The 60,948-nt window shown below is 48.1% G+C and overlaps 1 protein-coding gene across 3 annotated transcripts; it reads right to left on the reverse strand.

The window, feature by feature from the left end:
• Positions 1–16,029: 16,029 nt before the first annotated feature.
• g3bp2a (G3BP stress granule assembly factor 2a) lies at positions 16,030–58,473 on the reverse strand. 3 transcript variants are annotated; one of them, XM_078407593.1, is made up of 13 exons: positions 58,382–58,432; positions 55,091–55,236; positions 51,196–51,314; positions 39,497–39,578; positions 38,497–38,670; positions 36,082–36,169; positions 32,631–32,733; positions 31,402–31,582; positions 30,910–31,011; positions 30,372–30,474; positions 24,400–24,528; positions 21,585–21,703; positions 16,030–19,068 (listed from the first exon to the last, which is right to left on the reverse strand). In XM_078407593.1, exons 2-13 carry the CDS (start codon positions 55,109–55,111, stop codon positions 18,790–18,792), a joined length of 1,500 nt encoding a protein of 499 aa, XP_078263719.1. In that variant the 5' UTR covers positions 55,112–55,236; positions 58,382–58,432; the 3' UTR covers positions 16,030–18,789. The 3 variants fall into 3 exon arrangements, with proteins under 3 accessions (XP_078263719.1, XP_078263737.1, XP_078263728.1); XM_078407611.1 differs by lacking the exon at positions 55,091–55,236 and having other exon boundaries at positions 58,382–58,473; XM_078407602.1 differs by lacking the exon at positions 30,910–31,011.
• Positions 58,474–60,948: the final 2,475 nt, after the last annotated feature.

Below are 60,948 nucleotides of genomic sequence, written 5' to 3' on the forward strand. Positions count from 1 at the left end.
GGACAGAGTCGAGGGAGGAGGTATAGGGACAGGTGTTGCATCTCCTGCGGTTGCAGGGAAAGGTACCTGGGGAGGGGGTGGTTTGGGTGGGAAGGGACGAGTGGACCAGGGAGTTGCGGAGGGAACGGTCTCTGCGGAAGGTGGAAAGGGGTGGAGATGGGAAGATGTGGCCAGTGGTGGGATCCCGTTGGAGGTGGTGGAAATGCCGGAGGATTATGTGTTGTGTGCGATGGCTGATGGGGTGGAAGGTGAGGACTAGGGGGACTCTGTCTCTGTTGGGACTAGGGGGAGGGGGAGCAAGGGCGGAGCTGCGGGGTACCGAGGAGACACGAGTGAGGGCCTCATCTATGATGGGAGAGGGGAACCCCCGTTCCCTAAAGAATGAGGACATCTCGGAATGTCCATGTAGGGAACACCTCATCTCGGGCGCAGATGCGACGTAGACGGAGGAATTGGGAGTGGGGGAGAGAGTCCTTGCAGGAAGCAAGGTGGGAAGAAGTGTAGTCGAGATAGTTGTGGGAATCAAGGGATATGAGGAGAAAGCAGGAACGGGGTATTGATCCTAGATGATCAGCAATTGAATGGTGGTGCTGGCTCGAAGGGCCTACTCCTGCACCTATTTTTCTATGTTTCTATAAGGTCACAAGTGAGAGGGGCAGAAATAGGCCATTCGGCCCATCAAGTCTACTGCGACATTCAATCATGGCTGATCTATCTTTCCCTCTTAACCCATTCTCCCCATAACCTCTGACCCCCGTACTAATCAAGATATCTCTTCCGTAAAAATATCCACTGACTTTGCCTCCAAAGCCTTCTGTGGCAAAGAATTCCACAGATTCACCACCCTCTGACTAAAGAAACTCCCACTCATCTCCTTCCTAAAAGAACGTCCTTTAATTCTGAGGCTGTCTGTACGGAGTTTGTACGTTCTCCCTGTGACCGCATGGGTTCTCTCCGGGTGCTCCGGTTTCCTCCCGCACTCCAAAGATGTGCAGGTTTGTAGGTTATCGGCTTCTGTAAAGTGCAAATTGTCCCGCGTGTGTAGGATAGTGCTGGTGTACGGGGTGACCGCTGGCTGGCATGGACTTTGTGGGCCGAGGAGCCTGTTTCAACGCTGTATCTCTAAAGTCAAGTCCATATAAGCCCCCACCCCCCCCCCCCTCCCCCACAACCCCATGATCGCTGATAAATCCCCAGGGCCTGATGGTCTGCATCCCAGAGTACTTAAGGAGGTGGCTCTAGAAATAGTGGAAGCATTGGAGATCATTTTTCAATGTTCTATAGATTCAGGATCAGTTCCTGTGGATTGGAGAATAGCAAATGTTATCCCACTTTTTAAGAAAGGAGGGAGAGAGAAAACGGGTAATTATAGACCAGTTAGTCTGACATCAGTGGTGGGGAAAATGCTGGAGTCAATTATAAAAGACGAAATTGCTGAGCATTTGGATAGCAGTAACGGGATCGTTCCGAGTCAGCATGGATTTACGAAGGGGAAATCATGCTTGACAAATCTACTGGAATTTTTTGAGGATGTAACTAGGAAAATTGACAAGGGAGAGTCAGTGGATGTGGTGTACCTCGACTTTCAGAAAGCCTTCGACAAGGTCCCACATAGGAGATTAGTGGGCAAAATTAGGGCACATGGTATTGGGGGTAGGGTACTGACATGGATAGAAAATTGGTTAACAGACAGAAAGCAAAGAGTGGGGATAAATGGGTCCCTTTCGGAATGGCAGGCAGTGACCAGTGGGGTACCGCAAGGTTCGGTGCTGGGACCCCAGCGATTTACGATATACATTAATGACTTAGACGAAGGGATTAAAAGTACCATTAGCAAATTTGCAGATGATACTAAGTTGGGGGGTAGTGTGAATTGTGAGGAAGATGCAATAAGGCTGCAGGGTGACCTGGACAGGTTGTGTGAGTGGGCGGATACATGGCAGATGCAGTTTAATGTAGATAAGTGTGAGGTTATTCACTTTGGAAGTAAGAATAGAAAGGCAGATTATTATCTGAATGGTGTCAAGTTAGGAGGAGGGGGAGTTCAACGAGATCTGGGTGTCCTAGTGCATCAGTCAATGAAAGGAAGCATGCAGGTTCAGCAGGCAGTGAAGAAAGCCAATGGAATGTTGGCCTTCGTAACAAGAGGAGTTGAGTATAGGAGCAAAGAGGTCCTTCTACAGTTGTACCGGGCCCTGGTGAGACCGCACCTGGAGTACTGTGTGCAGTTTTGGTCTCCAAATTTGAGGAAGGATATTCTTGCTATGGAGGGCGTGCAGCGTAGGTTCACTAGATTAATTCCCGGAATGGCGGGACTGTCGTATGTTGAAAGGCTGGAGCGATTGGGCTTGTATACACTGGAATTTAGAAGGATGAGGGGGGATCTTATTGAAACATATAAGATAATTAGGGGATTGGACACATTAGAGGCAGATAACATGTTCCCAATGTTGGGGGAGTCCAGAACAAGGGGCCACAGTTTGAGAATAAGGGGTAGGCCATTTAGAACGGAGATGAGGAAGAACTTTTTCAGTCAGAGAGTGGTGAAGGTGTGGAATTCTCGGCCTCAGAAGGCAGTGGAGGCCAGTTCGTTGGATGCTTTCAAGAGAGAGCTGGATAGAGCTCTTAAGGATAGCGGAGTGAGGGGGTATGGGGAGAAGGCAGGAACGGGGTACTGATTGATAGTGATCAGCCATGATCGCATTGAATGGCGGTGCTGGCTCGAAGGGCTGAATGGCCTACTCCTGCACCTATTGTCTATTGTCTATTGTCTATTGTCTATCTCCCTATGCCCCACCTGGACTTACACCGATTTCTCCCCTCTCCCTCTCCTTGCACCTACATTCCTTCCTCTGGCTTCACAATTCCCAACTCTTCGATCCTGTTGTCTCACACCTGCTTTTTTTATTTCTACCTATTACCTATCAAGCTCCCCCACCCCCCCAATCAATAGGAAGAAGGGTCCCGACCAGAAACGTCACCTATCCACGTTCCACAGATGCTGCCTGACCCGCTGAGTTACTCCAGCACTCTGTGTCCATGTTCTCCAGAGATGCTGCCTGACCCGCTGAGTTACTCCAGCACTCTGTGTATTCGATATATCGGCATGGGATGGCTTCCACTGCAAATGGTGCAAGTTTAATGCACGTTGTTGTGGAAACAGTCTCAGCTAAACACCAGACAGACACAAAATACAGGGGGAACTCAGCGGGTCAGGCAGCATCTCTCAAGAGAAGGAATGGGTGACGTTTCGGGTCGAGACAATCCTTCGGACTTCCTCCTCAGCTAAACACTGCCCCCCGCCTGTTGTCGATGGCACTGCTGCCTGTCAGGGTAGTGGCGCCTCGCTTGCAGTTTACGGTCTCGACACCATGTGGCGCCACAGTCCACACAATATTACAGGAGCAGAACTGGTGGGAGAACTCCGCTGGTCAGGCAGTCTCTGTGGAAAGAGCAAACAGTTCATGCCTTGGAGCAGCCTATCTCGACTGGCTCGTCCCTCCACAGATGCTGCTCGGCCAACTGAGTATTCCAGCACTTCCGTTTTTGTTCACATTCCAGTGAATCTCCTCAAGGGCTGGCATTTGACCTCAGAAAGCTTAGTGGGATACACGCCCCAAGCAGCAACAATGGGGTTGAAGTACAGATGGGGGTTGAGAGCTAAGCCATAGGAGCAGAATAAGGCCATTCGGCCCACCGAGCCTACTGTGACATTCAATCAAGGCTGATCTATCTTTCCCTCCCAACCCCATTCTCCTGCCTTCGCCCCGTAACCGTTGACACCCGCACTAATCTAGTATCTGTCAATCTCTGCTTCTAAATACCCAATGACCTGGCCTCCACAGCTGTCAGTGGCAATGCATTCCACAGATTCACCACCCTTTGGATATAAAATCACTCATCTCCTTTCTAAAGAGGCGGCACGGTGGCGCAGCGGTAGAGTTGCCGCCTTACAGCGAATGCAGCGCCGGAGACCCAGGTTCCATCCCAACTACGGGTGCTGTCTGTACGGAGTTTGTACGTTCTCCCCGTGACCTGCGTGGGTTTTCTCCGAGATCTTCGGTTTCCTCCCACACTCCAAAGACGTGCAGGTTTGTAGGTTAACTGGCTTGGTAAATGTAAAAATTGTCCCTGGTGTGTCTAGGATAGTGTTAATGTGCGGGGATCGCTGGTCGGCACGGACCCGGTGGGTCGAAGGGCCTGTTTCCACGCTGTATCTCTAAACTATACGAAACTAAAGGTACATCCTTTTATTCTCCAAAGTGTAAATATCACCACAAAACACATTGAACCCACAGCCAAGAAAGACCTGCAGGCAAGGAAATATGGCATGTTTAGTTTAGTTTAGTTTAGATAGTGTGGAAAACGCCCCTTCGGCCCACCGGGTCCGTGCCGCCCAGCGATCTCCACGCATTAACACTATCCTGCACTCACTAACGACAATTTTTACATTTACCAAGCCAATTAACCTACAAACCTGCACGTCTTTGGAGTGTGGGAGGAAACTGAAGATCTCAGAGAAAACCCACGCAGGTCACGGGGAGAACGTACAAACTCCGTACAGACAGCACCCGTAGTCGGGATGGAACCCGGGTCTCTGGTGCAGCAACTCTATCGCTGCACCACCCTTAATATCCCTACATTTTCTGGATATTTTTTTTAATCGGTTCAGGTGGAGGCCATTCGGCCCTTCGAGCCAGCACCGCCATTCATTGTGATCATGGCTGATCATTCTCAATCAGTAACCCGTGCCTGCCTTCTCCCCATATCCCCTGGTTCTGCTAGCCCCTGGAGCTCTATCTAAGGGCTGCCTGATTCACTGCTGGAATAACAATCAAATCATCAGCTATCTCCATACTTTCCATCACGTGCCTTTTGAGGCTATTAATGAGTGGCTCCATCACTTTAGAAGGCAACTAATTTAGAGACAACAAGAACTGCAGATGTTGGAATCTCGAGCAAAACCCAAAGTGCTGGAGGATCTCAGTGGGTCAGATAGCACCTGGGACAGGAATGGACAGATGACTTTTCGGTTTGGGACCCTTCTTCAGATTATTGGTGTGGGGGGGGGGGGGGGGGGTGGGGGGGGGTTGGTAGATGGTGGAATAAGCAGCTTTGTCTGGAGGTTAAAAGGAGATAAAAGGGTGTCAGATAAGGATGAGGGAGTGATATTAGGGTTGCCAACTGTCCCGTATTAGACGGGGACATCCCGTATTTTGGTCTAAATTGATTTGTTCTATGGGACTGCCCTTGTCCCGTATTAGGCCCGGACACTGTAGGCCCGGACGCTGTTGGCCACAATACTGTTTAGTTTAGGTCCCGACAATCTAGGTTCCCGACATTTTAGTGTAGGTCCGGACAGTCTAGGTCCGGAGGCCTGGGCGCTGCCTAGCGGAGGTTGCGTAGCAACCCTCTTCCCGGCCCGGGCGGCCGCCATTGGTGGGGAGCGGGACCACGTGGCCGCTGGCTGGGTGAGGTCACGCGGGGCGGGTGACGTCACCTTGTCCCGTATTTGGGCGTGAGATAGTTGGCAACCCTAAGAGAAATATATAGCTGGAGAGAGGGGAAATGGATGGAAGGAGACAGAAGGGGGAAAGAGAGGGGGTAGAGAGACATATTGTACTTAATGTTGCTTGAAGCACAGTTAGAGATGGTGTGTGTGTGATGGTGTGGGGATTACTGAGGCGTGGCTGCAAGAGGATTGGAGCTGGAGCTGAATATTCAGGGTTATACGTTATATCGGAATGACAGGAAGGTGGGCAGAGGGGGTGGGGTAGCCCAGCTGGTTAGAAATGAAATGCAGTTCTAAGCGAGGGTCGACATAGGACCAGAAGATGTAGAGTCATTGTGGGTAGTGCTGAGAAATTATACGGGGTGTAAAGACCCTAATGGGAGTTATTTATGGGACTTGCCACCAGGGGGTGCTGCACGATGGCTGCCTCGCCTACAGAATGGCCGTCCTTTTCAATTTTTTAATGTTATTGTGGTAAGTTTTAAAGTTTGTGTTAATGTTCTCTGGTTTGTTTTATGTGGGGGGTGGGGCCGGTGGAAACTTGTTTCAATCTCTTACCTTGCCGGAGATGCGATTGTTTTGCGGATCGTATCTCCGGTCGCTCTGCGGCCCAACATCGTGGAGCTGGCGGCCTTGCCCGGGACTGACTCTGAGCCCCACCGCGGGGCGTGAACTTACCATTGGAGCCTGTGATCCCTTGCCTGGGATCGACGCTACAACCGCGGCCTGCGGACTTCAACATTGTGGAGCTCGCAGTCTCGGGTAGAGACCGATCGGGAACTCCAAAAGCTGCACGAGGTTCAACTAGCCCCGATTCATTCTACTTGTTATATCCTCAAAAAAATGCCAGATTAGTCAAGCATGATTTCCCCTTCATAAATCCATGCTGACTTTGACTGATCCTGTCACTGCTTTCCAAATGCTCTGCTGTTACATCTTTAATAATAGACTCAAGCATCCTCCCCACTACCGATGTCAGACTAACCAGTCTATAATTCCCTGTTTTCTCTCTCCCTCATTTCTTAAAAAATGGGGTTACATCAGGAGATAAAATTGGTATGTAAAAAAGGCAATGCTACAGTGGTCATGGGAGATTTTAATATCAAGGTCAATGTTTCAAGGTCAGTTTATTGCCACACACACCAATTAAGGTACAGTGAAATTTGAGTTAATATGCAGGTAGACTGGGAAAATCAGGTTGGTACTGGATCCCAAGAGAGGGAATCTTTAGAGTGCCTCCGAGATGGTTTCTTAGAGCAGCTTGTACTGGAGCCTACCGGGGAGAAGGCAATTGTGGATTTAGTGTTGTGTAATGAACCGGATTTGATAATGGAGCTCAAGGTAAAGGAACCACTAGGAGGTAGCGACCACAACATGACAATTACCTGAATGGTGGCCGATTAGGAGAAGGGGAGATGCAACGAGACCTGGGTGTCGTGGTACACCAGTCATTGAAAGTAGGCATGCAGGTGCAGCATGTTAGATTTTAGAGTCCATTATAAAGGATGAGGTTACGGAGTATTTAGAAGTTCACGATAAAACAGGCCAAAGTCAGCATGGCTTTGTGAAGGGGAGGTCTTGCCTAACAAATCTGTTGGAATTTTTTGAAGACGTAAATAGCAGACAAAGGAGAGCCAGTAGATGTTGTTTACTTAGATTTTTAGAGAGCCTTTGATAAGGTGCCACACGTGAGGCTGCTAAAGAAGATGAGAGCCCCTGGTATCAGAGGGCAGATGCCAGCATGGATAGCAGGTTGGCTGGATGGCAGAAGGCAAAGAGTGGCAATATAGGGGGCTTTTTCTGTTTGGCTGCCAGTGACTAGCGGAGTTCCGCAGGGCTCGGTGCTGGGGCCAGTGCTCCTCACGTTGTATATTAATGATTTGGACGAGGGGGATTGAAGGCTTTGTGGCCATGTTTGCGGATGATACGAAAATAGGTGGAGGGGCAGGTAGTGTAGAGAAAGCAGGGACTCTACAGAAGGACTTGGACAGGTTGGGAGAGTGGGCAGAGAAGTGGCAGATGGAATACAGCGTTGAAAGTGTGGAGTCATGCATTTTGGTCGTAGGAATAAAGGCGCAGACTATTTTCTAAATGGGGAGAGAATCCAGAAATCAGAGGAGCAAAGGGACTTGGGAGTGTTGGTGCAAGATTCCCAAAAAGTTAATCTGCAAGTCATAGTAAAGAAAGTAAACACAATGCTGGCATTTATTTTGAAAGGGCTTGGATACAAAAACAGGGATGTAATGTTGAGGCTCTAAGGCCGAATTTGGAATATTGTGAGCAATTTTGTGTATCATATCTGAGGAAGGATGTGCTGGTTCTGGAGAGGGTCCAGAGGAGGTTTACAAGAATGATCCCAGGAATGAGTGGGTTAACATATGAGGAGCATTTGTCCGCACTGGGCCTGTACTCGCTGGAGTTTAGAAGGATGAGGGGGACCTCATTGAAACGTACAGAATAGTGAAAGGCTTGGATAGAGTGGATGTGGAGAGGATGTTTCCACTAGTGGGAGAGTCTGGGACTAGAGGTCACAGCCTCAGAATTAAAGGGCGTACCTTTGGAAAGGAGATGAGGAGAAATGTTTTTAGTCAGAGGGTGGTGAATCTGTGGAATGCTTTGCCACAGAAGGCTCTGTGAATAGTTTTAAGGCAAAGATAGATTCTTGATTAGTACAGGTGTCAGAGGTTTATGGGGAGAAGGCAAGAGAATGGAGTTAGGAGGGAGATAGATCAGCCATGATTGAAAGGCAGAGTAGACATGATGGGCCGAATGGCCTAATTTTACTTCTATCATTTATGACCTGAAGACTCCAGTTGTCATTCCAGGAAACACTCTCCATGATAGTGTAAGAATCCAATCTGAAACCAAGCTCACGGCGCCAGAGACCCGGGTTCCATCCTGACCTTGGGTGCTGTGTGTACGATGTGTTTGCATGTTCTTCTTGTGACGGCGTGGGTTTCCTCTGGGTGCTCCGTTTTCCTCCCTCGTCCCAAAGACTTTGAGACTTCTTCTTTAGACTTTACAGAGACAGCACACGGGAACAGGCCCTTTGGCCCACAGAGTCTGCGACAATGTTCAAACTTACCGATGCCAATTAACCTACAAACCCGCGCGCCTTAGGAGTGTGGGTGGAAACCGGAGCACCCGGAGAAAACCCACGCAGGCTACAGGGAGAACGTACAAACTCCGTGCAGACAGCACCCGTATTCAGGATGGTAATCTGGCACTGAGGCAGCAACTCTAGTTATGCCACTGTGCTGCTTGCTGCATGTGGGGTAGTAGGTTAATTGGCCCTTTGTAAATTGCCCCCCTCCGTGTGGGGGGGGGGGAGTGGATGAGAAAGTGGGATAGCACAGAACTAGCGTGAACGGGTGGTCGATGGTCAGCTTGGTCTTGGTGGGCTGAAGGGCCTGTTCCCATGCTGTATCTCCACACTAAAGCTACAGGCTGTACTTATCACTGCACAGCAGAGTGAGCTGAGAGCCAGTGAACATTAAAAGCACTGTGTGAAAACTGAATTATAGGCAAGTCATCATCTTCGGCGGTCACTGGAAGCGAGTACGACTCCTTTATGGAGGACACCTGCCTGTGCGTGACTTTGTTTAACGTGGGGAGACTGGTGCACAGACAGCCACCACATGGTCCTTGACAGATCTGGGTCAGGATCCAGTGGCGTGGAGTCCAAGACGACCGGGGACCCTTTTCTGCCGCAGCCTTCATCCATCCGCCTTCCCAGCCGTTGTGATGCTCCACTAAAGTCAGCCGCCATCCTCCCTCCCTCCGCCTGTTCCACCGTTGAGGTCTTGGTTGGATTGCTCTTTGTCAGGGACCTCCCCCTCGACCTTACCCCCATGGGTGACCCTACCAGGAGCGTAGCTCCAGACGGCATCGCTCTCAGGATCTCAGGACCACACGAGCTTCTCCACCACCACAAGGTGACAATCCACGGAGAAGTGCAAATGGCTATCTCCATGACCCATGCCATCGAGCCAACAAACATGGGGGGAAAGCCCTTCGGACTAACTCCTCCAATGCCGATCAACATGTCCCATCTAGGCCGGGACCCTATTTGCCCGCGTTTGGCTCAGATCCCTCTAAACCTTTCCTACCCATGCATCTGTCCACGTGTCATCCAAATATTGTTACAGTACCAGCCTCAACGACTTCTCTGACTGCTCGGTCCATATACCCACGACCCTCTAAAATATTCCAACACCTCAAACCCGTGCCCTTTAGTTCTTGATACCTCTGACCCAGGGAAAAGACTGTGTGCATTTACCCAATCCATAACGTAAATAACCCAATACATAACGTAAATAATCATTAATGTACCACCGTTTGAAACCAAGTATTGTATACAAGTTAAACAACAAGCCTTGGAAAACACGGCTTGTTCTTAAACACATAAATCTCATGTGATGGTAGTAGAATTAGGCCATTTGGCCCATCGAGTCTACTCTGCCACGGCTGATCTATCTTCCCCTCTCAACCCCATAGCCCGTGACACCCGCATTAATCGAGCATCGGTCAATCTCCGCCTTAAAAATAAAGGATTGTTGTAAAGAAATATATTTCATTCATTTTTCAAGTCTGTTGAAGCACAAGATCAATAACTTGCCTTTTTGGAGTGACTTCAACACAGAACAAAGCCCCAGGGATGTTCACTAGAGTAACCAAACTTCAGCATCAGCAACAATATTCAGGCATTTGGCGGAGGGAGAGAGAGGGAGAGGGGGAGAGAGAGAGAGAGAGAGAGAGAGAGAGAGAGAGAGAGAGAGAGAGAGAGAGAGAGAGAGAGAGAGAGAAACATTCCAGAATTCCGGACCATTCAGTCTGATTATTTTAAAACATAATTGATATAAAACCATACACCCCATATATGTTTTTGACACATTTGCAGTTCATTTCACCAGAAACAGCATCCAATTAAACATAGAAAATAGGTGCAGGAGGCAGCACCGCCATTCATTGTGATCATGGCTGATCATCCACAATCAGTAACCCGTGCCTGCCTTCTCCCCATATCCCTTGATTCCACTAGCCCCTAGAGCTCTGTCTAACTCTCTTTTAAATTCATCCAGTGAATTGGCCTCCACTGCCTTCTGTGGCAGAGAATTCCACAAATTCACAACTCTCTGGGTGAAAAAGTTTCTTCTCACCTCAGTTTTAAATGGCTTCCCCTTTTTTCTTAGACTGTGGCCCCTGGTTCTGGCCACATCGCTAAATACCAATCGCCAAATACAGAAAGTTGGCATTGTTAAAACGACGAACTGAAACTAGTAAATGCACAAGGCGCTGGAGTAACTCAGCGGGTCAGGCAGCATCTCTGGAGAACATGGACACAGAGTGCTGGAGTAACTCAGCGGGTCAGGCAGCATCTCTGGAGAACATGGACACAGAGTGCTGGAGTAACTCAGCGGGTCAGGCAGCATCTCTGGAGAACATGGACACAGAGTGCTGGAGTAACTCAGCGGGTCAGGCAGCATCTCTGGAGAACATGGACACAGAGTGCTGGAGTAACTCAGCGGGTCAGGCAGCATCTCTGGAGAACATGGAAACGTAATGTTTTGGATCAGGACCCTTCTTCAGACGGAGACAGAAGGATTGAAGAGTTGCAAATTGTCAAACTAGAGGACGCAGGGGGAGGGGAGAAATAATTGCACCAGATGGGGCACAGGAAAGAGGGAGCCAGGAGAAGTAGTATGGGGTGTGGGGGAAGAGATGTGTGTGGGGGGGGAGGGGGGATTTGTAGTTTCCCTAAAATTGGAGAATTCAATGTTCATATCGCTGGGTTGTAAGCTACCCAAGCAGAATACGAGGTGCTATTCCTCCAGTTTGCATGCGGCCTCACTCCGGCAATGGAGACCAAGGACAGAAAGGTCAGTGTGGGTATGGGATGGGTAGTTAAAATCTTAACCCCCCCCCCCCCCCCCGGCCCAATCCCCCCCCTATGTCCCATCTCACCCCTTTCCGCAGACTGTTCCCTCTGCAACTCCCTGGTTAACTCATCCCCTCCCACTCCCCAGGTACATTCCCCTGCAACCGCAGGAGATGCAACACCTGTCCCTATACCTCCCCCCTTGACTCCATCCAAGGACCCCAACAGTCCTTTCAGGTGAGGCAGAGGTTTACCTGCACCTTCTCGAACCTCATCTACTGTATCCGCTGTTCCAGGTGTGGACTCCTGTATCTCGGCGAGATCTCCGCTCAGTCCGCCTAGACCTACATGATCTCCTGGTTGCCAAACACTTCAATTCCCCTACTGACCTTCTTGTCCTGGGTCTCCTCCACTGTCAGAGTGAGATGCAATGCAAATTGGAAGAATAGCACCTCAAATTTCGTTTGGGCAGCTTGAAACACCGCAGTATATTGATTTCTCTACATTTCAGAAAAACCCTTGCTTTCCCCCCTCTCCATCCCAGTTCTCCAAGCAGTCTGACTGACCTCCTGGTTACATTTTGTCTTTACATGCGTTGTTGTCAACTTTCCTTAGCTAACCTACATTATCCTTTTGGCTTTGTCCCCTTTGAACTTCCATTTTCACACCTTACCCCTCCAGGGCGGCACGGTGGCGCAGCGGTAGAGTTGCTGCCTGACAGCGAATGCAGCGCCGGAGACCCGGGTTCGATCCTGACTACGGGTGCTGTTTGTACGGAGTTTGTACGTTCTCCCCGTGACCTGCGTGGGTTTTCTCTGAGATCTCCGGTTTCCTCCCACACTCCAAAGACGTACAGGTTTGTAGGTTAATTGACTGGGTAAATGTAAAAATTGTCCCTAGTGGGCATAGGATAGTGTTAATGTGCGGGGATCGCTGGGCGGCGCGGACCCGGTGGGCCGAAGGGCCCGTTTCCGCGCTGTATCTTTAAATTAAAGAAATTAAAAATAATATCTGTCTCCTGACTGTCTGAAGTGTCTCGACCCAAAATGTCACCCATTCCTTCTCTCCAGATGCTGCCTGTCTCCCCCCCCCCCCCCCCATTACTCCAGCACTTTGTCTGTCTTAAGTGTAAACCAGCATCTGCAGTTCCCTTCTACTCATAGCGCTGTGCAGCACTGAAACAGGCCCTTCAGCCCACCTTGTCCACACCGACCAAGTAGGCATTCTAGCCACTTCCCATTTGCCCGCATTTGCCCCAGATTCCTCCAAACCTGTCCATAGATCCGTCCAAATGTCCTATCAGTGGTAATTGTTATCCGTTTCCATAGCGTCCTCTGGCGACTCATTCTAAACGGTGACTACTTTCAGAGTGAAACTGTCGCCCCAGAGGTCCCTCATATCTCTCTCCTCTCGCCCCTTGCCTGAGCCCCCTAGTTTTAGAAACCTCTACCCTGGGGAAAAATACTTTATCTACATTCATTTCATGTTCACTTTATCTATGACCTTGTGCATCAGTTCAAGAAGGGACCTGACCCGAACCTCCACAGATGCTGTCTGACCCGCTGAGTTACTCCAGCACTCTGTGTCCATGTTCTCCAGAGATGCTGCCTGAGCCGCTGAGTTACTCCAGCACTCTGTGTCCATGTTCTCCAGAGATGCTGCCTGACCCGCTGAGTTACCACAGCACTTTGCTCAACAAGGTCACCCCTCAGCCTCCTACTCTCCAATCAACCTTCTACTAGTTCTTATCCTACACACTAGACCCAGTTTACAGAATTCACCTACAAACCTGCATGTCTTGAGTGTGGGAGCAAACCGGAGCACCCGGTAAACCCACGCGGTCACAGGGAGAACGTGCACCTGTGGTCAGTATCGAACCCGGGTCTCCGGCGCTGTGAGGCAGCAACTCTACCGCTGCGCCTCTGTGCCACTCTGCTCTGTGATCACGTTTTTCTTTGGCGTTCACCATTGGATTCACTGTTCCCTCAATAGCGGCTTGTGAAGCACCAGGCTGCAAGAGTTTGGAAAGCCAGCGGGCATGTACGACTAAATGTTTCCCAAACACCAGGAAACATCCCTTCTCACTGGACCCCCAACCTGCAATGTTAGAGGCAGGAAACATGTTCCCAATGTTGGGGGAGTCCAGAACAAGGGGCCACAGTTTAAGAATAAGGGGTAGGCCATTTAGAACTTTTTCAGTCAGAGTTGTGAATCTGGAATTCTCTGGCTCAGAAGGCAGTGGAGGCCAATTCTCTGAATGCATTCAAGAGAGAGCTAGATAGAGCTCTTAAGGATAGCGGAGTCAGGGGGTATGGGGAGAAGGCAGGTTGAGAATGATCAGCCATGATCACATTGAATGGCGGTGCTGGCTCGAAGGGCCTCCTCCTGCACCTATTGTCTATTGTCTTTTCCCAGCAGAACAAGGCAACAATTCTTTGCTTTAAGTGGGGAAGGAAAGATTGAGCTTGAAACTGATGTTGCCAAGTTGTTGGAAATGCTTTCTATTGGAACATGGAACAGTCCACCACAAGAACAGGGCCTTCACCCCAATGCTGGTGCCAAGGCTTACTCTTATCTGCTAGCACAGGTTCCATATCCCTCCATATCTATTTACAGTACCTGCATAATGTTTGGGACAAACACCCATCATTTATTTATTTGCCTCTGTACTCCACAATTTGAGATTTGTAATAGAAAAAATCACGTGTGGTTAAAGTGCACATTGTCAGGTTTTATTAAAGGCCATTTTTATACATTTTGGTTTCACCATGAAGAAATTACAGCTGTGTTTATACATAGTCTCCCCCCATTTTAGGGCACCATGTTTGGGACACATGGCTTCACAGGCATTTGTAATTGCTCAGGTGTGTTTAATTGCCTCCTTAATGCAGGTATAAGAGAGCTCTCAGCACCTAGTCTTTCCTCCAGTCTTTGGAAACTTTCATTGCTGTTTATCAACATGAGGACCAAAGTTGTGCCAATGAAAGTCAAAGAAGCCATTATGAGACTGAGAAACAAGAATAAAACTGTTAGAGACATCAGCCAAACCTACGGCTTACCAAAATCAACTGTTTGGAACATCATTAAGAAGAAAGTGAGCACTGGTGAGCTTACTAATCACAAAGGGACTGGTAGGCCAAGGAAGACCTCCACAGCTGATGACAGAAGAATTCTCTCTATAATAAAGATAAATCCCCAAACACCTGTCCGACAGATCAGAAACACTCTTCAGGAGTCATGTGTGGATTTGTCAATGACCACTGTCCGCAGAAGACTTCATGAACAGAAATACAGAGGCTAAACTGCAAGATGCAAACCACTGGTTAGCCGCAAAAATAGGATGGCCAGGTTACAGTTTGCCACGAAGTACTTAAAAGAGCAACCACAGTTCTGGAAAAAGGTCTTGTGGACAGATGAGACGAAGATTAACTTATCAGAGTGATGGCAAGAGCAAAGTATGGAGGAGAGAAGGAACTGCCCAAGATCCAAAGCATGCTCAATTGGAAAAGGCCAATGGGGGTGTTATGGCCTGGGCATGTATGGCTGCTGAAGGTACTGGCTCACTTATCTTCATTGATGATACAACTGCTGATGGTAGTAACATAATGAATTCTGAAGTGTATAGACACATCCGATCTGCTCAAGTTGAAACAAATGCCTCAAAACTCATTGGCCGGCAGTTCATTCTCCAGCAAGATAATGATCCCAAACATACTGCTAAAGCAACAACGGAGTTTTTCAAAGCTAAAAAATGGTCAATTCTTGAGTGGCCAAGTCAATCACCCGATCTGAACCCAATTGAACATGCCTTTTATATGCTGAAGAGAAAACTGAAGGGGACTAGCCCCCAAAACAAGCATAAGCTAAAGATGGCTGCAATACAGGCCTGGCAGAGCATCACCAGAGAAGACACCCAGCAACTGGTGATGTCCATGAATCGCAGACTTCAAGCAGTCATTGCATGCAAAGGATATGCAACAAAATACTAAACACCACTACTTTCATTTACATGACATTGCTGTGTCCCAAACATTATGGTGCCCTGAAATGGGGGGACTATGTATAAGCACTGCTGTAATTTCTACATGGTGAAACCAAAATGTATAAAAATGGCCTTTTTAAAAATCTGACAATGTGCACTTTAACCACATGTGATTTTTTTCTATTACAAATCTCAAATTGTGGAGTACAGAGGCAAATAAATAGATGATGGGTCGTTGTCCCAAACATTATGGAGGGCACTGTATGTGCCTATCATGAGATCATAATGGTTAAGATCCATATCCCTCCATGTCCATCAATATATGCCTATCCAAACACCACTATCGAATCTGCTGCCCCCCCCCCCCCGTGAATATTTAAGCACGATGTGAATATTTAAGCAAATTAGTTTGGCACTCACCTCAGTTAGGACCCCAGCATTAATAAAACAATTGCTCGCCTTCCTTGAGATTATGCTCGGTAATATTTTGGCCGTCATTTTACAAGGGAAATCACTGGTTCGCTCAGGATATGGAGGAAAGTAGTTTGTTACAACCCCCCCACCCCACCAAAATAAACGTGGAAATGCAAAATAAATGCAAATTCGTAAAGCAAGAGACATGAATTATAAAACTGAAAACAAATTTAACTGCTTCAGACATCAGTAGTTTATTGTATGCTCAGTCCAACACATTCAAAAAGAAAATCAAATATGAAGACTTACCACCTGCAACACCTGTTACTACTGTGTTCTAACAGCGTAAGATGGCCAAACACAGATCAGCTTCTGAAGATGGCAAACTATTTATCCTCCACAATACCCACACAAGCCAAGGTGGTAAAAGCCCATCCTACTGGCAAAATAATGGAATGATATTGCTCTGTAATGTAACAGATAAATCAGCTAGTGCCACCCAGTAATACATGTCCTTAGCTGAAAGTCTACAAAAAAAACTTTGCTTTGGGGGTATCGAGTGCTTTGGGAAACAGGGAACCAGGACAACAGTGCAGAATAAAAATCCAGTGAACAAATCACCGGCGAGAAAGCACATTCTGATGTTACCAGATTCGGATTGTTTGACCAATGTTTGTTTGACAGTGTGAAGCAAGCCAGATCAAAAAGCATGGCTCATCTGCCTTTTCCTCAGGTTAAGTCAACTTGTATCCAACACTTTCTGGAAAAAATACTTCTCTCTCTTCCCCCCCCCCCCCCTTCTCCAAAGTGGTGTGAATGGGATTGAAGGTAAACGTCGGTGAGGTGTAGCAATTAGCTCAGCAGGAATTACGGTCAACTACTTTGACAATGACATTGTGCAAATGATACTGAAAGTTCTACGTCCGGGGCCAGGGTTTCAAATATATCGGCGGGTCTGCGGAGATGTTTAACCCTTCCTTGCCCGATGGAAACTTCAAGTACAATGTTTCCAGGCCACACTGATAGATGTGATGTAGACATCGCTTTTGGGTGGGGGGGTTTAAACAAGATTGAAAACATAAAAAAACTGTTAATGTATCCCAGAATTTGAGAAATAGTGCAAGACTACCATCAAACAAGGAAGACGTCAGAAATGTCCAAACAAAATCAAAACCAACAGACACAATTATCCTTTCAATCAACACCGAGAAACAAGTAAACTTCACTGCGTTTCTCTGCTGGTTTTGCTCAACAGTCAACAAGTGACAGCTTCGAGGCCGTGCATGTAAACAAATTTCTGCTTCCAAAACCACTGCGCTACTGATAAATGTGCATTGTTGCGAGAAGCGGTGACTTAAATCATACCCCCACTGGTTGGCAGCAGTTTCCACCCGCACCAAGCTAACTTGCACTGGTGTCTAACGCGCGCACACACACGCGCGCTCACGTTCCCCCTCATGCAAGCGGGCCGGGGCCGAGCGACAGGGCGGTAGGAAGAGTACGCAAAGCTGCAGAGTTTGGGTCGAAGCTGCAGTATCCTTGATGTCGGCGGCCAACCCGTTTCTCACTCAGAAAGAACCTGCAACAATCATCGTTAAGCTTTTGCATAACGTAGCTTTCCCTCGAGTTTCATACGAAATCACATCGATGCCCGCCCACCGTTAAATAACCATTTATGCGGGGAAAGTGTGGCCGTAACCATGCTTTTTTCTTTTGCATATCTTTCATAAAAGTAACAGTAATGGGAATTTAATTTTACACACTTAATTTTCCAATGTAAAACACAAAACGCAGGCAAAACCAACCACTTGGTTGCAGGAATGGTATAAAAACAGCTAGGAACAGGTGAACAGGAGATTGTGCAATTTACTTTGCTCTTTAATACTTCTGATTCCCCCCCGCGCCCACACACAGCAAGGATGCTGCTGCTTAGTTGCATCTTTGCGTTTCATCAACATACTAGTGATTCCGTAAGTTATTACAGCTGTCGGGCTTTGCACTGAGCAAGAGTACAATCCATACAAGAATTGCCAGCAAGTCTGGAGTGACGTATCAATAGAAGGCACCATCATGCTCTTTACACTTTGAAAGAACGGGGAAAAAAAACAGTAACAGTTCGCTATGATTTTCCGCTGCACATTCACAAACTGCACAGACCGAGGGGGAAGGAGAGAACCGGTGTCACGAAGCGAGGCATCCCTGTATCGCAGTGGGGGTAAGATAGAAAAAACTGGAGAATAAGCCGCCAAGCTCAGGGCTGTAAATCCGAGTTCACAATTGCTTCTGTTTTTATCAATTTTTAGTTCAAGAAAAAAAAAAAAAACCCATCTCAAGTCAGAAACTGTTTCAAACATAGACTGTTACGGGCAAACAGATGTGGGGAAAAACAGCAGTCACAGCAGGTAATAAGATTCAAAGACCACATCTGGTTAGACATCCTTCCTGGTCAAGGCGGGACAGTGGTGGACTTCCACCCGTCCTCTCCTGCAGTTGGCATGGCAAAATGATGTTCTAAGAGTACTATTAGTGCATTATGATGAGTGCATGAACACAAGTTCTTGAGCCAAGTATTTCTAAAAGGAAAAATACCAAGGCGAGCTTCTTCAATTGCATCAATTTGTTTTCCTCAGCAGAAACTGGGCATAAACTTGACACATTTATGAAATAAAGCAGTCAAGTTGCAAAGACCACAAGGTTGTTGGGTTTTTTTTTCCAAATATATAAACGGGCAAATCTTCAGACCTTTAAAATGGGTTCCAATCAATTTGAAGCCATTCACTCTGTTTTCCAAGTCTTTAGACAATGGTTTTCCTTTTTTTTTTTTGTTGCTTAAATCCTGTTCCAAAAAGAGGGAGAATGATCAACCGGTAAAAAGAAGGCTGCTTTCACAAAGAAATGAGAGAAAAAAAAAAAAACAGGCCGTGTCACATTCCAAAGCCAAAATTAACAAAAATTAAATGAAGAGGGTGGAGTCACCAGCGAGGTATCAGGAACGGCCAAGCCTTAACGACGTGGCCCAGCAAAGCGGCCTTCACCGGACAAGCCCCCCCGGCCGGTGCCGGGGCCCGACTTCAGCGCCATGCCACCCCTGGGCGGCGGCCCCCGGGAGTCACGGTCCCGCATCATCCCTCCGCCGATCATGCCGCGCGGCCCCGAGCCTCGGTCGCTGCGACGGGTGTCCCTGCGGTCGTCCCCGCCGCCTCCTCTCCGCTCCCCCTCCCGGAACGCCCGCGTCTTCTTCTCCTCCACGTTTAGGCGGACCTCTCCGCGGAACATGACCGGCTGCGGGCACAGAGCTCAGGGTTAGCGGCGGGACGCTGAGTTCACCACACATCACCTCCTCATTCCCCGTTAGCTTTCAGTCTGTCGGGAAACACCAATGCCCAGACTCGCGGGCTTGGCAGCTTGAGTTACAAGGGGTGTTGGACAGGCTGGCACTGCTTGCTTTAGAGCCTCAGAGGCTGAGGGGTGACCTGATTCAGGTGTAAAGGATCATAAGGGGCATGGATAGAGTGAACTCTCAGTCTTTTTCGCCCAAGGTAAAGCATGCTAAAGCACAAGGGCAGAGGTTAAGGTGGGAGGGGAGATTTAAGGGGCATATGGACTTGGAACATAGCACAAGTACAGCACAAGATCACCCTTCATGTAAAAATAAGTTATCCCTCACCTTCCTACTAAATTACTCCCCCTCTCACCTTTTTTAGATTTAGAGATACAGTGCGGAAACAGGCCCTTCGGCCCACCAGGTCCGCGCCGCCCAGCGATCCCCGCACATTAACACTATCCTACACACCCTAGGGGGAATTTTTACATTTGCCCAGCCAATTAACCTACAAACCTGTACGTCTATGGAGTGTGGGAGGAAACCGAAGATCTCGGAGAAAACCCACGCAGGTCACGGGGAGAACGTACAAACAGACGGCGCCCGTAGTCGGGATGGAACCCGGGTCTCCAGCGCTGCATTCGCTGTAAGGCAGCAACTCTACCGCTGCGCCACCGTGCCGCAACCTTAAGCCCATTGTCGATTCCTCTACTCTGGGCACCAGACTCTGCATTTATCTGATCTATTCCTCTCATGATTTTGTACACCTCTACAGGATCACTCCTCCTTGGCTCCAAGGAATAAAGTCCTAGTCTGCTCAACCTCTCCCCTATAGGTCAGGCCCCAGAGATCTGGCAACATCCTCATAAATCTTCGGAGCACCCTTTTAAGCCTGGCAACATTTTGGTGACCAAAACTGAACACAATACCCTAAATATGGCCTCACCAATGTTGTATAAAACTGCAACATGACCTCCCAACTTCTATACTCGATACTGACTGACTGATGAAGGCCAATGTGCCCAATTTTTTTTTGACCACCCTATCTATTTGTGATGCCACTTTCAAGGAACTATGTACCCGCAAGCCTACGACCCTCTGCTCTACAGCACGCACTGCAATTTTTGACACCCATCTTCACTTTCTACAATACCTCCCATTTTCGTGTCATCTGCAAACTTGCTAAAGTTATAATCACGTTGTTGCTAGTCTTGGTTACTTATTCACTGGATACAGGTCCTGCTGCCAAGGTGAAGATTTGTCTCCTTTGCTTTGCCAGCAGTTCAATCACATACGCATCGAGCATTTCGGGAGACATCCAGTCCTTCAGCCCAACTGGTCCATGCCAACCAAGGTGCCCCATCTAAGCTAGTCCCATTTGCCCGAGCGTGGCCCATATCCCCCTGAGCCCTTCCTATCCATGTACCTTTCCAAATGTAAGCCAGATGGGTTTTCAGGACAGTCTGCAAATTTCATGCCCTCCTTTAGTTTTCTTTATTCTAATTTATTTCAGTTGAATTTCAGCATCAGAGATATAGCGCGGAAACAAGCCCTTCGGCCCACCGAGCCCGTGCCAACCACCAATCACCCCTTACACTACCCTACACGCTAGGGACAATTTGTAATTTACCAAAGCCAATTAACCTACTTTAGAGCGTGGGAGGAAACCAGACACCTGGAGAAAACTGACGGAGAGAGCAGACAGCACCAGTAGTCGGGATTGAACCTGGGTCTTTGGCACACTGGGTGAGGCAACAACTCTGCCGTTGCACCACTGTGCCGCCCTCGTTTCTTTGCAGATGCTCCCCGCCTTCCGATGCTTCGACTTGTGATATTTCAACTTTGCGATGGTGCAAATGGCAGTGACCCGTGGGGAGCCGCTGCTCACTTCTGGCCACGTGATCAGGTGCACTAAATGCATTTACACCTACCATATTTTCAGTTTGCGATGGGTTTCTCAGAACGTAAGCCCATCGTAAGTTGAGGAGCACCTGTATTCTAGTTTATTTAAGATGAATTTAAGCTCCACAGCATGAAGAAGGGTCTGGACCTGAAACGTCACCCATTCCTTCCCTCAACAGATGCTGCCTGACCCGCTGAGTTACTCCAGCACTCTGTGTCCATGTTCTCCACAGATGCTGCCTGACCCGCTGAGTTACTCCAGCACTCTGTGTCCATGTTCTCCAGAGATGCTGCCTGAGCCGCTGAGTTACTCCAGCACTCTGTGTCCATGTTCTCCAGAGATGCTGCCTGAGCCGCTGAGTTACTCCAGCACTCTGTGTCCATCCACAGCATGACTGCTGGGTGTGGAGTTTATGGGGGCGGGTGAATTGTCTGGGTCACTGGTAGTGGGAGACAAGCACTCTACGTTTCCCACGCCTTTGTCACTGGTGACTGGACATCACCAGCACGGCAGTGGCTGCAAAGCACATTTGGATCTCACAGGAATGAAGCCACGCTGTCCGGTGGTCATTACCTTGGCACTCAGGATCCTCTGGACTGGATCAGGATCATCAAACACCACGAAGCCAAAGTTTGGCAGCTTGCCTCCACTGCTCTTTGTGTTGATACGAAGCTCCACCACATTGCCAAAACCTACCCAGGAGAAACAACAAACAGATTAAAATGTCAAACATTGCAACCAGACTCCTTCACTGGGAACAAACAATCCACCGGACCAACTTTAGACACAGCGTGGAAACAGGCCCTTCTGCCCACCGAGTCCGCACTGACCAGTGATTATTCCCGTACTCGCGCACTATCCAACACACTCGGGACAATTTACAAAAGCCAATTAACCTACAAACCTGCAGGTGTTTTGGAATGTGGGAGGAAACCGGAACACCCGGAGAAAACCCACGTGGTCACAGCTAGAACATGCAAACTCCGTATAGACAGCACCCGTCAGGATCGAACCCAGGTTTCTGATGTGCGGGGCAGCAACTCTGCCTGCTGCACCACTGCGCCAGCCTGAACTCAACGGGTCAGGCAGCATCTCTGGAGAACACGGACACAGAGTGCTGGAGTAACTCAGCGGGTCTGGCAGCATCTCTGGAGAACATGGACACAGAGTGCTGGAGTAACTCAGCGGGTCAGGCAGCATCTCTGGAGAACATGGACACAGAGTGCTGGAGTAACTCAGCAGGGTCAGGCAGCATGTCTGCAGAACATGGACAGGTGACTTTTCCCGTTGGGACCCTTCAAATTGTTGAAGAGAGGTCGTGACCGGAAACGTTATCTATCCATGTTCTGCAGACCCGCTGAGTTACTCCAGCAGTGTCCTATTTTGTAAACCAACACCTGCAGTACCTTTTTTCCACTGAGTAATTGATAAACAACGCACAATGATTTGATTACCAGGGCAGGCAATGTGGCCCCAGCAGGTAATGGGCAAATTAATTGGATTGGACTGCTCACCGACGCAGCAAGTATATTAATTGCTTTACCTGCGCGCGATGCACAAAGGATTATGTGATGTTTGGACTGCTGTAAACGTGATGCAGCCTGGCCAGTTTACAGCAGTCATAGAACCAGTGTCAGCATTTTTAGGTTTAAGCTTTGTTATACATGCTATTCGATCAGATGATATTATACATATGTACAATCAGATCAAACTCAACTGGCTGGAGCAAAGGGGAAGATAGAGTGCAGAATATAGTTCTCAACCTATTGTGTACGGGTTTGGTCTCCTAGCTTGAGGAAGGACATCCTTGTAATTGAGGCAGTGCAGCAAAGGTTCACGAGATTGATCCCTGGAATGGTGGGACTGTCATATGAGGAAAGATTGAAAAGACTAGGCTTGTATTCACTGGAGTTTAGAAGGATGAGAGGGGTTCTTATAGAGACGTATAAAATTATAAAGGGACTGGACAAGCTAGATGCAAGAAAAATGTTCCCAATGTTGGGGGAGTCCAGAACCAGGGTCCAGTCTAAGAATAAAGGGGAGGCCATTTAAAACTGAGGTGAGAAGGAACTTTTTCACCCAGAGTTGTGAATTTGTGGAATTCTCTGCCACAGAGGGCTGTGGAGGCCAAATCACTGGATGAATTTAAGAGAGTTAGATAAAGCTCTGGGGGCTTGTGGAATCAAGGGATATGGGGAGAAGTTGAGCACGGGATGATCTCAGCCATGATCACAATGAATGGCGGTGCTGGCTCGAAGGGCCGAATGGCCTCCTCCTGCACCTATTTTTATCTATCTAACATTGTAGCGCATCAGTTCCACAGACAAAGTCCAATGTCCGCAATGGGGTAGAGGTGAATGGGACAGTACCCTAGCTTATGGAAGGGCCGTTCAGAAACCTGAAGGGAAGAAGCTGTTCCCAGGTCTGGTGGCGTGCACTTGCAAGCCTCTATTTTTTTTAAACTTATTAGGTGACCTATGAAGATCTAAATTTTGGGAACTCTGGGGCAGCGATTACATTGCGACAATACAAGTAAAATCAAAAGCAAGCAGATGACCAAAATAGATCAAAATAAAGAAGGCTGCAGCATATTAGTGTGGATGGGACATGCTGGCAGCCGTGGGCAAGTTGGGCCACAGGCCCTGTATCCACGCTGTATCACTATGAAAGATCATGGTTGCCAGTGAGTTATCATAGAAAATAAGTACAGTAGGAGGCCATTTGGCCCTTCGAGCCAGCACTGCCATTCATTGTGATCATGGCTGATCATCCACAATCAGCAACCCGTGCCTGCCTTCTCCCCATATCCCTTGATTCCGCTAGCCCCCAGAGCTCTATCTAACTCTCTTTTAAATCCATCCGGTGAATTGGCCTCCACTGCCTTCTGTGGCAGAGAATTCCACAAATTCACAACTCCCTGGGTGAAAAAGCTTTTTCTCACCTCAGTTTTAAATGCCCTCCCCATTATTCTTAGACTGTGGCTCCTGGTTCTGGACTCCCACAACATTGGGAACATTTTTCCTGCATCTAGCTTATTGAGTCCTTTTATAATTTTGTACGTCTCCATAAGATCCCCTCTCATCCTTCTAAACTCCAGTGAATACAAGCCCAGTCTTTCCAATCTCTCCTCGTATATCAGTCCCACCATCCCGGCGATTAACCTGGTGAACCTACGCCGCACTGCCTCAATAGCAAGGACGTCCTTCCTCAAATTAGGAGACCAAAACTGCACACAATACTCCAGATGCAGTCTCACCAGGGCCCTGTACAACTGCAGAAGGACCTTTTCACTCCCATACTCAGTTAGTCTCCCTTGGGCTTAAATCTCTGTCCAGTTAACGCAGAGGGTTCCCCTTTGGGATCTTGATAATCACTCTCGGTTACTCACTCATGAAGAAATCCTTCAGTTCATTTTCATCGATGTCGTGAGGCAGGTTGCCGACAAAGAGCTGGTGGCTGTCTGGGTATCGGATGATCCGCCTGTTCTCCACCTCGCCGCCATCCACATCTCCCCGAACTGCAACATAAAGGCCATCTCTCAATGCAATTGCAGGGCTGGTTTCAGCCTCCAACAAGCAGTAGAGTTACAGAGCAGTGGCAGCACGGTGGCGCAGCGGTAGAGTTGCGGCCTCGCAGCGCCAGAGACCCAGGTTTGATCCTGATTAGAGTGCTAGTGGTAGAGCTACTGCCTTACAGCGCCGGAGACTCGGGTTCCATCCCGACTAAGGGCGCTGTCTATACGGAGTTTGTACGTTCTCCCCGTGACCTGTGCGGGTTTTACTCCGAGATCTTCGGTTTCCTCCCACACTCCAAAGTCGTACAGGATGTAGGTTAATTGGCTTAGTGTGAATGTAAAATTGTCCCTGGTGGGTGTAGGATAGTGTTAATGTGCGGGGATCGCTGGTGGGCGCGGACTCGGTGGGCCGAAGGGCCTGTTTCCGCGCTGTATCTCTAAAACTAAAAACTAAACTAAAACCGCCACACCCGGCAGCACTTTCTCCCTGTGACCGTGTGGGTTTTCTCCAGGTGCTCTGGTTTCCTCCCACACTCCAACAAACTAGGTTAATTGGCTTCTATAAATTGTCCCTGGTGCGTGGGATAGAGCTATTGTATTGGGGGGGTTTGGGGGCAGACTCAGGGGGCTGTCCACACAGTCTCTCTAGTCTAGAGGGGCAAATTATTTTAAAATATAGAAATAATGCAATGGCTAAAATACTCTTGCATCTACCCGTGCCTTCCTACAGTGCACACTCCCATATTTGCATGCCCTTACCATTATGGACTTCAGGAGCAATAGCAAAGAGGGTATAATTGGAAGGTGAGAGAGACAAAGTTTAAAGGAGACGTTTGGGACAAGCTTTGTTTTTTATACACGCACACACACACACATTGTAGTGTGCCTGGAACGTGCCGCCGGGTGTGGCGGTTTTAATTTAGTTTTTAGTTTTAGAGATACAGCGCGGAAACAGGCCCTTCGGCCCACCGGGTCCGCGCCGACCAGCGACCCCCGCACGTTAACACTGTCCTATACCCACCAGGGACAATTTTACATTCATACTAAGCCAATTAACCTACAAACCTGCACGTCTTTGGAGTGTGGGAGGAAACCGAAGATCTCGGAGAAAACCCGCGCAGGTCACGGGGAGAACGTACAAACTCCGTACAGACAGCACCCGTAGTTGGGATGGAACCCGGGTCTCCGGCGCTGTGAGGCAGTAGCTCTACCGCTAGGCCACTGGTCTGTGGTGGTGGTGGCACGAACCGTGGGAGCCGAAGGTTCTGTTCTTGCACTGTACTGTTTTATGTGCTAAGCACCTCAGTGGCTGCAAAGACTTGAAGGCTACTCTATTAATGAGTCATTATTTTGGCAGTCAGGATTCTCTGCACCTAGGCGGCTTCAAACTTGGAGGTCAAACATTTACAGCCATGTGTACAAGTGCAGGGCAGGATATAGGGACTATGAAAATTATGCATGTAGCAGCCTCACAGGCTGATAAGACTCCGACAACACACAAAAGATCAATTATATATGAAATATGCATAAATTGCACATAAATTTGACAAGAAAGTGATAAGAAAAAGATTATGGAGATTTACAGCACAGGAGCGTAGGTGGATGAGGGGAGATCTTATATCATGAGAGGAATAGATCGGGTAGATGCACAGAGACTTTTACCCAGAGCAGGGAAATCGAGGACCAGAGGACATAGGTTCAAGGTGAAGGGGAAAAGATTTAATAGGAATCCGAGAGGTACCTTTTTCACACAAAGGGTGGTGGGTGTATGGAACAAGCTGCCAGAGGAGGTAGCTGAGGCTGGGACTATCCCATCGTTTAAGAAACAGTTGGACAGGTACATGGATCGTACAGGTTTGGAGGGTTATGGACCAAGCACAGGCAAGTGGGACTAGTGTAGCTGGGACATGTTAGTTGGTGTAGGCGAGTTGGGCCGAAGGGCCTGTTTCCATGCTGTGTCACTCTATGACTCTATAACAGGCCGTTCAGCCCACCTAGTCCATACCAAACACGATGGGTTAGTCCCATTTGCCTGCATTTGGTCCATATATCCCTCTAAATCCTTCTTTTCTAAATATCTGTCCAAGTGTCTTTTAAAAGCTGAGATTGTAGTTACCTCTGCAGATTCCACCGGCATTACTGCACAAAATGGAAGTGGAAAACGTCAATGGCAGTGCAAGAGGTGGCGCGTGCTGTTCTGTTGCTGAGGACAGGTCAGGTAAGGAGGGCGTCCCCACCCTCTGCACACAACCACTCGGCTCCGTCACTCCAACGTTGAGTGCCCAGTTCCAGCACTGCAACCTTGCTGTCCCCTCTCATTACCACCACACTGGGCACCAGCAAGTGTTAAATCAGCCACTACGAACCTTCCTGGAAACAGAAGACGATATCTTTGCCGTCTTGTAGAAACAAAGAACTGCAGATACTGGTTTATCCCAAAGATAGACACAAAGTGCTGGAGTAACTCAGCGGGTCAGGCAGCATCTCTGGAGAACATGGACACAGAGCGCTGGAGTAACTCAGCGGGTCAGGCAGCATCTCTGGAGAAAAGGGTTAGGGGATGTCCTGGGTCGTGACCTTTTAGATTTTAGTTTAGTTTAGAGATACAGCGCGGAATCAGGCCCTTTCGGCCCACCGGGTCCGCGCCGCCCAGCGATCCCCGGATATTAACACTATCCTACACCCACTAGGGACAATTTTTACATTTACCAAGCCAATTAACCTACAAACCTGCACGTCTTTGGAGTGTGGGAGGAAACCGAAGATCTCGGAGAAAACCCACGCAGGTCACGGGGAGAACGTACAAACTCCGTACAGACAGCACCCGTAGTCAGGATGGAACCCGGGTCTCTGGCGCTGCATTCACTGTAAGGCAGCAACTCCACCGCTGCGCCACCGTGACCGCCCTCCATGTACCTCTTTGCCATCTTGTGGAAATAAAGAACTGCAGATGCTGATTTATACCAAAGATAGACACAAAATGCTGGAGTAACTCAGTGGGACAGGCAGCATCTCTGGACAACATGGACACAGAGTGCTGGAGTAACTCAGCGGGTCAGGCAGCATCTCTGGAGAAAAGGGATAGGGGATGTCTTGGTTTGTGACCCTTCTTCAGATTGTTTCAGGTCGGGACCCTTGTTCAGTCTCTAGGGTTTTTGTAAACCAGTCAACTGCAGTTCCTGGTGTCTCGGCAATGCTCTGCCTTGTGTTCCCACTCCCCTCTCAATTCTCACCTTCACCTCGCCAGGGTACCAGGGAAACAGCTGCATCCAAGGTTTTCATTGCACTTGTCCCTCTGCCTATATCAGGATGGTAAAACCATGATTGGCTAGCCACATGCTCCCCTTTCACAGGCATCTACCACTAACTTGCTACAGTTTTGCTCCAGCTTTGAGAGTTCAGGCTACGATGTCCAGCTCAGTATTTCCCCGATACTGATGATGTTCTGAAAGTACAGGTCCGATTTTATTTTCCCAGCAACTGAAATCTTGCCCCTCCTTTAATCCGGACAAAAATCCGGGCGAGGCGTCCGATCTGAACCTCGCCGGGTCTTCCGCGCCGATCGGAAGGCGGGTGGCTTTTGCCCCCTGCGGCCCGAGCTCTGGAACTCTGGGCCAGTAGATCTGTTTCCATGGCCAATCTCGTGGCCAACTTTGCGGGCTGGTGTCTCCCCCCCCCCCCCCCCCTCCCAACCGCCAGGTCCTGATCCCTGCTGGCCCGGCAAAATGGATAAGCCCGAAGAGTTCTGGGAGCATGAGTGTCGGTGAATATCAGTAGTGGATCTGTCCACATTGTATGACTCTAATAACTCTAAGTGGCTCAAACACCATTATTGTATTGGCCTCCACCACCACCCTGAGCAGCACGGTGAAAGCACGCACCACTCTGTTTAAATAAAACATGTTGAACACTCTTGGTACACCTCCGGTATCCCCGCAGAGCATAATATGTGTGTGTATTACAAATTCAAGTTAAAGTGTCAGTCCTAATAATAATTTTCAAACACAAGGGATTTAATAGGAATCTGAAGGGTAACTTTTCATACAGAGGGTGGTGGGTGTATGGAACAAGCTGCCAGAGGAGGCAGTTGAGGCTGGGACTATCCCAACGTTTAAGAAACAGTTAGACAGGTACATGGATAGGACAGGTTTGGAGGGTTAAGCACAGGCAAGCGGGACTAGTGTGGCTAGTACATGTTGGCCGGTGTGGGCAAGTTGGGCCGAAGGTCCTGTTTCCACACTGTATCACTCTATGACAAGATCAGAGGGGGGGGCATGGCAATGCAGAACTCAAAATGTTTTAACAAATTGGAGGACCTCAAATGAAAGGACACTTTTACCAGGGTGAAAATATCAAAAACTGGAGGCCATGGCTTTATGATGGGGGGGCGGTTAAAAGGAGATGTGCGGGGTTTTATTTAAACAGAATGGTGGGTGCTTTTAACGTGCTGCTCAGGGTGGTGGTGGAGGCAGATACAATTGTGGTGTTTAAGCCACTTAGAGTCATACATCATGGAAACAGTCCCTTCGGACCAACTTGCCAACATGTTCCAGCTGCTCTAACCATATAACCATATAACAACTACAGCACGGAAACAGGCCCGTTCGGCCCTTCCAGTCCACGCCGACCACTCTCTCTGACCTAGTCTCATCTACCTGCACTCAGACCATAACCCTCTAATCCCCTCTTATCCATATACCTATCCAATTTACTCTTAAATAATAAAATCGAGCCTGCCTCCACCACTTCCACCGGAAGCCCATTCCATACAGCCACCACCCTCTGAGTAAAGAAGTTACCCCTCATGTTACCCCTAAACATTTGTCCCTCAATTCTGAAGCTATGTCCCCTTGTTGAAATCTTCCCCACTCTCAAAGGGAAAAGCCTACCCACGTCAACTCTGTCCGTCCCTCTCAAAATTTTAAAAACCTCTATCAAGTCCCCCCTCAACCTTCTACGCTCCAAAGAATAAAGACCCAACCTGTTCAACCTCTCTCTGTAGCTTAAGTGCTGAAACCCAGGCAACATTCTAGTAAATCTCCTCTGTACCCTCTCCATTTTGTCGACATCCTTCCTATAACTCTAGTTCCATCTCCCCACTTTTTGTCCATATCCATCCAAACCTGTCTTATCTATGTACCTGTCTAACTGTTTCTTAAACGTTTGGATAGTCCCTGTGTCAACTACCTCCTCTGGCAGCTTTTTCCTTACACCTACCACCCTTTGTGCAAAAAGGTTACCCCTCAGATTCCCATTAAATCTTTTCCCCAATGAACCTACAAACCTGTACACCGTTGAAATGTGGGAGAAAACCGGATCACCCAGAGAAAACTCACATGGTCACAGGGAGAATGAATATACAAACTCCTTGTAGACAGCGCCCATAGTCAGGATCTAACCCGGGTCTCCGGCGCTAAGAGGCCGCAACTCTACCGCTGTGGTCTGGCTTCAACTGAGCACCAAAATCACAAGCACTTCATCTTCAGCGGCAGAAGAAACTCGCGTTCACAAGAGCCGGCAGACCAGCGAGGTGGGCATCATAGGTTAAACTGAAATGAAAGCCACTATAACCCACACCCGAACCAACAAACTGGCACTGCTTTTGTGTTGCTTGTGCACTGATCTCAGCAGTTTCGTTTATGGCCGCATGAACCGAGGTACAGCGAAAAGCTTTTTTCGTTGCGCGCTTTACGTAGTCAGCGGAGACTATACGCGATTATAATCAAGCCGCCCAGAGTGTACAGATCCTGCCAGGTTACGGGCAGAAGCTCTCGGTTCTGATACCACCCTCTCTCTCTGCGCCCTCTTCCACTTCGCTCGCTGTGATGTCACGAAGGAAGGCTCACCTGTTCTGGGCCCACGTGGGACAAAGCCGATCCGCTCTCGAGGACGCTGGTCCCTGGGCCGAGGGGGCTGAGACTGGGTCTCGCTTCTCCCTTCAGCTCTTGGCTGCAATTATGTTTGAGGAAGGAAGGGGGGCGGGAGGAAGGAGGGGGTAATGGAAAGAGAATAAAAAGAAAGTGAAGTTGCTACAATGGTTCAATGGTTCAAAAACACACACACAATTTCTCAAAGAGAACTCATCCCTCTCGTATCTTAGTTCAGTGACCGAGAACATTTAACAGTTTCCACTCCCTGGCTGAAGAAGTCACCGCCCTGGTTTTTTTTTTTTTGGTTTTTTTTTTTTTTGCTGGCTGACATTATTACTTCATCGAGCGTTTGCGCTACGAGCTAGCAATAACTAACACAAACATCTCTGCTCATCATTTACTTTTAAAATATAGTTACCTAACCCAAATTGATAAACAGACAGAATTTCTCAGCTTTTCTTTTGAAGAAAAGCAATAAAAAATATCTTAATAAGCAGGTCCATTCACAGATTACCTGTGAGGCTGGTGCTTTAACAACATGGGCAGGAATTCCAGAGGAAGCAACTGTACCACTAGGAGGCAGGTTTTTACTGGTCACTGAGGCCCAGGAGAAAGCCTGCAGAGAATGCAACACATACCTATGCTACTAACAGGTAACAAGCATTCCCTCAAATACAAAAAATCCTCAGCCTGTGATTAGGGTAAGATTTTAGTCATGCACCTTATTGGTGATAATTACGCTGGGAAATTGCATTTAACATTTCTAGATATATATGCAATGGAGGTCAAATTTAAACTACAACTTACCCGATTTCACCTTGTGTAACTATGGTTCATTAGGAAACATTGACTAACCTGTACAAAGTTGTGTTTGTGTTTTTTGAAGCCCTGTCTGCATTTTAGCTACAAGTGCACTTCTATCTTTAAATTTGACAATGATCTACAAAGATAGGGAAAGCCTAAGCCTAATAGGATAACCTAAGTGAAGAAGATGACTGGTGCTAACCTTGGGCGGTTCTTGGGGCTGAGAAGTGGGTTCCACCGGAGCGGGCGACGGAGCTTTCTCCTCCAACGCCACCGCCGCGTTCTCCACCAGCTCCGGCGCGGGCTTTACCTCCTCGGCTTTCGATTCGGGCTCGGGTTCTGGCTCTGCGGCTGGCTCCTCCAGCGACTCCTCCACACCGTTACTGTGGACCGAAGCAAATTTAAGACTGGCACGACTTTAGCACACAGACTCCTGCGCGTGTGTCCCCACCTCAACGTACGGCAGCTGCAATGGCACGCGCGGATGGGAGAGGCGATGTACGCAAAATACAAAAGGGCATACATTTGCTACAATCAGTCTCAAATCAGCACAAAGGCACGGAATCAATTGTCAGCAGAGAAGGTTGCTGAGTAAATAACAGAGACACAGAATGCCTCACCATACTACCTTCCAACTCAGTTCTACACTGAGTGTTAGAAGCAGGATTGAGCCCCTGGCTGGGGAAAGAGGCCGAGGAGTCAAGAACTTAGAGAAATGGATTTAAAGTTAAATGGTGAACAAAAAAAATGAGAGGAAAGGAAAAGCTAGTGGTGAACCATCTAAAATCTCCGCTCTTATGTAGGATGGTACAGCGGTAGAGTTGCTGCCTCACAGCTCCAGAGACCCGGGTTCCATCCTGACCACAGGTGCTGTCTGTACGGAGTTTGTACGTTCTCCCCGTGACCTGCGTGGGTTTTCCCTTGGGTGCCCCGGTTTCCTCCCGCTTTGTATAGACGTACTGATTTGTAGATTAATTGACTTTGGTAAAAATTGTAAATTGCCCCTAGTGTGTGTAGGATAGGGCTAGTAAACGGGGATCACTGGTCGACGCGGACTCGTGGGCCAAAGGGCCTGTTTCCACGCTGCATCTCTGAACTAATCTAAGCTAAACGGCATGGAGATAGAAACAACGAGCAGTTTAAAAAAGTAGAGTACCCATGGTGCAGTGATCCTCCAGTGTAGTGACCGAGGGCTGGAAAGTGCAATTAATCTCACTGAACTTTAAGACTATCAATGAATTGTGGTGGGATAGAGCATGAGTCACAGCAGACAGACCTGCTACTCAAGGTGGAAAGGTCCAACACTAGAGCGCACAGCTATAAGGCAAGAGGGGGAAGGTTCAATGGAGTTGTGCGCTTTCAAGCCATTTAATTGCTTTCCAATGCAATAATGATCGTTATGCTGTGACTTACAATGTTGAAGGTTTTTACCTGACAGGGTGAGACTCATAGTAAGTATTGTTCGTGTTTTCCTGCACGGGTTCAGGAGAGAGTTGTGGCTCTTCCGGCTCCTCCTCGACTTCCTCTTCAGACTCTAAAAAAGTGCAGGGGAATTAAAGAGATGAACTCGTCTAGACCGACGTCAAAACTGATGTGAGAGAAAGACTCACTGTCATGCTTTCAGGTGTGACACTCAGACATCTTTAAACATTCAAAAAACTAAAATGACAACTAATTTTCAACCATTCGTTTCAGGATCAAGTGGTTGCCACAAAGACAATTCTTCACTCGGGGCGATGTGTTTAGAATCCTCAACACCAGACAGCTGTGGGTGCCTGCTCCTGTGGGAGCTGGAATGATTCCTCATTGTGGAACACTGCCCTCTTGACCAGCATTGATTATATCGTGTACTTGAGTTATCATAACAGTTCACACTTGCAGGGGCTTCCAATTCTTTGTCACCAGTTCCATCTCTCACTCTCCTTTCCCCCCCTCCCCCCCTCCGTGACCCCCATTGGCGCAGCAGTAGAGTTGCCGCCTTACAGCGAATGCAGCGCCGGACACCCAGGTTCGATCCCGACTACGGGCGCTGTCTTTACGGAGTTTGTATGTTCCCCGTGACCTGCGTGGGTTTTCTCCGAGACCTTTGGTTGTCTCCCACACTCCAAAGACGTATAGGTTTGTAGGTTAATTGGCTTGGTAAATGGTGTAGGATAGTGTTAACGTGCGGGGATCGCTGGTCGGCGCGGACCCGATGGGCCGAAAGGGCCTGTTTCCACACTGTATCTCTAAACTAAACTAGATGAAGCATCTGAAACCAAATGAGACTATTCACCACCTTGAAGGTATCACAAAAAGCTGCAGTAACTCAGCAGGTCAGGCAGCATCTCAGGAGAGACGGAATGGGCCACTTTTCGGGTCGAGACCCTTCTTCAGACTGAAGAAGGGTCACGACCCGAAACGTCACCCATTCCTTCTCTCCTGAGGTGCTGCCTGACCTGCTGAGTTACTCCAGCTCGTTGAGATACCTTCGATTTGCACCAGCATCTGCAGTTATTTTCCTACACAACTATTCACCACCTTGCCCGTTTGTCCGAGAGATGAACTTCACACACATCCTTGGCCATCATCTCTATCGTCCAGCCTCAGCTCACCTGTTGCCAAAACTGTCATAGATGCCCTTGTTAGCTCAACACTCCATTATCCTACTGCACCCCTGGTCAGCTTCAACCACTCTCAGTACATCTGATGGCATGCATCAGTAAATCTACAGCCCTGCAGCTTATTAATGTACACACCACTGTTAACTTATCACTCATGTGGTCACTGCCCAATTCAATAAATCTTGACTTTAATATGCACATTCATATTTTCAAATAGACTTGCTTTCTCTGTCTCTTTAACTTCCAGCATGATACCTTTTGTGCCTGCAATTTTGGGCTCCGTCTCTTTTCCAAATCTATTTCTGTCCCGCCGCTGACAGCTGTGACTTCAAGTTCCACGAACTATTCTGGAATTCCCTAAAAATATCTCTCGTCTTTAAGACACGGAGGAACCCGCGCTCAGACTTTTCGACGGGCTCGTGGACATGGAAGGGATATGGATAACGTGCAAGCAGATAAGAGTTGGTCTTGGCATCGAGTAGGAGACTGAAGAAGGGGGCCGACCCAAGGCGTCACCGATCCTTTTCCACCAGAGATGATGCCTGACCCACTGAGTTACTCCAGCACATTGTGTCCGTCTTTGGTCTTGGCATCATGTTCGGCGTTGGAATTGTGGGCCGAAGGGCCAGCTCCTGTGCTGTACGGTGTTGCTCGTAGCTTGTGATCAAACCTTGTTGAATACACTGCCATGAGGTATCGTGCTATATATATAAAAAATTATTCTTGGTATAACTATGTGCCGACAAAAGTAGTCAGGCACAACAGAGGTGGTTGGATGCCTTTGAGGAGCCAGGAGAGGAGTTGGAAGGCGAGAGGACAAAAAAGAAGACTTAACAGATTGGAAGGAGGATAAAGACAGAAAAACTAAGGGGGAAGGGGCCAGGATCAAGAATGGAAGCAAGCACAAGGTGAGGCAAATGCACGATCATGTATGGGAGGAGCACGGTAAAAGGAAGGCTGCAAAGGCAGGGAGCGGGCCTGGGATGGAGGGATGAGAGGCAGCTGGCTACAGCAGTGCTGCTGCCAGGTCGAGTACACCACAGCCTCAGTTACCTTGTTGAATTCAGGTGGTTTAAATATTGATCAGGGGAATGTTCCAAAGTACTGATTAGTTTAGTTTAGAGATGCAACATGGGAACAGGTGCTTCGGCCCAGCTTGCCCATGCCGACCAAGGTGCCCCATCTACACTAGTCCTACCAACCCACATTATGCCCATATCCCACTGGCCTTCCTATCCATGTACCTGTCCAAATGTTTTTATAGTAGCCGTCTCATCTACCTCCTCTGGCAGCTCGTTCCATATACCCACCACCATTTGTGTGAAAAAAGTGCCCTTTAAATCTTTCCCCTCATCTAAAACCTGTGTCCTCTTGATTCTTGATTCTCCTACTCTGGGTAAAAGAGTCTGTGCATTCATGTTTCCTATTCCCTCAAGATCGAAACTGAACACTACTCCAAATGTGGCCTTACAAACGTCTTGGACAACTGTAACATAACATCTCAACTTCTATTCTCAAAACCTTTACTGATGAAGGCAAATGTACCGAAAGCCTTCTTGACCAACCTGTCTACCTGTGATACCGCTTCAAGGAACTATGTACCTGCACTCCTCGACCCTTCTGCTTTACAACACTCCCCCAGGTCGTGCCATTTACTGTGAAGGTCCTGCCCTGGTTTGACGCAAGGCCTGCATTTATCTGCATTAAATTCCATTAACCATTCCTCACCCCCACTTGCCCAGCTGATCATGATCCTGTTGTAATTTTATAGATATGCAGGAAATGGAGGGAAATTGATTATATGCAGGCAGACAAGAGTTTGTCTCAGCATCACGTTCTGCACAAACATTGTGGGCTAAAGGGCCTGTTCCTGTGCTGTTCTGTCCTGCGTTCCTGACACACAGCTCTCTTGCCATTCCTGAATAGACAGCAGGCAAAAGCTGGAATGCTGCAGTCCCTGAAAAGGCAACTGGGCCTGGCCATTACTACTTTGTCAAGGTGGACGGACTCTGTCTGTACCTTCAGCATCATCGGAAATGGCACAGGGTTTGATCTGCATGTTGACGTGGAACTGCGGATACCAGGCGAGCCTCTCCTGGAAACCATGCAGGCCGTGACACAAACAGACCAAATAATTGACCCAACTCCAGCTTCTAAATAACAAACAGTTCTCATTTGCAACCGCATTCCAACGTGAAAATCAATTAGTTTTTGTTTATGCCAAACTGAAAATATTTCAGCCTGCAGCACATTGCTTGTGTACACTTGCAACCTCTTACCTTCTTCCAGTTCAGCGTCGGAGTCAAACACTTCATCCTGGTAGCGGAATATATCATTGTGGACGTAGAATTTGTTTGGAACAGAACCCTGTGTTTTTGAAAAGAACAAAAGTTAGCCTCCGTCAACAGCTTTAGCAGCTCTGCTGAAGTTGGGCAGCAATAATACAATCCACTGCACTCGGACAACCCGCTCTCCACCCTGGGCCAACGCAACTTTACAAACCAAATCCCAACCTGTGCCAATGTAAACACCAGCAAAGCAATCAAACATATTAACACTCGGTAAAAACTATTTTAAAAACTAAAAACTAACACTGGAGGCACTGAGTGCCGTTAATGAAAGGCTGAACATCGATTGCAGTGCAGAATAGCGGAAGTGGCGGCGCCTAACGGCTGCGGCTCGCTAGCAGTCTGTTCGTCTTTTTTCCTTTTTTTTGTTGTGTGTCGGTGTTGGGATGGTTTTTTTTTTTTTTTGGTTGTGTGTGTGTGGGGGGTGGGGGGATGGTGGTGGGGGGGTGGGGGAAACCTTTCTCTTTTAGGTCTCTTCCTCACGGCCGCGGGGCCTAACATCGCCCGGTGCGGCTCGGCCGCTGGACTTAACATCGCCCGGTGCGGCTCGGCCGCAGGGCCTAACATCGCCCGGTGCGGCTCGGCTGCGGGACTTAGCTGCGCACGGCTCGGTCGCGGGGCCTTCCACCGCCCGGTTCGGCCGCGAGACGTCTCAGCGCCCGGTGCGACTCGGCCGCGGGGACTTCCATCCCCTTGCGGGGACTGTGTGGGTCGGTCGAGGACGAGCTGTCTGTCCGTGGGCGTGGGGAAGAGAGTGGAAGTTTTGTTGCCTCCATCACAGTGAGGGGGTGTTTGGAGTCACTGTGATGGACGTTTGTGTTGGGGTCATGTGTCTTGTGTTCTTTTTTGTGTGTGACTGCTATGTAGTTTCGTTCGGTACCTTGGTACCGAATGACAAATAAAGCTCTGTTGAACTGTTGAAAGTGCTGCAATAATCTGGTATTAGTTTAGACAATAGACAATAGGTGCAGGAGGAGGCCATTCGGCCCTTCGAGCCAGCACCGCCATTCAATGTGATCATGGCTGATCATTCTCAATCAGTACCCTGTTCCTGCCTTCTCCCCATACCCTCTGACTCCGCTATCCTTAAGAGCTCTATCTAGCTTTATTAGAGTCATAGCACTAAAAGAGCGGGGAAACAGACGCTTCGGCCCAAATTGCCCATGCCGGCCAACATGCCCCAGCTACGCTAGCCCCACCTGCCTGCTTTTGGCCTATATCTCTCTAAGCCTTCCCTATTCCAAGTACCTGTCTAAATGTTTCTGAAACGTTGCAATAGTACGTGCCTCAACTACCTCCTCCAGCAGCTCGTTCCACACACCCACCAGCTTTTGTGTAAAAGAGTTACCCCCCTCAGCTTCCCGTTACATCTCTCCCCCCCCCCCCCCATGAACTTATGATCTCTGGTTTTTGATTCCCCTACTCTGGGCAAAAGACTGTGCATTCACCCAATTTATTCCTCTCATGAATTTGTACACCTCCATAAGATAAGATTATTGTCACATGCACCAAGACACAGTGAAACATGGAAACATAGAAAATAGGTGCAGGAGGAGGCCATTTGGCCCTTCGAGCCAGCACCACCATTTATTGTGATCATGGCTGATCATCCACAATCAGTAACCCGTGCCTGCCTTCACCCCATATCCCTTGATTCCGTTAGTCCTTAGAGCTCTATCTAACTCTCTTTTAAATTCATCCAGTGAATTGGCCTCCACTGCCTTCTGTGGCAGAGAATTCCACAAATTCACAACTCTGGGTGAAAAAGTTTCTTCTCACCTCAGTTTTAAATGGCCTCCCCTTTATTCTTAGATTGTGCCCCCTGGTTCTGGACTCCCCCAACATTGGGAACATTTTTCCTGCATCTAGCTTGTCCAGTCCTTTTATAATTTTATACGTCTCTATAAGATCCCCTCTCATCCTTCGAAACTCCAGTGAATACAAGCCCAGTCTTTCCAATCTTTCCTCATATGACAGTTCCGCCATCCCGGGGATTAACCTGGTGAACCTTTTATCTGTTCATTAGCATTCAAAACATTGCTTTCTCATGGTACCTGGGTACACATGACAAGAATAAAGATGAACCTATCCTTCTAAACATTTCCGAGCTCTCATATCCCATATCCCTCTAAACTATGTAGACTTTTAAATGGCCTCCCCTTTATTCTTAGACTGTGGCCCCTGGTTCTGGACTCCCCCAACATTGGGAACATTTTTCCTGCGTCTAGCTTGTCCAGTCCTTTTATAATTTTAGAGGTCCTTGTAACACTTTGCGCGTAATCCGATTCTTGACTGTATCGCAACGTCAGAAAGCAAGTGATTATTTTTCTACATAAAACAGCATACCTCTGGTGCCAAGACAAAGGTCTGCATGAATTTCCTCATTGGCTGACCGTTATTTGACAGCTCGCCCATCACCTGCACAACCACTCCATCACTGAGGGTGGCGTGTGCATCCACATGGCGAATCTTGGTGTGGCAGTCGCTGAACTGAAGGGTCATCACCTTCTTGTGGATCTCCTGCGACAACAAGGCCCCAGAGAGTTTTACTATCAATGTGCCCCAAACACAGAAGAAAAGAAAGTCTTATCGATAAAATAAACTGCAGGTTAATACGCAAAAGGACACGGGCGCGGGGATCCAAGTACGTGATTCATTAACGGCTTCAGCGATTATTTTTGCAAGATCACGGAAGAGGGAAAGAAAATGGACCATGGAAACAGAGTGTTACATCAGCTACAAGGACATCAGAAAGAAAGATGTATCCATACTGACACACACAGTAGTGAATTATGTTCCATTTCCTAGTGTTTACAAAGGCATGTCTTCAATGGGGGAAGCCAAACCAATTCATACTGCAACGATACTGAATTAATATTGATACTGAATGAAGTGATACCGAATGATAATGATACACAATGTCTGAAGACAGGTCCCGACCCGAAACATCACCTGTCCATGTTCTCCAGAGATGCTGCCTAACCTGCTGAGTTACTCCAGCACTCTGTGTCCATGTTCTCCAGAGATGCTGGCCGAGCCGCTGAGTTACTCCAGCACTCTGTGTCCATGTTCTTCAGAGATGCTGCCTGACCCGCTGAGTTACTCCAGCACTCTGTGTCCATGTTCTCCAGAGATGCTGCCTGAGCCGCTGAGTTACTCCAGCACTTTGTGTCTACCTTTGGCATAAACCACGATCTGCAGTTCATTTTTATTAATCATACTACAATGAACTTAAAAGCAAATCTGCTCAGTGCACCAGTGTTTTACATTAACAAATTCCAAACTATTCCATTGCTGCATGACATTTTAATAATAATCAGTCAAAAAATAAATCACAAATACTTACAGCCTGCCCATAAACTGCTTCTGTGGGCTTCCCACTGCCATCCAAACCACCATGAACATAAGAGGAGGTCCTACCATAAAACCTGTAGGCAGAATCATTGCAAGTGAGGCAAACCAATCATTGGCAATCCTTCAGTTAAAGAACAGCACATTTAAGTTAGAATCTCAATGAAAAACCACATTAATACTGGAATTTAGCTCATTTGATGTTCAATCAAGAGGTGGTCGCTGCAGCTCTTGTCCAATGCATGGAGCTGAGGATAGACACAAAGTGCTGGAGTAACTCAAGCAGGTCAGGCAGCATCTCTGGAGAACATGGATAGATGACATTTGGGGTCGGAACCCTTCTTCAGACTAACCCAAAACCACCTATCCATTTTCTCCAGATGCTGCCTGGCCTGCTGAGTTACTCCAGCATTTTGTGTCTATCTTTTGGTATAAACCAGCATCTACAGTTCTTTTTATTGCATGGAGCTGAAGTGTTGTTTAACAGAACCCGTTTACAGCCATTGGCAAGTTAACACACAAATCTCATTAAAGAGAACACATCCCCTTGCTGACGGTTATTCGGCTACAATCATATCATATCATATATATACAGCCGGAAACAGGCCTTTCCGGCCCTCCAAGTCCGTGCCGCCCAGTGATCCCCGCACATTAACACTATCCTACACCCACTAAGGACAATTTTTTTTACATTTACCCAGCCAATTAACCCACAAACCGGCACGTCTTTGGAGTGTGGGAGCAAACTGAAGATCTCGGAGAAAACCCACGCAGGTCACGGGGAGAACGTACAAACTCCATACGGACAGCACCCGTAGCCGGGATGGAACCTGGGTCTCCGGCGCTGCATTCGCTGTAAAGGCAGCAACTCTACGGCTGCGCCACCGTGACCGCCCAAAATATGAATCAAGTGAAGGCCAGTCCCTCTTCCTGCACTATCAGTCGTCATTAAACCTGCATCCTATACCCCCACCAGGGATGCTACATTGGAGCGACCCTAACTCCACCTGGACTGCTTGCACTCTCATGAGACAAACAGCTTCTACAAACTAATACCAATGCTCCATATCTGAGGTAAAACAAAATGCTCGAAATCCACAGCAGCCTCTGCAGAAACAGGAACATTTTTCAGCAGTTTTTTCCTTTTAGCTCTTCATGGAACCCAGGGCATGGCTCGTCTATTGAAGACACGAGGAACCTGCAGATGTTGGTTTACAAAAAAAGACTCAAAGTTCTGGAGACTAACTCAGTGGGTCAGGCAACATCTCTGGAGAATGTGGAGAGGTGAAGTTGCTTTGGATATATTGTCATTCTTCCAACACCAATTGGAATGTAACCCTTCATCTTACCTCACAATGAACTAGTATGAACAGGTGATCAATGGTTGGCATGGACTCAGCAGGCAAAGGCCCCGATTCCCTGCAGTAGCATCTCTAAACGAGACACAATCGTGGACAATCTTATTTATGGATGGGTGCAAAATGGTCAGCCCTGCACATGCATTCTAAAACTGGCAAGCAGGAATAAGACAGCCACACACTTTAGCTAGAGAGAATGCAAAGAGAGGAGGAAGGAATTGCTCAGTAAAAACTCCTCTTAAACATACATGGAGTAAGCAGAAGATAAATAAAGAACAGCTCATGCATTTGTCTTCAGGCATTAACGCAAAGCAGCTGGACAAACAGTACTGGAAGTCAGTACCAAGCAGTACATCACTGTTCATTTGGCCAGGGGTGCTCTCGGAGAGCACCAGGCCGGGACACGTCCGCCGTGCAGCGGACCCGACTCACCCATCGTGTTTGTGAGGCGGCCTCAAGCCACCGGCGTTAATGGGAACCGCCCCGCCAAGAACGAGGAGTGACCAAAAGGGAGGTGGTCCAGGGTCAGCAATGGAGGGATCCGGTGTGGGTGGGTTCTGCTGCCATGTGAGGTGGCAGGCAGTAGATAGGACTGTTAGGTCTTTTTTAACTTTGTTGGCGCAAAAACGCGCCAACACTTGTGTACTGCCTCGGTTGTACGTAAAGCAAAGCATTTCACTGTGACAATAAAGTATCGTTCATTAAACAGATCACAAATCTGTTCGTGTAATGAACAATTTCTCAGGGAGAGCTGCAATTGTGACTGGTCATTGTAGGGGTATTTACAGTACATCAATTTGAAATTGCATCTGTGGGGGGTGCTTGTGTTTGTTGGTCGGTGGGCCGAAGGGCCTGTTTCTGCGCTGTATCTCTAAATCTAAATCTAAATCATAGTAGTTGACCCAGAGATGCAGGTTTGATCCTGACTACGGATGCTGTCTCCACGGAGTCTGCACGTTCTCCCTGTGACTGTGTGGGTTTTCTCCTGGTGCTCCGGTTTCCTCCCACACTCCAAAGACATACAGGTCTGTCTGTAGGTTAATTGGCTTTGGTAAAATTGCGAAAGTGTCCCTAGTGTATGGGGTAATCGCTGGTCGGTGCAGTCCCGGAGGGCCAAAGGGCCCATTTCCGCACTATATCTCTAAAGCAGTGCAGAATATCAGAACCCACATACAAAACTAAAGATTGACATTATAAACTTGTACCTTCTCGATCATGGATTATGTAATATGTGCAATAAATTCCAAATAACAAGGTAGCACAGAATTAGCTGGCCAGCTACTGAGAACAGAATTTATGTGGGCCAACAGGAGACAGAGCGGAGACAGTCTTGGCAAATATTAACTGATATTCATAAACCAAGCGAAGAAATTAAAAAAATATTGAGAGAACAGTATCAAAAATCTTGCTCATGGTACAAATCAACCGCTCTCTTTGACATTGGTCAAGCAAAGTTTTGTTTAGAAATGCAGCATAGAAACAGGCCTTCAGCCCACGAGTGTAAGAAAATAACTGCAGATGCTGGTACAAATCGAAGGTATTTATTCACAAAATGCTGGAGTAACTCAGCAGGTCAGGCAGCATCTCAGCAGAGAAGGAATGGGTGCCGTTTCGGGTCGAGACCCTTCTTCAGACTGATGTCAGGGGGGCGGGACAAAGGAAGGATATAGGTGGAGACAGGAAGATAGAGGGAGAACTGGGAACGGGAGGGGAAGAGAGGGACAGAGGAACTATCTAAAGTTGGAGAAGTCAATGTTCATACCGCTGGGCTGCAAGCTGCCCAGGCGAAATATGAGGTGCTGTTCAGCCCACGCCGACGATGGACACAAAACACCAGTAACTCAGGGGGGCGGGCAGCATCTCTGGAGAGATTCAGAAGGGTCTCGACCCGAAACGTCACGCATTCCTTCTCTCCAGAGATGCTGCCTGTCCCGCTGAGGTACACCACCATTTTGCGTCTCTCTTCGAAGTAAACCAGCATCTGCAGTTCCTTCCTACACAGGAGTCCATGCCTATGTTTGATCAACCTTTTACACCAGTTCTGTGTTATTCCACTTTCGCATCCAGTCCTTACACACTAGCGGCAATTTACAGAGGCCATCTTTGGGGTGTGGGACAAAATCGGAGCACCAGAAGGAAACCCACGAGGTCACAGGACGGACAAGCAAACTCAAGACAGACAGCAGCCAAAGACAGGATCAAACCCAGGACAATAGAAAACAGGTGCAGGGGTAGGCCATTCGGCCCTTCGAGCCAGCACCACCATTCAATGTGATCATGGCTGATCATTCTCAATCAGTACCCCGTTCCTGCCTTCTCCCCTTACCCACTGACTCCGCTATCTTTAAGAGCTCTATCTAGCTCTCTCTTGAAAGCATCCAGAGAATTGACCTTCATGGCCTTCTGAGGCAGAGAATTCCACAGATTCACAACTCTCTGACTGAAAAAGTTTTTCCTCATCTCCGTTCTAAATTGCCTACCGCTTGTTCTTAAACTGTGGCCCCTGGTTCTGGACTCCCCCAACATCGGGAACATGTTTCCTGCCTCTAACGTGTCCAATCCCTTAATAATCTTATATGTTTCGATAAGATCCCCTCTCATCCGTCTAAATTCTCTGGCGCTGTGAGGCAGCTGCTCTACTAGTTGCGTCACTGTGCTACCCTAAATGATTTTAAGGACAGCACATTTAATCTAGTTTATTTAATCTGAACGTCACTGCTGAAAGGGACAGAATGCAGGGCAGCGCAATGTTGTTACAGATTATATTTTAACACAGAGACACTCCAGTTAATCTCAATGAAAGACTTAGATAAATGCAACTGCGGAGAATAACCAGAAAAAAGGTTATTACTCAACAATATTACTAGCCGAGAGTAACTTAATTCCATTTCACTTCTGAAGTCACAGATATATTACAAAACAATAGTCACATTTCAGTACAGCAGCAACACTACCTTCTGGTCAACTTTCTGAACATTCCCTCAGTGCAAAAAGGAATTCCAACACGAGGAAAGCGGCAAAAAGCAGGGGCGCAAATTCCAAATTAAGGTGGCAGTGGCACAGCGTTGGAGTTGCTGCCTCACAGCGCTAGAGACCCGGATTCGATCCCGACCTCGGGTGCTGTCTGTAGGGAGTTTGCACGTTCTCCCCGTGACCTCGTGGGTTTTCTCCATGGGTTTCCCTCCAAAGACTAACGGGTTTGTAGGTTAATTGGCTTCTGTAAATTGTCCCCTGCGTGCGGGATAGACGATCGTTAGTCGACCTGGACTTGGCAGGTCGAAGGGCCTGCATTTCTAAACTAAACCGAACCAAGTATTGGCAGGATCAATGGAATCACAGGGAAGATTGGATTGTAACCTACAGAACTGCCCACTCCTCGGTCACCTTATTGTACATCATCACTAGATTACATAATTGAATTGCACACCATGCCAGGTTGGAAGCATCCAGATAACAACCCTCGTACCCACCCCTCATCCATCTCAGTCCCTGGCAACAAAATTGTTTTTGCGCTTCAATTATGCTTAGTCAGCAAAAGCCTGATTCAGTCACAATAAATTTTCCAGTTGACTTGTGCCAAGGAACTACACATTAATTCAGTCCCAAAACACATCCTAACGGATGAAGAGAATAATGGACCATCATGAACTGCATGTCTGTGCTCTCGTTTACACTCACAGGGGCTTCCTGAGTTTCTGCAAGTCAAATGCATCCATGTTCCAGATGCTGGACAGAGAGGTTCCACACCAACACTACTTACACCACAGTGGACATAGAAAAGGAGAGGAAGCAGAAGGGCCAAAGTTGTGAGCAGCCAGGGTCTGACCAACATAGGAACCTTTAGTTTAGACACAGCGCGGAAACAGGCCCTTCGGCCCACCAGGTCCGCGCCGACCAGCGATCCCCGCACATTAACACTATCCTACACCTACGAAGGACAATTTTTACATTTACCAAGCCAATTAACCTACAAACATGTACGTCTTTGGAGTGTGGGAGGAATCTGAAGATCTCGGGGAAAACCCACGCAGGTTACGGGGAGAACGTACAGACTCCGTGCAGACAGCACCCGTATTTTTTTTATTTTTTTTCTTCATATTTCAGATACAGCGCGGAAACAGGCCTTTTCGGCCCACCAAGTCCGCGCCGCCCAGCAATCCCCGCACATTAACACTATCCTACACACACTAGGGACAATTTTTACATTTACCCAGTCAATTAACCTACATACCTGTACGTCTTTGGAGTGTGGGAGGAAACCGAAGATCTCGGAGAAAACCCACGCAGGTCACGGGGAGAACGTACAAACTCCTTACAGTACAGCACCTGTAGTCAGGATCGAACCTGAGTCTCCGGCGCTGCATTCGCTGTAAAGCAGCAACTCTACCGTTGCGCCACCGTGCCGTAGTCGGGATGGAACCCGGGTCTCCGGCGCTGCATGCGCTGTAAGGCAGCAACTCTACCGCTGCGCCACCGCGACCGCCCTACACCTGTTATACTTCAGAAAGACTCTAGCTTGTAAGTGCATTAATTTGGCAATCAAATGCGAGCCGAAGTCCTGGAAACCCCTATTGCTCAAATCAACGTGGTCTACAGTGTAGACTGATAGCGGTATAATATCTAACCCTGGCAAACTGGTGCGATTTAATTAATTGTTGCTTCACCCCCTCAGGCTTGATACACGAAACATTATGCATTGTAGCAATAAAGCTGACTTTGACACTCAATGTTCTCAAACAATTGAAATTATTCAACCTCTGCCCACACACCAAGTCTTTCAAAAAATAATGCCACATGGGCAGCCCCTCAACCAACCATTGAAACATTAATAGAATCATAAGACAATCAAGTTAAACTAGCATGACAAACTAGCATGAAACATTGGTTTCAGATATCTATTGCAGAATGGATTTAAGAAAATTTAAGGGGGAGGCACGGTGGCACAGCGGTAGAGTTGCTGCCTCACAGCGCCAGAGACCCGGGTTCAATCCTGTCTACGGGTGCTGCCTGTATGGAGTTTGTACTTTCTCCCTGTAACCGCATGGGTGTTCTCAGGGTGCTCAGGTTTCCTCCCAAACTCCAAAAACATGCAGGTTTGTAGGTTAATTGGCTTCGGTAAAATTGTAAATTGACCCTGGTGTGTGTAGGGCAGTGTTAGTGTGCGGAGATTGCTGGTCGACACAGGCTCAGTGGGCCGAAGGGTCGGTTTCTGCACTGTATCTCTAAACTGAACTAAATTGGAGCAGATAGATGACATTGGGCCAATAAGATGAAACATTTTAACCATTTTTCCTGCAACAACATTTGGATTTAGCAAATGGATTGTGGAACTTGTATCATTAATGGCAAGAAGTTAGAGTCATGCAGCACGTAAACAGGCCCTTAGATACAACTTGTCCATGCCGACCACAATGCATTTACACTAGTCCCACCAGCCCACATTTGGCCTATGTCCCTCTAAACCTTTCCTTTCCATGTACCTAACCAAATGTTTTTTTTTACCTGCCTCAACTACCACCTCTGGCAGCTCATTCCAATCACAGAGACTTCCTGAGTTTCTGCAAGTCAAATGTATCCATGTTCCACCACAGTGGACATAGAAAAGGAGAGTAAGCGGAAGGGCCACGGTTGTGAGCAGCCAGGGTAACAAAGTTAAACCTTTTCCCTCTTAACTTAAACTTACATCCCCGATTACCCTATACAGGTGCTCCCCGCCTAACGATGCTTCGACGTACGATATTTTGACTTTACAATGGTGCAAACACTGGGCAACGGCAGCAACCCGTAGCTCACTTCCGGCCACGTGATCAGCTGTATTCAAATGCATTTCCACGTACAATATTTTCGGTTTCCGAAAGGTTTAGACAATAGACAATAGGTGCAGGAATAGCCCATTCGGCCCTTCGAGCCAGCACCGCCATTCAATGTGATCATGGCTGATCATTCTCAATCAGTACCCCGTTCCTGCCTTCTCCCCATACCCCCTGACTCCGCTATCCTTAAGAGCTCTATCTAGCTCTCTCTTAAATGGATTCAGAGACTTGGCCTCCACTGCCTTCCGAGGCAGAGAATTCCACAGATTTACAACTCTCCGACTGAAAAGGTTTTCCTCATCTCTGTTCTAAATGGCCTACCCCTTATTCTTAAACTGTGGCCCCTGGTTCTGGGCTCCCCCAACATTGGGAACATGTTTCCTGCTTCTAACGTGTCCAACCCCTTAATAATCTTATATGTTTCGATAAGATCCCCTCTCATCCTTCTAAATTCCAGTGTATACAAGCCTAGTCGCTCCAGTCTTTCAACATATGACAGTCCCGCCATTCCGGGAATTAACCTAGTAAACCTACGCTGCACGCCCTCAATAGCAAGAATATCCTTCCTCAAATTTGGAGACCAAAACTGCACACAGTACTCCAGGTGTGGTCTCACTAGGGCCCTATACAACTGCAGAAGGACCTCTTTGCTCCTATACTCAACTCCTCTTGTTATGAAGGCCAACATTCCATTGGCTTTCTTCACTGCCTGCTGTACCTGCATGCTTCCTTTACAAATGGTAAGGGCCGTGTCATGCATAAAGGGCACCAGCTTTAGTCGGGTCTTTGCCCTCTTCTAATGTTTAGTTTTTGAGGAACGGCATTAATGTGGTCAAATGCAACAGCAAAATATTTATGCTTACACTGCTGAGCATATTTAGCAAGTCAGAAAATTAACAATGCGAGCCATTAAAACTCTGAAAAAGGGTCTCAACCCGAAACGTCACCTATTCCTTTTCTCCAAAGATGCTGCCTGGCCCGCTGAGTTACTCTAGCTTTTTCATATCATATCATATCATATATATACAGCCGGAAACAGGCCTTTTCGGCCCTCCATGTCCGTGCCGCCCAGCGATCCCCGTACATTAACACTATCCTACACCCACTAGGGACAATTTTTACATTTACCCAGCCAATTAACCTACATACCTGTACGTCTTTGGAGTGTGGGAGGAAACCGAAGATCTCGGAGAAAACCTACACAGGTCACGGGGAGAACGTACAAACTCCTTACAGTGCAGCACCCGTAGTCAGGATCGAACCTGAGTCTCCGGCGCTGCATTCGCTGTAAAGCAGCAACTCTACCGCTGCGCTACCGTGTCTCTTCGGTGTAAACCAGCATCTGCAGTTCCTGCCTTCACGTTGTTCATATTATTTCCCTTTATCAAGTATCTGTGCACTGCGGATGGCTCGATTGTAATCATGTATTGTCTTTCTACTGACTGGTTAGCACGCAACAAAAGCTTTTCACTGTACTCTGGATCAGTTTCCATGGACTGGAGGGTAGCTAATGTAACCCCATTTTTTAAGAAAGGCGGGAGAGAGAAAACAGTGAATGATAGACCGGTTAGCATGACATCGGAAGTGGGGAAGATGCTCGAGTCTATTGTTAAAGATGTAATAGTAGCGCATTTGGAAAGCAGTGACAGGATCGGTAAAAGTCTGCATAGATTTGTGAAGAGGAAATCATGCTTGACTAATCTTCTGGAAAATTGTGAGATGTAACAAGTAGAATGGATAAGGGAGAGCCAGTGGATGTGGTGTATCTGGACTTTCAAAAAGCCTTTGACAAGGTCCCACATAAGAGATTGGTGGGCAAAATTAGAGCACATGGCATTGGGGGTAAGGTATTGACATGGATAGAGAACTGGTTGGCAGACAGGAAGCAAAGGGTAGGAATTATCATATCATATATATACAGCCGGAAACAGGCCTTTTCGGCCCTCCAAGTCCGTGCCGCCCAGCGATCCCCGTACATTAACACTATCCTACACCCACTAGGGACAATTTTTACATTTACCCAGCCAATTAACCTACATACCTGTACGTCTTTGGAGTGTTGGAGGAAACCGAAGATCTCGGAGAAAACCCACGCAGGTCACGGGGAGAACGTACAAACTCCTTACAGTGCAGCACCCGCAGTCAGGATCGAACCTGAGTCTCCGGCGCTGCATTCGCTGTAAAGCAGCAACTCTACCGCTGCGCCACCGTGCCGCCCAATTAACGGGTCCTTTTCAGAATGACAGGCAGTGAATAGTGGGGTGCCGCAAGGCTCAGTGCTGGGACCCCAGTTATTTATAATATATATTAACAATTTAGGTTAAAAGGGATTAAATGTAACATCTCCAAGTTTGCGGATGACACCAAGCTGTCTGGCAGTGGGAGCTGAGAGGAAGATATTAGGAGGCTTCAGGGTGACTTGGATTGGTTGGATGAGTGGGTAGATGCATGGTAGATGCAGTATAATGTGAATAAATGTGAGGTTATCCACTGGTGGCAAGAACAAGAAGGCAGATTATTATCTGAAGGGAGCAAGGAGGTCCCACTGCAGTTGTACGGGGCCCTGGTGAGACCGCACCTGGAGTATTGTGTGCAGTTTTGGTCTTCTAATTTGAGGAATGACATTATTGCTATTGAGGGAGTGCAGTGTAGGTTCACCAGGTTAATTCCTGGGATGGCGGGACTGACATATGATGAAAGAATGAATCGACTGGGCTTATATTGTTATTGGAAAGATGTTGTTAAGCTGGAATGGGTGCAGAGAAGATTTACCGAAGATAAGACACAAAATGCTGGAGTAACTCAGCGGGACAGACAGCATCTCTGGAGAGAAGGAATGGGCGACGTTTCAGGTCAAGACCCTTCTTTCGAAGAATGCTATCTTCAGAAGAAGGTTCTCGATCCGAAGCGTCACTTCTCTCCAGAGATGCTGCCTGTCCTGCTGAGTTACTCCAGCATTTTGTGTCTGCCCAATGTTAAGTAAAGTTCCAACACCCCACAGATTCACACAGACCATGCTGGGGTACCAGGAAGCTGTCCATATTGTAATTTCTATAACACAAAGCCACAGCGTCTGCGAATGCGTCTATAAGATTTGAATAATAGATAAAAATTGATACAAATTCCATGAGTGCAAATTTTCATTCCTTATCTCTGATATTGCGGTGGTGCTGTGTGAATTCCCATCACATGACCTGCGGCAACACAGGGAGTGTCTGCATTCTACACCTTAACTATGACAGTATTTAACCCACGTATGCCTCCATGAACATCCACCGCAGGGCTCCTTTGGCACAGTATATGTTTAGCTTTGTTTAGTTACAGCACTGAAACAGGACCTTTGGCTCACCACATCCACGCCGACCGACGATCACCCTATACACTAGCGCCATCCTACAGACGAGGGACAATTTACAATTTTTACCAAAACCTATGAACATCCTTTGCACCCTCTCTTCCTGCCTTTGGCCAAATTCTTCTTCACCACACTATAGGCAGGAAGAGTGTGCAAAGGAGGTTCATAGGTGCAGAATTAGTCCATTCCGCTCAAGTATACACTCTGCCATTCATTCATGGCTGATTTATCTTTCCTTCTCAACCCCATTCTCTTGCCTTCTCCACAAATTAAAACCTTTACTCACATTTCCGTGCTGTATCTCTAAAGTCTAAGCATTCCATCCTGTAGAGAAACTGAAAAATTGAGTAAAGGTTGAGCCAGATGTTGCATCCGGCTAGCCTATATTTTTGTTTAGATATGCTGTCTTTATTTCAATAAATCCACACGTCTGGTTTGCAAACTGTTTGGGATCAGTCAGTTCTCAGGAATGGAACCACTTCACAAGTTGGAGAAGATCCAGACTTTTCACTTTTCCAGTTTTAAGGAAGGATTTCCAACCTGAAAATTTAACTGTTTCTCTTTCAACAAACAACATTTGACTGCTGAGTGTTTTTAGCGCCCTGGTTTCAGTTTCCGATTTCCTGCTTCTCCTAGTTTCATTTGACCTTGGAAGGTACATCACTAGTGATAAAACAGTTAAAAATGGTGGAAGTTGCTATAGAAATCTAATTGGAAAAAGTAAATCCAGTCGGGTTGATATCACATTCTTGTACAAATGTGAACTATCACCAGAAATAAATTTAGATTGTGGAAAAGGCATGTTATTATTACATGGTGCAATATGTTTCAATTAAAGTAGAATTTAGTTTCTGATTTCCAATGCATCAATATGAGCAAATATATTCACCTGCAGTTAAAACTGGGCACAACCTTAAAAGAGTTACTATTGATATTCAGGCACTTCATCCGGCCCATGGTAAACATTCTTTTACCAACAGTAACTGAAGATGGGTCCTAACTCAAAGCATTGCTTGACCTGCTATGTTACTCCAGTACTTTAAGCTTCACCAACGGTAATGGAGCTGAAAATACAACTGTGTGAACCCGGTGGCATTCAGCTTTGTACGAAATTATAATCTGAATAATTGCAAAAGATGTAATGATCTTCGGATACTAAAACGAGTACCTGTGCAAGAAGTCTGGGGCCTTGTTCAGCAAAGTGTAGTACTGCCTCACAAACTCCCGCCCGACAAGCAGGGGACTTGGCTTCTCCATCACCATTTCTTTGGTACACAATGACGCTTCCTGATGGAGAATGAGAAAGGCGTTAATTGTTTACTTCATTTTATAAAACTTTGGTTAAGCTGCATTTAGAGAACAGTGTGTAGTTCTGACTGCTCCCATTATAGGAAGGATGTGGAGGCTTTGGAGAGGCTGCCGAAAAGGTTGACCAGAATGTTGCCCAGATTCAATTATAAATTGTCCCTAATTTAGAGGATAGTGCTGGTTTAAAGGGTTTCTTGAGAGATAGAGGGTGAAAACAGGTCCTTCCCCCCACCGGGTCCACCAGCCAGCGATCACCCTATACACTAACACTATCCTACATACTGTCAACAATTTTTAACCAAAGCCAATTAACCTACAAACCTGTAAGTTTTTGGAGTTCAGAAGGAAACCAGAGCACCCGAAGAAAAACCATGCAGTCACAGGGAGAATGTACAAACTCCGTACAGACAGCATCCGTAGTCGGGATCGAAGCTCTGGCACTGTAAGACAGCAGCTCTACCTCTGCACCACTGTGCCGCCCCTGTTACTTGAACCACACGATGATCACAGCATGTTGTGATTAGAACATTTCCCCCCCCCCAATCTCTCATCACTGGTTGGCATGCACTCGGTTGGCCAAAGAGCCTGTATCAATAAAGTCTAAAGTAAAGTAATGAGAGGATCTTAGCCACAAGGAGAAGTGAACAAACTTGGATTGCTTTCTCTGGAGTGCAGAAGCTGAGAGCAGACACATGGAGACTATCATAAACAGTTACGAGAGTGGCTTTGAAGAGGCTTTTCTTGAGACACATGGAAATGCTGGGAATGGAAGAATACAGGGTGGAGACTAGTTTAACTTAGCATCATATTTAGCATAAGGTAGACACAAAATGCTGGAGTAACTCAGAGGGTCAGGCAGCATCTCTGGAGAGAAGGAATGGGTGATGTTTCGGGTCGAGACCCTTCTTCAGACTGAACTGAACGTCTCAACATGCTGTCTGAGCCGCTGTGTTACTCCAGCATTTTGTGTCCACCTTCGATTTAAACCAGTTTTTTTTCCTACCCCTATCATATTTAGCATAGATACTATGGGCCGAAGGGCTTGCCCCTGTGCTGTACTGTTTTGTTCTTTTTAAACTTGTAACAAATGAGCACAATCATCACATTCTCTCATTCTATCTAGCCTGAAATCAATTACAGAGGGAAAGAAAACACAGCCTCACGGGTGCAAAATGCTCCAAGCTGAACAGAATATTGATTGACCACAATGCGTCACCCAAACTTGAAGGGGGAGCACATCAAATAGTAAGCAATCAATTGTAAAGCAAATAAATGCAATTTTGTCCAATAAAAGTATGCTTGGAGAGTTGAGGAAACAGACACTATTGCAACAACTCCCAATAAAAGCGCATTTTAAAAAATGATTGCAACAAACTGGAAGCGGTTATTGATCACGAGCAAACCATTCAAGGTGCATAATCTTCTTCAGAGGACAAATCCATTCTCTCAGTGTCCGAGCCGAGCAATGAGCCCAAGGTGGGAGCCTCACTCTCTGCCATAGGTAAGCTGGCAGCCGAGTGGGTAGACGGGTCACTGATACCATCATTTATACTGCGCTTCTCTGCACTCCCAACAAATAGACACGGTTCTAAATGCCATCCCAAATGCTCCTTCTCCATCAGCACTCGTCATGGTCAAGGATTGGTATTAAGCCCAATGGTTCCTTTATTATCACGTGTTACCAAGGTAAAGCGATTCTTTTTTGCATACATGTCATGAAGAATACTGCCATACACAAGTACAACCCCCAGTTCGGTGCATTGTGTATATCGATATGTAAGAGACGCCTGGTTTCGGCACCATTTCAGTCCCAACTGCAGCTGGCCATCTAGGCCTGTTGCATCTGGTTGCCCCATGCACCATCGTTCCATGCTTCGCCTGGCCACTTCAACCTTCATCAATGGGTCATCAGCACACGTCAATGGGTTTGTCATTCATTGTCAGGAAGGCTTTGGGGCCCATTTCCCTCTACCCTCTGGTAAGCTTTTGCTGGGATACAGCTCAGACGAGTTTCTGTGTCGAGAGTCCAGTGTCAGGCATGCGAACGACATTGCCCGTTCATCAAATGAGTACAACTTGGCCTGGAAGTGGAAGCTAATTTTGGAATTGATGGATTTGGAGGATATAACTGAGTCAACATTGACGGGATCTCCTTGGTCTTTTCAGATGCCGGGGTAGTTAGCCCAGTTCTTACAAGTGTGCTGTGCGGCAGTAATCATTGCAACTCAAAAATGCGTTCTACACTGGACCGTTGATCATCAAAGACCCTTTTTCCTCAGACAGCCAAAGGCTGTTCAAGTGCACTGAAGGTAGCGGTAATTTTCATCACCAATGTTTGCCTTGACTATATCAGTCAGATTGAGATTAAGAAGCTGTCCATGTTTTTAAATATCACACCATGGACCTCTGGTGTTGACCGTCACAGGCAGGCTGATAGAAGATTTTGGTTTCTGCAAATGTTGAGTGCAAGTCCATTCCCTTGCATGCTTTAGTGAACAAGCTTGCACATACACAAGTTCTAGGGCAGCACAGTGGCAGAGTTGCTGCCTCACAGCACCAGAGACTCAGGTTCGATCCTGACAACAGGTGCTGACTGTACGGAATTTGTATGTTCGCCCGTGACCATGGGTTTTTTCCCGTTTCTTCTCACATTCCAGACATGTAGGTTTGTAGGTTAATTGGCTTTTGCAAATTTGTGCTTAGGATACAAAACTGGGATAACATAGAACGAGGATACAGGTGATTATTGGTCAGCACAGTTTCAATAGACAATAGGTGCAGGAGTAGGCCATTCGGCCCTTCGAGCCAGCACCACCATTCAATGTGATTCGGTGGTATCTCCACACTGTATCTCTAAACTAAACTAAGTATCACCTACATTCTACAGCTCAATAGAGTCGGGGGGGATCTTACCACTGGAGTGGAGGCGTTATAATCTGAAGTTTTCTCTCTGTCCTATAAATTAGATCCACTCCAGTGGGAAGCTTACTGGAGGAGCGGGATAGCATTGCAGCTGGAAGGATTAAGTGCTGATACAGCCTTGCTTATTGTAAATCTATGCCTTCTGGGTCTCCTGTGGACCACGTATAAAAGACCGCAGTAAAATAGAATCCCTGAAGAAGCAACATGTGTGGCTCAGTCTTATGGCGGATTCAAATTTTTTAATTTAAAGAATGATCTAATCTGAATACTGTGCGTGCTACACAAGTTTCAATTCCTTGAATTACACTGAACTGGACAAATTGCTTCATTCCGTGCATGTGAGCACGAGAGTTGTCAAACTGCTTTCTTTTACGAACTGCACTCCACCGACTATTGATGATCTCACTCAACAAACAGACAGCAACTTTTCAAACAGAGTAACAGTAAATAAATGTCAAATTAAATCACACAAAGCTGAACTACATGAGGCTGGAATTTATCTGCACTTCTCAGACCGTCTGCTTCCATTCCAATACGGTGGTTTCAGAGGCGATGGATGGCATGGATATGGAACCCACAAACGGGGCAGGGGTTCCCTGGTGACAAAGGGCAGGCTGGCAGTTGGGAGATGTGCACTCCATTTGTCCTTACTGTTGTGCCACAAAGCTAAGAACTATATTCCATACTCTATCTTTCCCTTCACTCTACCTACTCGAGTCTGTCTTGATTGTATTTATGTATAGAATCATCTGATTTGATAGCATGCAAAGAAAGCTTCTCACTGTATCTCAGTACACGTGACAATAATAACAAAAAAATATAGGCTTGTGTACTTTTGATCTGCAGTTCTTCATGCTAATTCAAATGCTCCTTCTCCGTTTTGTGAAAGCATAGGCACAGACGGTGAAGCTGTTGCATTTTTTTGTCCAGCAAGTCTTGAAGCATGGCCTGGAGTCTTTTCTTCTGTCCACCGAGCGATCTGTTTAGTGACAGGGCTCAGAACTGAGTAGCTTTTCAGGGGTATGGTGCCAGGCAAACAAACAATGCCCATTTAAAAGAGCCAACTTGGTACAATTACAGTCTCAATCCCGAGAGTGCTGGTACAGGTTAGTTCCTCCCGCAAATGGATTTGGAGGAATTTGCAAAGATAGCATTGAAGGTCCCTCTCCAGTCTTGACACTGGCTGTTGCGAGCTCAGGAAGCATTCCTGAGCAACACACAGTATTAAAGATTTACTGGATGGCCAAGAAGAGATAAATAAATCTGTACACTAAAAAAGATGCAGAAATAACCTTGTAGATAGTTGAAGTTCTGATATAAAAACTGCAGTTTATAAAACTGGACACAGGAATCAATTTTAAAGTATTTAGAGCTCTTGGGGGCTAGTGGAATCAAGGGATATGGGGAGAAGGCAGGCACAGGTTACTGATTGTGGATGATCAGCCATGATCACAATGAATGGTGGTGCTGGCTCGAAGGGCCAAATGGCCTCCTCCTGCACCAGTTTTCTATGTTTAAATTAGTTTGTTCTTAAAAATAATGGCTGCCTCTAAAGAACATGAAACTTTAATTCAATTTACATCTATAACTCTCTGCAATTTATTTTAGTGATACAGCATAGAACAGGCCCTTAGGCCCACTGATTCACGATAGGCATCGATCACCCGTTCATGCCAGTTCTATGTTACCTTCTATGTTACAGAAGCCTCGCCGGCGCCCCGGGGGAGACTGGAACCAGTGGTCTGGGGCCCGTACCCGTGACCTGAGGGGCAGCAGCAGCCGGCGCTCCCCGCCCATGGGGCCGCGGACCACCGCCCCGGTCTCGACCGCGCCCCCCCCCCCCCCCAAGCCGTGGGATCAGCTGCAGGACTACCCCCGCCCCCACGATGGATCCACTGTCTTGTGTGCACGCCACAAGTACAGTCGGCAAGTCGTTGGTTCCAGCAGCTTTAGGGCTTGTCTACCTAGCATGTGAAGCCTGGGTTCGGCGGATTGCGTGGAGGAAACCACCAGAAGGTTCAATGGGCAGAAAGACGATCCCAGCAAAGCGTCGTGGAGCGCAAACAGGGCAGAGTGAGTCACGTAGGACACTTCTGACCATCCACTGCATCCTGACCTGTCCCCAGCGTCTCGACTATGTCTTGCTGCTGGAACCCGATAGGCCAGGACGAGAGAGTGAGGCCGACAATCTGTGCAACTCCCCCTCACTTAAATCCAAGTCAGGCGCAAGTCATGACTTCAACCTCGGCCAGCAGATCCCAACCAACGGTCGAAATAATAAGATTGAAAGTGAAGTCATGGTCATCTTCTAACCCAAAGGACGAACAACAACAACATGTTACTTTCTAATCCACTCCCTAGACACTAGGGGCAATTGACAGTGGCCAATTAACCAACAAACCCACGCATCTTTGGGTAGTGGGAGGAAACCGGAGCACCTGGAGGAAACCCACACGGTCACAGGAAGAAAAACAAATGCCACATAACCAGGACCCACTGTCAGGATCAAAGCCAACCTCTGCCACTGTGAGGCAGCAGCTTACCAGCTGTGCTATGTGCCAACCTGTTTGTAGGGGACGATGAAGAGTTAATGTGCACAGCAATTGTAAAAACCAAATATACGAACGGTGCATCAGACACCAACCTAATGTAGCATTTAAAAAAACAGGAAAGAATCGGGGAAGGAGTAGCCATTCAGCCCACCGTGTTATGACCAGCTCCAAACCGTTCAACAAAGTTTCCCCACAAATTAAATTAATGAAGGCAGATAAAATAGTGCTGAAGGCAGATAAAATAGTGGCGTTTGGGGCTTTTAAAAAGGAGCAGGAATAGAGAAATATGGATCACGTAGAGGGAGGGGAGATTAGTTAAATTTAGTAGCATGTTCGACACGGACATTGTGGGCCAAAGTGTCTGCTGCTGTTCCGAATGATGAATGCGATTGATGATATTTTTAGGACAGGAACAGTCGACTCTGCTCCACACGAGCCTCCTTGCTCCCCAAGCCACCACCCTGGCGTCTTTATCCACCACCCTTTTAGGCCGACGCAGTTGTTTGCCCCCCGCTAGCCAGAGCGAGTGGTGGGTGGGTGGGTGGCTGGAATACTCTCCCCTCCTCCCCCCCCCCTACTCCTTCCTTCCCTCCCTTTCCCCCCCCCCCCCAGCCAGGGACCGGGTGGCGCCCCCGGCCCGCACAACGAGAAGAGTATCTGCGACTCGTCGGCCCCCGCCATGCGTCCTGTGCCGGAGGGGGAGAGAGAGAGAGAGAGAGAAAGAGAGAGTCGGCGTCGGCCTCCAGCCCAGGGGGGAGTTCCCGCAGGGACACGGGCGGTGGCCGAGGGACCCGGGACCGGGCAGCGAGGGCCAGGGACACGGGCGGGAAGCGAGAGCCGGGGGTCTCGGGGCAGGGTGTTGCTTCGGGATGGGGGGCGGGGGCGATGGTCCAGGGACTAAGACGAGGGGCCGGGGGGTCCCAGGGACTCTGGCCGGGGTGGGGTGTGGTGTGAGGGGCGCGATGTTGCCTCGCCCGGGGGGTCCCGGGGCGAGGGCAGTGTGTGAGGGGCCGGGGGTCCCGGAGTCTCAGGGTGGGGGATGTGAGAGCCGGGGGTCCCGGGGACTCTGGCCGGGTGTGAGAGAGCCGGGGATCCCGGGGCGAGGGCAGTGAGAGGCCGGGGTCCCGGAGTCTCGGGGTGGGGATGGTGTGAGAGCCCGGGGAGGGGGGGGGGGGGTCCCGGGTGCGGAGCCCGCAGCAGCCGGCGTGAGGTCGGGGGGGGGGGGGGGGGGGTGTCGACCACGCTCCCGCCTCATGGTCGCCCGGCATCCATCGAGTCCGGAGGCGGCGAGGTACAACCGGGGCCTTCACCTCCCCTCCCCCGGGCTCTCACACCATCGTCCCGCCGACAGCCCAGCCCAGCCCCAGCCTGAGCCCGGCCGGGTGGGTGGCCCCTCTCTCCCCGCTGGCTGCCGCACTCGGCCCCGGGGCCCAGGCCTGAAGTGAGCCGTGGTGGGCCCCGCACCCCCCGGTTGTCTGCGGCCGTGTCGGGGCCCTGGTGTGCCGTGCCGTGCCGTGCCGGGCCTGGTCGGCGTGCACCGTCCCCGCCACCCCAGTCCCCGGCCTGCCGTACCTGCGCGATCCCACACCGAGAGCTGGTCCGGGAGGCCGCCGTTGCCGTGTGCCTCGCCAAATGGGGTCCGGGTTGCGCGGCGTGGCGGAGCGGAACGGGCGGTTCCCCCCCTTCCCTGGTGTCACCCTCTATCCCGTCCCCACGGCCCCGCCTCCCGCACGCAGCCAATCCCCCTGCGGGCAGTGCACACAGTCAAGGTGTAGCCTGTCTGCCTGGCTTATTGTAACAAAATAACTGCAGATGCTGGTACAAACCGAGGGTATTTATTCACAAAATGCTGGAGTAACTCAGCGGGTCAGGCAGCATCGCAGGAGAGAAGGAATGGGTGACGTTTCGGGTCGAGACCCTTCTTCAGACTGGTTTATTATTGTTGGCACATGTACAGTCAAAGGGCACTTTTTTTTCCATGCACTCTATTCAGACTGAAGAAGGGTCTCGACCCGAAACGTCACCCATTCCTTCTCTCCAGAGATGCTGCCTGACCAGCTGAGTTACTCCAACACTCTGTGTCCATGTTCTCCACAGATGCTGCCTGACCCGCTGAGTTACTCCAGCACTCTGTCCATGTTCTCCACAGATGCTGCCTGGCCTGCTGAGTTACTCCAGCATTTTGTGAAGATATACCACACATAACCACAATCCAGTCAAATTCAAGTTCAATAGACAGTACATTACTCCAGCAAAATAACTGCAGATGCTGCTTCAAATCAAAGGTAGACACAAAAGTGCTGGAGTAACTCAGCGGGTCAGGCAGCATCTCTGGAGAACATGGACACAGAGTGCTGGAGTACCTCAGCGGGTCAGGCAGCATCTCTGGAGCAACATGGACACAGAGTGCTGGAGTAACTCAGTAGGTCAGGCAGCATCTCCGGGGAGAAGGAATGGGTGACGTTTCGGGTCGAGACCCTTCGTCAGTCTGAAGAAGGGTCTCGACCCGAAATGTTTCCCATTCCTTCTCTCCTGAGATGCTGCCTGACCCGCTGAGTTACTCCAGCATTTTGTGTGTACATTAGTCCAGTGCTTGAACTCATTTACACTTGAATCTTTATCACAACATTTCATTCACCCTCGACTAAATCTTCTTATGTTTTTCGGTAATTTTCGTCTTATTCTCCCTTGTGTATAATTTTATATATATTAAATCATTCACCCTTCATGCACCCCTCTAATTTCATTCAACCTTGGATGAACCATTCACCAGTTTAAGCACTGCATTAGTCCATGGGACCAGAGGGGCAGAATTCAGCAATTTGACCCATTGAGTCCACTCCGCCATTCAATCATGGCTGATCTATCTTTCCCTCTCAACCCCATTCTCTTGCCTTCTCCCCATAACCCCTGATTCCCTTACTAATCAAGAACCTGTCAATCTGCTTTAAAGATACATAATGACGTCCTCCATGGCCATCTGTGGCAATGAATTCCACAGATTCACCACCCTCTGGCTAAAGAAATTCCTCCTCATTTCCTTTCTAAAGGTACATCCTTTTATTCTGAGGCCATGGCCTCTGGTCCTGGATTCTCCCACTAGTGGAATATCCTCTCAATATCCACTTTATCCAGGTAAACTTTCACTATTCAGTAAGTTTCAATGAGGTACCCTCTCATTAGGGGTGCCAACTATCTCGCTCCCAAATACGGGATAAGGTGATGTCACCGCCCCGCGCCCCACATGACCTTACCCCGTCAACGGCCAGGAGGCAGGTTGCTATGCAACCTCTATTAGGCGGCGCTCGGGCCTCCGCGCCTATACTGTCCGGACCTACACTGTCTGGTCCTACACTGTCCAGACCTACACTGTCCGGGCCAACACTGTCTGTCTGGGCCTACACTGTCCGGGCCTACAGCGTCCCCCAGGCCTAATACGGGACAAGGGTGGTCCCTTACGGGACAAACCAATTTAGCCCAATGTCCCGGCCAATACGGGACAGTTGCCAACCCTACCTATCATTCTTCTAAACTCCAGCGATAGAGGCCCAGAGTCGATGACCATTACCAGGAGTGGTTTGGAAGGGCCTCACTTACCCAGCCTTGCCAGCCCCACTGTGTAACTGGTCAGGAGCAGAGCAAACCAAGCCCTGGTGCGCACTTTAGACTTTAGACATACAGCGTGAAAACAGTTCCAACCCACTGAATCTGCGGCGATGCTGCGATCACCCCATACACTAGTTCTATGCTACACATAAGTCACAGGGAGAACGTGCAAACTCCGTACAGACAGCACCCTTGGACAGGATCGAATTCAGTTCTCTGGCGCCGTAAGGCAGCAATTCTACCGCTGCGCCATTGTGCTGTTGTGATGGAATCTGGAACAAAAACAACAAACTGTCATGGTACTCTACCCCATTGCGAACATTGGACTTTGACTCTGGAACAGAATGAATAAGTTTATTGGCCAAGTATGTACACATACAAGGAATGTGCCTTGATGCTCCGCTCGCGAGTAACAACATGAACATACAGTAAACAATTAAGAATAAAGTTTAAAACATTAAGAATACAACATTACAGTTTAAACATGCAAGTGAAATAAACCAGAGCAAAGGGAGGCTGCAGATTTTTAGTTG

The sequence above is a fragment of the Rhinoraja longicauda genome, chromosome 1, assembly GCF_053455715.1.
Source record: "Rhinoraja longicauda isolate Sanriku21f chromosome 1, sRhiLon1.1, whole genome shotgun sequence".
Classification (NCBI taxonomy): domain Eukaryota; kingdom Metazoa; phylum Chordata; class Chondrichthyes; order Rajiformes; family Arhynchobatidae; genus Rhinoraja; species Rhinoraja longicauda.

What these genes read in the sequence shown, in the direction of transcription:
- g3bp2a (XM_078407593.1), bottom strand. Translation starts at nt 55,111, where the DNA reads ATGAAGAACTGCAGATCAAAA. An exon ending in TATGAGTCTCACCCTGTCAG is followed by an intron (nt 31,583 to 32,630) that starts GTAAAAACCTTC and finishes TTCGGTCCACAG; the next exon opens with TAACGGTGTGGAGGAGTCGC. An exon ending in TTAAAGCACCAGCCTCACAG is followed by an intron (nt 30,475 to 30,909) that starts GTAATCTGTGAA and finishes ACATAATTGCAG; the next exon opens with CCAAGAGCTGAAGGGAGAAG.